The sequence below is a fragment of the Squalius cephalus genome (genome assembly GCF_949319135.1).
Source record: "Squalius cephalus genome assembly, chromosome: 4".
In the NCBI taxonomy this organism is placed as follows: Eukaryota; Metazoa; Chordata; class Actinopteri; order Cypriniformes; family Leuciscidae; genus Squalius; species Squalius cephalus.
This window is the reverse complement of record NC_137125.1, coordinates 29,537,648-29,598,595: the sequence shown is the minus strand read 5'-3', so window position 1 is coordinate 29,598,595 and position 60,948 is coordinate 29,537,648. Positions and strand designations below refer to the sequence as shown.

The window sequence follows — 60,948 nt, the reverse complement described above, 5'->3', positions numbered from 1 at the left end:
TTTCTATCAAGATTTTTATTTTGTTTAGGAAAAATGACAAATGTTTGAATGTTTTACCTCAGATTTGTGAAATGTTCACCTGTTTGTCATGATATGTTCTGACAATAAAGAGTAGTTTAAAACCACAATTAACGCTCTGCTTTCTACAACTTTCACTTAGGAGCAAAAATCTGCCTTTAAACTTGAAAGAAATAAAGATTTGACATTTATCGTGATAATTATCGATATCGACTGATATAAAAAAAAATTATCGTGATCTTTTTTTTTTGGCCATATCGCCCAGCCCTACACTGGCTTCTCATTTCTCTATCTCTGTTTCTACATATATAAATATATATATTAAAGTGCTGGCAAAGTTACACGTTACACAATAATAAGCAGACCACTGCCTGCCCATTATCTACAAGTCAGATGCGTATGGTTAAATAATGTAATGCATGCTATGTATGTGCATTTATGTGTAAATAAAACCCTGAAATAACAGTTTAACCCTTCACTATATTCACAAATAATATTATACTCGCACATTAAGAGGTTATTGGTGGATTTGTCAACTCCGTCAGCTTACAGGTCAACTCCGTCAGAACCTGACAGAACCTGACGGAGTTGACGTCTGACGTAGTTGACGTAAGGGCATGTATTTTCCCGCCAAAACATGTATTGTACACTGCAGCTAGGTAGTTTTTCCTCAGTTGCTAGCTGTCCCAATAACCTCACTAAAATGCTTAAATTCAATCCACTATGGTTTAAAAAAAAGTATCTTAACAGAAAGATGGTATTGACATGGTGCAGCTGTGACCATAGGAATATTGACATTGTTTGTCTAAAATATAAAAAAATGTCAAACGTACCAGAGCATGTGTGGTAGTGCTGCATTCACCACAGGCAGAGAGATGAAAAGGGGTCCTCAGGGATATAGCTGACCATGCTATTTCCTGATTTAAAGAGCTTTATGAAAAAATCTGATGGAGTTGACAGAAACTGAGGACACAACTTTAATAGGCAGATTTTTATGGAAAATATTGTTTGATGTTTACTTCATGCATTGTTTTTTATATTTATACCCCTTATTTTTTATTTGATATACTGTATATGTTTTCACAATTGTAGAGCTTTTTTAAAGTTTTTTGGGATGGTTAATATTGTGACCTCTTGCTGAGGACAAGTGCAATAACATGGACCTTCTAACCACATACCATACATTTAAACAAATTTCCCCAAAAAGATAAAAAAAAAGTTTATTCTAAAAATCATAGGTATATACAATTCCTTTAGATTTAACTTTGTAAGTATGTCAATCATGATGAATTTCTTAATTTTTGCTATAAATTAAGACTTTTCTTTTCTAAATTAAGACATGTTTTGTCTCGACTCTCAAGAATCAGTGATATATATAAATATACACACATTTGAGCAGAAAATCCATTTTGGGCCACATTCAACTGCTGCGTGAATGTAGCTTTGATTTCACACAGACAGATAATTTCTGGTGCCATTGTAAATTGCTGAGCCATTTAAAATGCTTTCCACAAAAAGAACAATTATAGGGTCTCACTTCTGTGTGACTTTTCATGTGTATCTGTAAGTGTGATGGCAAAAGAAATGTCTTTTTACACTGGTCACAATTAAATCGGCTTCCTCCAGAGTGAATGAGCAGGTCATTTCTTGAATTGCTCCTTTTCATAAACCTCTTGTCACACTCAGATATTTGTAATTTCTTTCTAGAATGAGTTTGCAAATGACGTTTCAGGTCATTTCTTAAATTGCTCCTTTTCGTAATCCTCTTGTCACACTCAGATCTTCGTAATTTCTTTCTAGAATGAGTTTGCAAATGCAATTTCAGGTCTCTATGATATTTGAAAGTACTCTCACACCAAAGACACTTGTAAGGCCTCTCTCCAGTATGAACCCTTGAGTGAATGTCAAGGTTTCCTTTAACTGTGAAACTCTTTCCACACTGAAGACAGGTATAAGGCTTCTCTCCAGTGTGAATTCTTGTGTGAATCTCAAGGTTTGCATTTTTTTTGAAAGTCTTTCCACAGTGATGGCACATGAAAGGCTTCTCTCCGATGTGAATCTCTACATGATTCTTAAGGTGCTTCTTGTCTGTGAAACTTCTACCACACTGATGACATATTAAACAGTTATCTTTTGAGTGAATCCTCATGTGGTAATTAAGGGTTATTGTAAATCTGAAACTCTTTCCACACTGACCACATACAAACGGCTTCACTCCGGTGTGAATTGACATGTGCTTATTAAGGGTTCCTTTATGAGTAAAACTCTTTTCACAATGAGGGCATTTGTAAGGCTTCTCTCCAGTGTGAATTCTTGTGTGGCAGTTAAGGCTTGCTTTTTGAGAAAAACTTTTTCCACACTGTTGACAGGTGTAAGGGCTCTCTCCAGTGTGAACTCTCATATGGACTTTTAGGTTTCCTTTTCGAATAAAATTTTTCCCACACTGTTGGCATGTGTACGGGTTCTCTCCAGTGTGAATTCTCATGTGATCTTTAAGGCTTCCTTTTTGAGTGAAACTTTTTCCACATTGTTGGCAGGTGAATGGGGTCACTTTAAAGTGAATTCTCATATGGACTTTCAGGTTTCCTTTTTGAGTGAAACTTTTTCCACATTGTTGGCAGGTGAAAGGGCTCTCTTTAGTGTGAACTCTCATGTGGGATTTAAGACTACCTTTTTGAGCAAAACTCTTTCCACATTGCTGGCAAGTAAATGGCTTCTCTCCTGTGTGAATTCTCATGTGAACTTGAAGGTTTTTATGTTTTATGAAACTCTTTCCACAATGTTCACAGGTGATATAACTTCCAGTTTCTGTATTTTGAGCTCTTTTTCGTGACAAAGTCTTTTCATTCTGTGAGCAACACAAGGATTTTTCTCCAGGTATTAAATCATGTTTTGCATACAGATCTTTGACTTCCTTTTTAGTGTCCTCTTGACTCTCCTCTTTTAGTGCCATCAGATCTAAGAAAAAATAACCCCAGTTTAATTGCACAAAGCGACACAATTCAAAACATTTAGACATGTAAAGCATAAAAAACAAACAAACAAACATGTACACTAGATCCTATATACATTCGCTATTCACTAATGCAGGGGACACACTTAACGACTAGTTGAAACATTCTAAGACTAAAATGAACACACTTACAGACTGTTTCCAACTGTAGCACATTTTAAACACCGACTGAACATAACTGTTTCTGATTCGGGTTGTTTGGGCAAGATCAATCTTAAGTATCAAATTACATTCATAATCGGCCTTACAGTTGTTAAGTGTGTCACCGGCTTTAGCTAACTCTTCTCAATATTGTTAATTCTTAGCTATATGAAATGTCCCAAATACTTTCAAGCTGGCAATTATCAAATCCCTCTAACCAAAAAGAAAATCTTTTGATTTAAAAGAACTAGTCAGGTATAGTTTAATCTCCATGGAGATGGGGGATTTGAGTAAACTTTTCTTTCCATTTATTGCACTTTAAGTACTCCAAGACAAAAGCAAAAACTACTTGCCTAACTAATAGTTCAAACTTTATAAAGGCAAGTGACGACTCAGTAAAAATAAGAACAAATACAATAATTACAAGCATAGGTAAATACAATATAACAAGTTACAAATAAAGTAAGGTCTAACTGTAATATTCATTTCAGGTACAGAAATGTAATAATTAAACGTAAAATAACACTATGTTCACTGTATAAATGTATTATAGATTAATCTTTGTTAGAGCTGTGTTTTGTTGTTTAGTTAACATTAATGACATACAGACAACACCAGGTATTTATAGGTTGCTGTCACTTTAAGACCTAATGCACCTATCCAAAGACAACTGGCTGGGTTTACGAGAATACTTGCTGAGACGGGTATTTTGACAATTTTGTGTGTCCATCCAAATGCAAGGAGACACAAAAGAGGGATCAATTCGGAGTTTGTGCGCTATCTGAAAAGCAGCTCTCTCTGTGTGCGCGGCTGTGTGCACTGTCTGACCACTACCACTTTGTGTAAATGAAAAGATGTCTCATTACAACAAAGTATGGAGTGCCACATGGCTCTGTATTAGGTCCTCTGCTTTTCTCCTTGTATATGTTTCCCGTGAGGGACATTTTCATTAGTTTTCATTGTAATGACAATGATATTTATATTTTGTCTCAACCCCAATTTAGCAGAGTGTTTTAATGCTATTAAAGATGTGATACTTGTCAGAGCCAATAGCCTTGTGGGCAGTGCTCCGACATGTAGCGGGGTTGCACTTTGGGCGATCCATGACAGGATCAGGATCAAGGTGCATGATCGATTGCTCCTGTCTGCCTTGCTGCTGCTGTTGAGTTGGTTTGCGTCTGTAAGCTTCGTATATCTTCTGTTTTGAATCATTTACAATCATTCCTTGTTGTTTATACTGCTAAATATAACTTACTCAACACCACACATTAACCTGACATTGCTAGCTTCAATCTAAATCGTTATTGCTAGCACAACATGGTAGTAATTCGCTAGCCTGTTAGCGTGCCATCCGTGCGCACTTTTTTTTTTCGCGCACTCACGCCTTTTACGAGTTCATCAAACAACTGTGGTGAGTAGGATCAGTCAACAAACACAGTGATCATGTCATCTTCTCTTATTATCACTTGCACTTCATGTAACATGTATAGCATAACCTTCTCTGTCAGCACAGGATTTACATGTGATAAATGCAGGGAGATAGTCAGTCTGATGGAGAAGATTTCAGAACTAGAGACATGCATCCAAACTTTAATAGAGGTTAATTGCAAGAGTGCAAGGGCTTTAGATACTGCTTAGGATGCGACTAGCTTAGTGAACTCTGTACATTGTTCGGTTCCGGCTGTAGAGCCCGTGCAGCAGGGCAAATGGGTGACGGTGAGGCGCTGTAGTCGCGGGACAAAACACTGCTATTCCATTCTGATTACAACATTAAACAGGTTCTCCCCACTCAGTGAAACACCCACTGTGAATCCTGATGAATGTGCCCTAGTTATTGGTGATTCTATTACACGGAACGTGAAAATAGAGACACCAGCCACCATAGTCACATGTTTGCCAGAACCTAGAGCGCCTGACATCAAAGCAAATTTAAAAGTGCTGACTAGTGGTAATCATAAATTCTCTAAGATTATTATTCACGTTGGCACTAATGATGTTCGACTTCACCAGTCGGAGATCACTAAAATTAACGTTAAAGAGGTGTGTGAACTCGCAAGTATGATTGTAAGTACAGGCACTGTAATTTGCTCTGGCCCCCTTCCTGTTTGCCAGAGTGATGAGATATTTAGTAGACTGTCCTCACTCAATGGCTGGCTGTCTAAGTGGTGTCCGCAAAATAATATAGAATTCATAGACAATTAGAAAAGTTTTTGGGGCAGACCTGACCTGTTTGAAAAGAGATGGTATTCATTCCTCCTGGGATGGTGTTGCTCTTCTCTCTGGTAATATTGCACATAGTCTTAGAGCTCAAACATGACTTGGGGCTCAGGTCAGGAAGCAGACAGACTGGCTAAACCGATCGTCTACCAGCTGTCTCACGTCACTGAGGTCAGAAAAATCCCATCACATAGAGACTCTTTCACCTAGATATCATCATAGAGCTATGTCTGTTCCCCGAATTAGGAAATACAAAAAACTTCCAAACCCATCTAAGGGTAAAAATAAGTCTTAATTTAAAAACAAATATAATACAAATGAGCAAATGATAAAGCCTGGGTTGCTGAATATTCGATCCCTTACTTCAAAAGCACTTACTGTTAATGATATGATTACAGACTATAACCTAGATGTGCTGTGTTTGACAGAAACCTGGCTAAAACCAAACGATTACGTTACTTTAAAGGAGAACTCGGCAACTCTAGCGAACTCGAGTCACTTCTTCGCTGATTTTTCCTTTTGTTGTCGCATGTTTTCCCCACGAGCTCCCCCTACAGCTGTGGGGGGGGCGTATATTTCACAACACGGTCGTAAAAAAACTCACTTGCGGCGGCCTCCTCCCCCTCTCTACCGCTGCTCGTGTGCGTTTGTTTTGATCGGAGCAAGCCAACTGTATCGTATGGAGCTATGTCTACCGAGGTGGGTAATCTGGTAATACATCATACATGCGTGTGTGTTTATGTCGAATTGCCGTAAAGCAATTTGTGTTTCGCGCTCGCGCTCGTTCTCGTTTCTCACGAGACTTCCAATTTCTATCTTGCCGGGACGGTAGTCCCCAAGTTGCAAGGTTGGTTTTCCGCCTGGGAACGCTGGGGGGAGCGGGGAAAGTCACCAATATCACCAGAACAGGTTGTTTAACCATCCAAATGATTTCTAGACAGTTTTATTAAGTTAAAAAAGTTACCAAGTTCTCCTTTAAATGTGTCCACCCCCCAAGATTACGGTTATAAACATGAACCTCTTCTGAAAGGCAAAGGGGGAGGTGTTGCTGTAATTTATAGTAATATTTTCAGAATTACTGAGAAGTCTAGTTTCAAATATAATTCTATTGAAGTGTTGGTGCTTAATGTAACAATATATAGTGTAAATGATAAATCACCTTTGAGATTTGTGCTGGCTACTGTATACAGGCCACCAGGGCACCATACAGACTTTATTAAAGAATTTGCTGACTTTCTATCAGAGTTTGTACTGGCTGCAGATAAAGTCCTAATTGTTGGTGATTTTAATATACATGTAGATAACGATAAAGATGCATTGGGATTGGCAAGCCATGCCCCCGTCCCACGAACCCACTATTTGTCCAATTACCCACTATAGTGGGCAAATGTCCCATTGACCCCCCATGACCACTCCCAAGCCACGCCCCCATCCCACGAAGCGGAGATGTGGGGTCCAACAGAGAAGGGTGCACTTCGGAACCAACGGGCCCAGGGAGCAGTTAGCAGCCTGAGTGCCAACTCGTTGCGAAATTCCGTTTCCGAGATATAGCGGCTTTATTCCAAAAACGAGTTAAGCATAACGGGGCATGTGCGGTGAAGGGAAGGCTCCAGATTTTCCCTAAGTCTAAAATCACAAAGTCACTCTGACTTCCAGGCCCTCCTTCGGTCTGAGCCAAGCCGGGGAAGGCTCACCATACTCGGCCAGGCTCAAATTCTCCCACAGAACCCGGAGCACGGCTCGGAGCGATAGGTCTATGGCAAACATGGGGGGGGGGGGGGAAGCGTGTGGGTTGTCGTTTTCTCTTAATAAGTCGGGAAAGGAAAGAGGAAAAATTCTGAAACTCAGACCGTAGATAGCCCTGGAGGAGACCCGTCCAACGAGACCATACCCGCAGAGGTGGGTGGTCCGGTCCGCGAGCTGCATCCGGTCAAAAATTAATTAATTAAGTGATATGAATTAATGGTTTTCAATTTTTTCTGTTTAATAGTAGGCATTGGGTTTAATGTTACTCAAAATATTTGTTTTGTTTATGCTGTATTGCAGAGTCCTGCACGGGTTGGTGACCCGCAAATTTTGCTCAAACGGGTGAAAAATATCCAACTGTGTCGGATACGGGTGCGGGTCAGACACGGGTCTAAACACGGGTTTAAAACAATCACATGCAAACGTAAAAATATATGCAGGGGTGCACATAACATTTTTGGTCTTGTTCTCAGGGGAGAACCTGGGGTTGTTGCTTGGTCCTCACATTTTCAAATGCATTTTTTCCTTAACCCACCTCACGGGAGGAACAAATTAGAGGGATGCATAATATATTGTTAAATATTGATATCTGACTATACCTACATCCAAATAAAAAAAAATAAAAAAAATAAAAAAATAAAAAATCGAGCACACTTTAAAAGAGTCAAATTTTTATCAGGCAGTAGGCTAATATGGCCTAGTCGAGTCTATGCAGACTGCTTGTTATTATCAGAGATGGCAACGCCGGCGAAGGAGGTAACTTTACGTGACAAACTCAAAAAAGGAGAATTAAAAACAAAGGCAATAGAAGGTCATCCATCCATTTTTCCCCCAAAACGCTATAAATCCATCCTTTTTTTATATATATATTTTTTTTAAATTGATGGTTTGTCTTTTTTTTTTTAAGTATTTTGTCATTTATGAGGAAAAAACAATCTTACGTGAGTGACAGTTCTCCATTACGGACGCGACCACTCTGAAAGCGCCGCGGCACTAAAAGACTTTCAAACATTCACAGAGACCTCAAACAGAAAGCACAAAGCCTTTCTTTAAAGCGAATTTCGTTTTGTATTAATTGTATCTTAATTTTAATCCATGTTTCATTAACCAATTTCCAGGTTTTAATAAATAAAAAAAGTAAATAGGCTATCTTGATTGTTTAGGCTATTTTTTAATTATAGCCTAAGTGTAAAATATTAGGCTGTGTATACCGACATGGATCAATTATTAATATTAAATTTCATCTGTCTTTTGTAGGCATAGGCTAGCTGATGGCGCACCAACGAAAAATCCTAAATTATGTGCCAAAATGCGTTTTCTATTAGGCTACAATGAAAATATTGTACGGTCAGGTTTGCCGAAGTTCGTTTAATTTAGGCTATATTTATTTAAATTATTTATTTATTTTTGTCATGTGCGCCGATCGGAGACGGAGTTCACTGCTGATATTCTGAGGTAAGAGAGTTTTCTAGTCTCGCGGCTGTCATCAGCAGTGCTTTGCATTGCCCAATCAGCGGATGGCGGGCGGGTGCGGTTTTAAAAATTGGTCAAAAACGTTGGTGCGGATGGATGGCGGACGGATGAGTTTTGCGATGCGGTTGCGGATGAAATAGACCATCCGCGCATCTCTAGTTCTGAGGCCTATCCAACACCACAGATAGCACCTATCTATCCCCAAATCTTAGGTACGCAAATGAGGGTTGCGGCAATTCATCTGGTACGCATTGTTTAATTGGGTAGCGCATGCGCACCACTTATGTGCATCCCTGAATATATGCATATTTTTAGGAACACATCTACAAAAATATGCCTGTATTTCAAGTTGATAAAATAATTTTAAAAATCCACATCAGTTTTATTTGTGCCCACGCCCTCCCAGGATCTATACCTACTTTCAGTTTTAAAAATTCATCATAACCGCACGCGCAATCTGCTTGCAGTCATCGAGATGGATGCTGAGGAGTTGAAGAAAAGAATAGCTAGTGGAGATTGTAAATTTGTCGACAATACATCATAAAAAATCAAGTCCATTGTGGGGGAGAAATTTGGAGTTATCTGAAGAAAACAATATTGTGAAAGGCTTAGCTGCATGCATTTTCGTGTTGGATAGCCGCAAATGTGGAACTTCATCGCAGAGAAAGCACGCAGATACTGTGGTAACAAACCAAGCAGTTCTATCGAAGAGTATTTTTCAAATTTAACACTGTTAAGTATGTGTGGTGTGCAGGGTGTGTTTGAACCCAAAATTGTCAGATGTAGGCTAGACGAAATTGATATAGTGTTGTAGCCGCGTCTGTTCGATTGGTAAAATGTTATTAGGCTACTCAGTTTTGTGGTAACATTAGCCATGTTCTTCATGTACCGGCCTTTTGACAGCTTCGGCTGAAGTTGTCCTTGTGTTAATTGTCGTATGATAACTTCTGTATGACCTGGCAATAAACATTTTTGTAAGTGTCTATAATGTGATTTTATTTCGGTTGCGGGTCAAGTGGTCGGTTCTATTTTAAGCTGGTCAGGTCGGGTGCGGTCATGCGAATTTTAATTAGCACGGGTCGGGTGCGGTTTTAAGCACTGCGGGTACAGGCGGGTGCGGATTTACTAAATCGGACCTGTGCAGGACTATGCTGTATTGTTTACCTTAGTTGGGCATTCATTATGTCATACATTAAATTAAGTAGGATCTTCTCACGTGCATTTGAAGGCAACATTAGTATATGTCTGGTCATAGGCGCCGATTTGTTTCTACCCCCTTCACAACACCCCAAACACAACCCCCCCACCACACACATGTCGGGACCGATGTGAGATCCACCAATTAGAGAGGTTCCCGAATCTCAATCGATTATGTGTCAACATGTCTGTCCACATGAGGCGACCCGCTCCATGTCAAATAAAGCCACTTTAATAGGGACACTCAAACATTCTTCAAAAATATCATTCATTTCTGTAGAGCTGGCCATTTTAAACAAGGATCAAAGTTCTGCTTTGAGAATGAAACCAACCTGTTTGTTCCTCAGTATCTTCTTGTTTCACACTGAATGTTTCTTCAATCTTCATTTCTTCACTCTCTTCTTTAATAAACGCCATCATAATAACAGTGTGTCTCAGTTGCTTCACCAGTTTTTCTGTGTGTTTATACATAACGTCATGTTAAAGATGAGAATAATTAACAGAAAGAAAATAAATCCAAACTAAATCTCTGCGATCAATCTAAATCAATCAGCTCTAGTTCAGTAGTTCAGTTCACTGGTAAGAGAGTCAGTCAGAGTGAGTTAATGGCCTTAAATGGCCCCATTAAAAAAACTAAAAAACACTACAAATAATAATAAAAATGGTTAGTAAAAGTTCTCAATACACATGTCTCGTCATCAGAGATACATCTTTGTTTCCCAATTCAGATTTATAAGCAACATTTGCTTCAATTGACTCCTACGTTTCAAAAAGCTCTGTTTCTCTAATCTCTACTTTTTAATGAGCGATTCATGAAATAGCTAGCGCACTGATAGGAGCCTGTTTTGTTAGGCATGTGCGGATGCGTTTTATCTACAAAAAATAACGTTCTTTAATAATATATAAAGCATTATAATGTTACATTAAAAAAATATATAATTAACTTTATATCTCTTGTAAAAACGATTATAAAATTGATTGAACAGTTTGTATTGATTTAAACCGTTTAAATGACTAAAAATACAAACCTTTCTTCAGACGAATTACATCCTATGCAGTAGCGCGGCGCCTACTTATGACGTCATATTGCCGCGCCAAAATGAAAGTCCTTTTTTTTAGCGCATTGCATCCTGTGTGCATATTGCATCCCACCTACTGTGCTGTTATACAGTCAGGATTTATTTAAGATAATTTTTTAATTATCTCTTCCATACGCACATACTTACATTTATACACACGTTACTTGTTACTCTGCCCCAACTCTAAATCCACCAGAGCTCAGGAATAATCACTGATTCTTGAGATAAGGGTGCAAAACACACAAAAGCCCTCTTTATGTTAAAAAAATAAAATAAAAAATCATCAAAAAATAAAAAATACTTAAAGACTTAGTTACCTCTAAATCAATTGCTATTATGTTTAAATAATTTTATTAGTATTATTTAAATACATGTTCTATACTTGGAAAATACATGTAATGTAATATTTACTTCATTTTTTTTTTTTTTTTTTTTTACCAAAGCTTGCTCTGTTTTGCTGTAGATCATTAAAGCGTAACACTGCCGCAAAAGTGCCTTCGTGCGCAAACGCTGCCTGCAAAGTCATTGCCTGATAGGGCAGCGAGGCAACAAGTCACCGGCCTACGTTTTCGAATGCAGCCATAGTCCTGGAAATTTTATATTTCTTTATATTTTATACAAACAATGTTGAAGTCTCTGTGGTCACAGGTTTAAAGTGTCAACTCGTCATCCCAGTGTAATAGTTTCTGTAAATAGTTGTGGGATATATCTTGGCATTTATGATATACATTAAGGCAGCTAAAACTGAGAAAATAAACAAAATTGCTCAAATGTACAACACAGTAAGCTGATGGAGTTGACAAGTGCTCACAAAACTCTTTATATAGGGATAAATTATTATTATTATTTTGCATAGGGGGAATTATTCTAATGTTGTTTCATGATTTTATTTACATATATATTTGGCCAGATTTGTATGCCTTTTATACATAGCATCTTTACATTTACTGTCACCATGAAACCAAAATTGATGATTCTTTTTTTAATGGTATATAGCAGTTCATGTTATAAATAATTAATTTGAACTAGTGCTGTCAAACGATTAAAATATTTAATCGTGATTAATCGCATTAATGTCATAGTTAACTTGCAATTAATCGCAATTTTTTATCTATTCTAAATAAAGCCTTGAGACGAAGAACCATATAAGTCCATATTTTCACATTTTGAAAAATATATTTTTTTTTATTTGGACTGTAAACATTATTATATATTTTTATTTTACTTGAAGATAGACAACAAAAGCTTCCCAATTCTATTGAGTTATAGAACTCAAGGCTATATGTCCAGTTAATGTGGAATAACAGTAGAAGTCCAATTCATCATATCACTTTAAACCACTGGAGATTTGATTCCTTTATCTTAGTTTTAATACAGTAACAGAACCTTAAAGAAAATATTAAGCATTTCTTTCTTTCAATTTATTTATTTATTTTTTGCTAACGTAAATCACAGAACAAACAAACAATACAGTGCGAAAGATTAACCCCTGTTTCAAACCGCAAGCGTCAGCGGCGTGTGAGCAGCGCATATTTTTTTTCGGCGTAACGTTACATGTTAATCAATAAGTTCATTAGTATGGCAGGCGAACGGGGACAAAAGTCTTTAAACGAAATGCGTGATTTTCAGCCGTGTCAACACGCACCGTTTGTCCGCGTTAACGCGACAACACGCAGAGCAGCCAATGAAATTGCTGTATTTGAGACTATAGGTGTGTTCGACATCGGCTGCGGCTGGATGTAACCGATCGGCGAGAGTAGCCGCGTGCAGGCAGGGAGGAGCTGCAAACGGAGACGTGAAGTCGGACACTTTCTGGTTCCCGTAGTGACCGCTCACGTGGTGTTTGCATACTTTACCACAGCTGAAGTGAAATAAATGCAATATTTGCCTAATAATGCACAGATGTTTCAGAGACATTTTCATTCAATACTTTATGCTCTGCTTCATACAGCGTCTGTTTAAACAAGAATAAAGGTAAACATAAGCTACTTTCAATGAAGTGGAGTCTACGTTTTTTAATCAGTTTTAATTTGATAAACATGACACAATATAACATCGCAACTACATGAAAAGTGTGTTTACTGTTATACAAAACTGATTTGTGAGCTTTAGAGGAACTAAAGGTGTTCGAATAAACACGAAACACACGTGATCGTTGTCATGCGGTGAATCCGGCCAATCATGGAACAGCTGTGTCGTCATCAGCCCTCGTGCAGCCGCTCTTGAGAAGCTGCGCTGGCTGAGTTCTCCGGCTACTCTCAAATCGCTCTCGCGGTACTTTGATGGCACACGTCACAGTCACGTGGCGTCCGGCGCTGCATCAAGTCGGACAAAATTTCTAACCGGCATGCACTGCTTCAAGTCAGCCGCCGATCGGTCTGCGCAGAGCTGCATGAAGTCGAACAAGCCTCATATTTGCATATGTGACGTGATGGTACGTTAGTATATACGTATACAAACATCAGACGTCATGTTTATTCATGAAGGATGTCGTAATGGTATACTGGTATGCACGTATGCAAACATCAGACGTTATATTTGTTCATGAGGGATAATGCATTGGTACGTTGTGAGTGATGTCAGTCTTATGTCATGATTTGTCATGCCCTTTTAAGTTGTTTGTTTAACGTTCTTTCTCAAGGTAGAAAAGTCAACAGCTTAAACGATGGCTCTTAGAATGGCTCTTTTATTTTAGCAAACTGCCAAAAAACTTTTCAGACTGTGTACAGCTGAACCAAGAAAAGCTTAAGATTGCACAGCGCTGATAATCATGAATGGCAGAAGAAAAAGACTGCAATTAAAAAACAAAACAAGAGAAAATTATTTTAATGTAAGCAATAAAAAACTGCACACATCAGCTGTGGAATAAAAGAAAAGAAATGCACGTTTAACTAGATTAAGGCATACCCCTGTCTTAATTTAAACCCTGTCCACCACCCTCAAAGGTTTCACAAAGTTATTTTTGCCACTGTAACTTATGGCTTCCTAAAGAAAGGTTTATGGGTAAATAAATGAATAATAATAAAAAAATATATACCAGGGCTCAACATTAAGCCTTTTCATTTGTCCTTCGGTCGGTCATTCACTTGTCAGAGTAAAAACATTTGTTTGAACAGGAAAAAAATGAGATTTTTTTTTGTGTGTGTTGTAAATATAATTACGTAATATAATATTACGAATCAGTATTCTCATCACTGTTCAGTCAGCTTTAACATATATAAATCGGCATATTTATGATATTTTAATCTTTATAAAGGGCATTTTCCCTAATCGTTTTAAATATAGGCCTATGCTTCATCTTTCATTAGAATAATAAGATGCTAAAGGGCTTTACCAATCAAATTAAACTGCATTAAATAATGTAATGAGATTATTTAAAATATTTTTTGAATATACAAATAAGAAATATTATTTGTACATAGAAATAATATTTATAAACCGCCAGTAGGAGGCGGCAGGCGACCGTCTTAATGAGTGAGTAATTTATTCAAATGATTCATTCAAACGGCTGATTCATTCAGAGATGAGTCAGTTGTAAATTAATAGGAATTCATTGAATCTTTGACTCAACTGATTCATTCAAAACACTGAATCATTCGGTAATGAAACACAGTTGAGTTTTCCTTTGAGATGCGCTGTGGAACTATTTTCGCTGCTGAAATAGAACATATAGAACGTGTCTAACATTCAACTGACTTAATATTAATTACTTGTTTATTGAACTGTAACTGTATCATATGTTATAAATATAAAAACACATTTTGAATGTTTCATTTGTTTCCAAATTAGGCGCACAGAAACTTGTTATAGTCAGAAGACTATATAGGCTATATTAGGCTATTCTATTCACTATCAGTCGCCACTTACACTAAATTAATGCAGAATAGTAATTTTTTGAAAAATTCATATTTTGTTTCCATTTATGTTGATTTATAAAAAAGTGAACAGCATGAGTAAGATAGGATGCGCAATATATCGAGAGACATGGAAAGGTTGATTGAGACATGATTTTGACCACTTCATTAAGTTTTGTTTTGTAGAAAGCCTTTCTTTAAAGTGAGTTTCGTTTTGTATAAATCAGGCCCGGCTCCAGATATGAGATGAAAGGTGGGCCAAGTGATATTCCAGGTGGGCCGGTGTTCTTTAATGCTTTAATCTCACATGTCTATTGATATAGTTTTAATATCATATATGTAAGGCAATTGTTAGGGTTGTTTGTTATTGTTGTGTTGTGTTTGTGTCTTCATTTTTAATATTTTTTGTACATATTTTGGAACTATTTAGTAACTTTATATATATATATAGATAAAAATGGTTAACATGTTTATTTTTACATTCTCTTTTTGCATTTGTAATTTTTTTGACCCCTTAACAGATCTTGTATCAATTAAGTAACTTTAGATTTGATAAAAAGGGGCAGTTCTTTTAAAATAACTACTTACATCAACTAAAACAAACTTGTTACTTGAGTGAAGCATGAACTGTAAGAATTGGGTTTATTCTTGTAATGTTTTGTTAAAAAGGGGCAGTTCTTTTAAAATAACTATTTACATCAACTAAAACAAACTTGTTACTTGAGTGAAGCATGAACTGTAAGAATTGGGTTTATTCTTTTAAAATAACTATTTACATCAACTAAAACAAACTTGTTACAAACTAAAAATGTTAATTTTATCTGAAATGCTGTTTTTCTTAAGAATTATTCTCACGTCTGTTAATATAGTATAAAATTACAGATTTTTGGCCATTGTTATTTTGTACATTTTTATTTATTTTTTTATTTTTTTATTTATATTTTATTTACAATCTTATGTAGGCCTATATTTAGGATTTTTTATTTATTTATTTATTTTACCACACAATAGATCTTGTATCAGTTTAGTGACTTTAGATTTGAGAAAAACAGGGCAGGTCTTGAAAAAGATCTACTTCTGTCACTATAATATATACAGCATTAGCTTTCTACTCATTTTAGAGAATTCTGTGATGGTATTTGGCCTTAAAAGATTGGGTTCGGGCGCCAGGGGTAAAAACCACCACAATTATTTAATTAATCCCTCATTAAAAACACTACACATAAGGGTTGACAATCAATTATGAAACAGACCAAGGAAACACAAGAAAATTGAGTTGGAAGTTTTCTATTCAAATTCCATTCCAGTCATATTACCACTCAGTACATCACGACGTTCAATTCAAAAAAGAAATAAAACGAAGGAGAAAAAAAACTAATTAAACAAAACACCTATTAATTTCAGCGGTTCTTGGGGATGAGTGGATGGTATCATAGGTATGTCCCTAATTTTTCAGCTATTGCTGAACCCTTAAACGCCTTGAAACGAAAAGGAGTCCGTTTCCAGTGGTCAGCTGACTGTCAGGCTGCTTTTGAGAATTTGAAAATGCACCTTTCTTCTTCACCAATACTGGGACACCCTAACCATGCTTGCACATTCATAGTTTATACAGATGCTAGTTCAACAGGTTTGGGTGCTGTTCTTGGTCAACGACCATCTACATTTGGTACGACTGAAGAAGTACTAGCATATGCAAGCCGTACACTTACTGGTGCAGAAAGGAATTATTCCACCACAGAGAGGGAGTGTTTGGCTGTTGTTTGGGCGGTCGAGAGGTGGTGGCATTATTTGGAGGGCAAGTCTTTTATTGTTGTGACTGATCGTGCGTCTCTCCTTTGGGTGTTTAACACTACCAAGGCAAACTCTCGCCTGATTCGTTGGGCTTTGAAATTGCAAGAGTTTGAATTTACTCTTGAATACCGCAAGGGAAAGCTTAACAGTGCTCCTGATGCTTTGTCCCGTATCAGTAACTCTGACTCTACTCCAATAGTCGCTGCTTATACTAAGCAAACCCCAGATAGTCTGGTCTTACAGTTTCCTCTCTCTGATGAGGATATCTGGACAGCACAGCAGCAAGATGTAGAGGTCCAAAGAGTATATCAGAGTATAGTTGATAATATGCAGAGTCTTGATGAGTCTGGTTCTGGATTTGTTATTTTAGAGGACAAGGTTTACCGGAAGGTGACTCATCCTGCCAAGGGAACTTATTTTCAAGTGTATGTTCCACAGATCCTTCGCCAGACTATGTTGGAAGCATATCATTCCAACCCGTTAAGTGGGCATTTTGGTCGTTATAAGACACAAAAAAGGTTAATGGAAGTTGCTTTTTGGCCAAATATGTGGGGGGATGTTTCAAAGTTTGTTAAAAATTGTGTCAGTTGTCAACAATGTAAGCCTGAGTGTCGTAAACCAGCGGGCCTGTTACAGCAGACTGAAGCACATGAACCATGGGAATTGCTCGGCGTGGATCTTATGGGATCGTTGCCTCGTAGTACGCAAGGTAACACCCAGCTAATGGTGGTAGTAGATTATTATAGCCATTGGGTGGAGTTGTTTCCACTTCGAAAAGCTACTGCTGTGACAATTGCACAGACGCTAAGGAAGGAAATTTTGACACGGTGGGGTGTTCCGAAATTTTTGTTGTCGGACAGAGGTCCTCAATTTACCTCTGAGATTTTGCAGGAGCTGTGTAGCAGGTGGGGAGTGGTGCAAAAATTGACAACAGCATACCATCCCCAAACCAACTTCACAGAACGTGTGAATCGGACCGTTAAGGGGATGATATCATCTTATGTGTTTGGTGAGCATAATCATTGGGATCATTATTTGCCAGAGTTGAGGTATGCTATCAATTCTGCTGTTCAGGAGAGTACTGGATACTCCCCTGCAGAATTACTCTTGCAAAGAAGGTTGAAAGGACCTTTTGAACGTGTTTTAGAACCACACCAGACTAGTCTCAGGGTTCTTAAAGATTTGCAGGAGATCGTAGAAAAGAACTTGTCTCGAGCTAAGGAGAAACAGAAAAGTTTTTATGATGCCGGTCGTAGGAATGTGACTTACTCCAGGAGAGATAGGGTTTGGATGAAAGCACATCCCCTTTCCAAGGCCTCCAAACAATTTGCAGCCAAGTTTGCAGCAAAATGGATTGGGCCTTATCGAATTGTAGAAAAATTAGGTCCAGTAAATTATCGGGTTGTGCGTGAGGACAATGGAGAGGACTTGCGTACAGTCCATGTGTGCAATTTGAAGCCTGCCTTTCCCGCTGCTGCAGAGTTTGATCTTAAGGAAAGGGAGGAAGTCTTGAAAGTTTTTACTGAGGAGACAGATGATGAGGATTTTCTAGGGTTTTAATACTGATAAAATTATGTCCTGGATTAATTAGCACTCTGTATTGCAAGGCCAAATGATTTACAAATGACTGAAATCTAAATGTTGAAGGCAGGAACTTGTGCTTTATGCTGTTGTTATTGCAGGGTTTCATGTATTGACATTACCCTGATGATGAGCATGTGTATATATATATATATATATATGTATATATATATGTATATATATATGTGTATATATATATATATATATATATATATATATATATATATATATATATATATATATAGTGTTTCAGAATATTAGGGAATCTTTCTCCATGGGGGGAAGAATGTGACAGTCGTCAATGATGTGTTTTTCCTATTCCGTACTGGGGATGGCGATGTTGAGCCTATATCCGGGGAACCAGGTGGGAAGTTATTTAAGGAAGTGTGATTGGGTCAATGACGTTAAGGATTTTCAACAGGCCAATTTTAAAATACGAAAATTAACAATATATATTGCAATTGTTCAATCATTAAGAATGTTGTGTACATATTAATTCAAATAAAAATTTTAAATTAAGTGATTTTAGTGTTTTTTTCATCTAGATGAATTGTCCATAGGCTTAAAAAATGTCATGTGGGGCGACCGTGATTTATCTTAAAATGAATTAATTTCCTTAACATAAATGTATTTTTTTTTTTACATGTTCTCAGTTATTAAAGTGTTTAAAAACAGAGTATTTGAATTTCTTTTGAGTTTTTGTATATAACGATCTCATATTTTTTTTCTGCAATTTCAGTCGCCTTCTAAAATGCAGTTAACAGACTTATTTTTCCTGTAAATCGCATAAAAGTGATAGAAATGTTTTAAAAATATAATTTACTAAAGCATACTGTATCAGTGATTCATATTTCAGCCACAGAAATAAGATATTTTATTTTAAATTTAATACAGTGATAGCTTTTATTGGTCGCACCACATGATAAGTGGTCGCTCCAAATGACACGAAAACCTTATATGGTTAAAAATCTATTTAAAGAGATCAATGAACAATACATTTTATAATTTTTTTTTAATTTAAACCAGATTTTATACAAATTTCACAGAATTTTCCTGAACATAAACATTTTATAAACTCACTTTTATAAAAAAAAAAAAATCACTTCACAAACACAAGTGCACTATTTAATTTAACTTGACTTAGAATTTCTTTCTAACAAATAATAATGTTATAGATATAAATTATTTCATAAAAGTATTGTATACAGGTAACATTTGGGGTCAATAGTTTTTTAAAGTAATTAATACTTTATTAATCAAGGACACATTCAGTGTCACATTCAGGCGCAGGCTATAATGTTCCGAAAGATTCTATTTCAAATAAATGCTGTTCTTTTGAACTTTATATTCATCAAATAATCCTGACATATACAATGTATCACAGTTTCCAAAAAAAATATGAACATTGATAATAATCAGAAATGTTTCTTGAGCAGCAAATCATTAGTGACCCTGGATCACAAAACCAGTCACAAGTCGCACACCGTATTTGTGGCAATAGCCAACAATACATTGTATGGGTCAAAATTATCGATTTTTCTTTTATTCCAAAAAATCATTAGGATATTAAATAAAGATCATGTTTTATATTTTGTAAATGTCCTACCATAAATTTATAAACATTAATTTTTGTGAGTGAATATAGCAATATTGCAAACATAAATGGACAACTTTAAAGGCGATTTTCTCAATGTTTCGATTTTGTAGCACCCTCAGATTCCAGATTTTCAGTTGTATCGGCCAAATATTGTTCTATCTTAACAAATCATACATCAATGGAAAGCTTATTTATTCAGCTTTCATATGATGTATAAATCTCAATTTCAAAAAATGTACCCATGTGACATTGACCCATTGAGTGGTTTTGTGGTCTAGGGTTACATATTAGAATTATTTCTGAAGGATCATGTGACACTGAAAACTGGAGTAACGATGCTGAAAATTCAGCTTTGATCATAGGAATAAATTACAGTTTACTATATATTCACATAGAAAACAGATATTTTAAAGTGTAATAATATTTCACTCTTCTCCTATCAAGGTACTCTGCTCTTGCTGCAGGGTTAGAATTTTTTCGCTTGGCAGTGGCATCTGGTAAAATAGATTAAAATAGTTTTAAATAAATAAATAGGCAATAATAAATACACTACTAATAAATGCATTATTACTAAACTGAAATTACATGCTCTAATTTTTTTTGTTGCATTTTTCTCATATTGTACAAAGAGTAAACACAAACTGTCTGAAATCTATAAAAAAAGATCCCAAATTGCATAAAAATCTATTCCAAATGATACTAAAGTAAAGTACTTTTTTTATATAAACCGTCAATTGAATATAAAAGCATAAAACTGCCAATCTAGGACATATATCTATCATGGAAAACAGTCTGCAGTGGTCGCACCACATGATATTTGGTCGCACCACATGATATTTTCAAATTCAGTCATAATTTACAGGCACAGAATTGGCCACCTAAACAAAACAAGCTAGCTTGCCAAAAAAGGTCACTATGAAATTTATAATAAAATATATATTTGTAGAAATAACTTTAATATTAATTTTTTTTTGAGGTCATACCACATGACATTCAAATGTGGCAACTACATACCAACCATTACAAAGGTTTATTTTTTTCCAATTTAAGAGAATTACAAACCTGCTTGCTACTTCCATTGGTCCTTGGTAAATTGGTTTATGATGTAACTTCCTGTGTTTGAATAGTTTTCAACATATAAGTCCCAAAATGGTAGTTCCTTGATGGTCGCACCACATGATATTTCATAAAATGGACATCATCGGACAAAGTTTGTTTGTATATTATGATGGAAATATAAATACAAATGCTTTGAATTTTTTTAAAGGATTACAAAACATTTTGGAAATCATGCCAAATAGTGCAGAGTAATTTCAAAGACATTTTCAAAACAGAAGTTATGGCCGGACGGTCGCACCACATGATGTTTTGACACTTTAAATAACAAAACAAAAAACAAATAAGTAAAGGTTTTTTAAAAGTTAAAGTGAGTACATACATGGGAGAGGTACTATAAATATGCAGTATCTTTTTATGCATTTAAACCCATTTTTGCCTGAAAAAATGCAATCGGACAGAAAATTTAGGCGCCACGTCATTGACCCGATTGCGTCTCTCTCTCTCGCTCTCTAGCCTTTGTTGTCAGGCGCGGGTCATTTCGGTCATGGCCACGCTAGCGGATGGCTTGTGAGTATTGTTGTTGTAGCCGCGTGGCATTGATTGTGTTAATGCTGCGGTCTTTTCCTGTTTTTAATGCTTACGATTAAAAATTTTAGGAATATGTTTCCCTCATTGAAATTCGTAAAGCATTTGGAAGTTGTTTAGAGCGATTCGGTGTTTTGCGGGTAAATGGAGTGTTTGAGAGAGAGCTTGTTTAAATCCAGTATGTTGTGATTTAAATGCTAATTCAGGCATTATAGGTAGTATGTTTTGAGGAGATTTTGGTGTAGGGAGGGTTATCTTTTGGGGTTTATTTTGGCGCTCGAGTTGCCGAATTATTTTGTAAATATTGTTTATGTAACGAATTGTATTTCAGGCCCAGTAGTTTAATGAGTGACATGGTAAGCAAGCGTCTTTTTCTTATGCCTGTTTTCCTCTTATGCGGCTGCTGTGTTGTATTTTGATGTATTTTGATGCATTTATTGTTGTGAGGTAATTAAAAGGGTCAATGTTTCTGGCATTGCAGTTAATTACATGAATTCTTTATTGGATTTATTTGACATTAATTTATTGTTGTGAGGTAATTAAAAGGTAAATGTTTCTTGCATTGCAGTTAATTACATGAATTCTTTATTGGATTTATTTGACATTCATTTATTGTTGTGAGGTAATTAAAAGGTAAATGTTTCTTGCATTGCAGTTAATTACATGAATTCTTTATTGGATTTATTTGACATTCATTTATTGTTGTGAGGTAATTAAAAGGTAAATGTTTCTTGCATTGCAGTCAATTATATGAGTTATTTGATTTATCTGTCATTCATGTATTCTGCCCTACAAAGGCTAAGAGCAGTATCTCCAATTTTTCAAAAACATTTTTTTTTGCACAAATAAAAAGTGCAGGATCTGCTCTTCAATCTGTTAAAATTTCATATGGCTACCTAATAAATTTCTTATATAAATTTACATTTTTAGTTGCAGTATTTTATAGAAAAGTAGGGTGAAACCAAGGCAGAATGCAGTATCTGCCCGTACTGCCTTGGTTTCACTATGATACTGCAGTTTGCCTTTGTGTCAGCATGAACATTGTTGCAACTAGCAAAGTGGCATGAGTCAGGTTTTATAGCATACAGTATGTATGCTATAAAACCTCTCTCAGAGAAGAAAGGAACTGTCAAAATGGCTTCACTTTTACATGGAAAAATGCTGGTGAAACTTGCCTTAAACAACAAGGCATCAAGAATTGGTACGTTTTAAACCTCTTAACCCATTTTTTGTCAATTTTGTCTGTTTAGCTCTTTCTAGCTAGCATTAGCTTTTTTACAGAATTGGGATAGCAACAATACCTTGGGGAATACCTTAGAGAAATTACCTTAAAGGTCAAAATTAATGTGTAATACTGACAGCTAGTGTTTAAAATAGTTACTGCAGTACAAATTCAAAATACTGGAGAGTCGTCTCCCCCGCCCCCTCCTCTCCAGACTCACGGCAAAACATTTTTATTTGATTTATGATTTATGATATAAGCAAGTGATTATGATCACTTGCTACACTTACTGCTATATGTTATTGTATGGTCATGTAAGTATTGTCACGAACCACACACAGGAAACAAGGGAGAAGATCCAAGTGCAGTATGTATATTTATTAAGGGAAATCCGTTACTCAAATCCAGTCCAGGCAGAGGTCAAAACCAGGGTAGCAATCAAACAGGAACAGGAACAGGAACAGGAACAACAGGCAATAACAGAACTCAGAAGTGGTGTGATACATAACAAGGACTCCGTGACACATACTAAAACAGACAGGGTTATATACACAGGGAAATGACAATGCTAATGGGGAATTAGCTGAGTGCAATGATTAATGACAAGGGACAGCTGAGTGCAATGAAGAAACAAGGATCGTGGGGAATGTAGTTCAGAATGTGACAGACACCGTGGGGAAGGAGGACATCTAGTGGTGACCCAGGGAACACAAACCAGACACTGTGACATAACCCCCCCTCTACGGAGCGGCTACCGGACGCTCCAAGACGTGACAGACAAAACAAGAGTCCAAGCGGGAGGTGGACTGGTGGAGGATCAGGGGGAGGGATGGGGGGCCAGGTCCATGGAGGGAAATGGGGACAGGGAGTGACAGTTCATCTGGCGGCCAGGGCGGAGACGACAGTCCATCGGGCGGCCAGGGCGGAGACGACAGTCCATCGGGCGGCCAGGGCGGAGACTCTCCCTCGGGCGACCAGGGCGGAGCAGACAGTCCATCGGACGGCCACGGCGGAGACGACCCCTCGGGCGGCCAGGGCGGAGACTTCCCCTCGGGCGGCCAGGGCGGAGACATTCCCTCGGGCGGCCAGGGCGGAGACGACCCCTCGGGCGGCCACGGAACAGGAACAGGCACCCGCTCAGGAACAGACACCGGCTCAGGAACAGACACAGACACCGGCTCAGGAACAGACACCGGCTCAGGAACAGACACCACCGGCTCAGCGGCAGCCATCTTGTCCGAAGACACAGGCTCGCCAGGCGTGACGTGAACAGGCTCGGCGGCGGCCATCTTGTCCGAAGACACAGGCTCGGCAGACGTGACGTGAACAATCTCTGTGGCGGCCATCTTGTCCGAAGACACAGGCTCGGCAGACGTGACGTGAACAGGCTCGGTAGACGTGACGTGAACAGGCTCGGCAGACGTGACGTGAACAGGCTCGGCAGACGTGACGTGAACAGGCTCTGTGGCGGCCATCTTGTCCGAAGACACAGGCTCGGCAGACGTGACGTGAACAGGCTCGGCGGCGGCCATCTTGTCCGAAGACACAGGCTCAGGAACAGTCTCTGGCTGGGCAGAGACGTAACGTGAACAGTCTCTGGCTGGGCAGACGTAACGTGAACAGTCTCTGGCTGGGTGGAACTCAAGTGCTTCCTCCAAGCGTGCAGAACCGCCAATGCGTAAAACCCAAAGACAGCTCTCCTGGCCGTGGCAGGACTGATGGTGGGCTGCTTCAGGACGACCTCCGGGACGACAACGGGCTGCTCGGGCACTGCCTCCGGGACGACAGCGGGCTGCTCGGTCACTGCCTCCGGGACGACATGCTTCCTCCATGCATGCAGAACTGCCAATGCGTGGAACAGGAAGACCGCTTTCTTGGCCGTGGCAGGACTGATGGTGGGCTGCTCGGGCACTGCCTCTGGGATGACAGCAGGCTGCTCGGTCACTGCCTCCGGGACAACAGCGTGCTGCACGGTCACGACCTCTGGGATGACAGCGTGCTGCACGGGGACGGCCTCTGTGATGATAGCGGGCTGCACAGGCACGACCTCTGGGGTGAGATCAGTCTCCGGACTGGCAGAATTGCGTCTCCTACCCCCTCTCCGTCTACAACGGCGAGATGGTGGCTCCGACCCGTCCCTCACCAGCCCAGAGTCGAAGGGGGGCGATGGTGGAGAGTGGTGTTGGATTCCCTCTCGACCAACCACTCCTCTGCGACCTCCCCGGGTGCCACGAAAAATTACCAGATGGGTTCCCTCAAAACGCTCTCTCCTCTCCCGCTCTGTGGGTGGGGTAGAGAAGTTGGCGAACATACCGCTGGATCTTTGTGTGTGACGGAGTCCTTCTGTCACGAACCACACACAGGAAACAAGGGAGAAGATCCAAGTGCAGTATGTATATTTATTAAGGGAAATCCGTTACTCAAATCCAGTCCAGGCAGAGGTCAAAACCAGGGTAGCAATGGAACAGGAACAGGAGGCAATAACAGAACTCAGAAGTGGCGTGATACATAACAAGGACTCCGTGACACATACTAAAACAGACAGGGTTATAATGACAATGCTAATGATGAATTGGCTGAGTGCAATGATTAATGACAAGGGACAGCTGAGTGCAATGTAGAAACAAGGATCGTGGGGAATGTAGTTCAGAATGTGACAGACACCGTGGGGAAGGAGGACATCTAGTGGTGACCCAGGGAACACAAACCAGACACTGTGACAAGTATACGCAGTAATGCAAAGGCAAAGCGCAGTATAGCCTATAAAACTGCCAAATTTTGCCTGACTGTCAAAAAACTAAATGTTTAATATTCACCTCCCTTTGATCTATCTAATTGTACCTTTTGTTGTTAAATTTAACTGGATGCTTATATTTGGTGTAAGAAAAACACAAAAAGCTGTTTTTCTCAGTTTGGCGTTTTTGCTGATACTGCTTTTTGGCTTTGTAGGGCAGTATTGTTGTGAGGTAATTAAAAGGTAAATGTTTCTGGGCCTGAAATTAATAGGTGTTTTGTTTAATTAGTTTTTTTTTTCCTCCTTCGTTTTATTTCTCTTTTGAATTGAACGTCTTGAGGTACTGAGTGGTAATATGACTGGAATGGAATTTGAATAGAAAACTTCCAACTCAATTTTCTTGTGTTTCCTTGGTCTGTTTCATAATTGATTGTCAACCCTTATGTGTAGTGTTTTTAATGAGGGATTAATTAAATAATTGTGGTGGTTTTTACCCCTGGCGCCCGAACCCAATCTTTTAAGGCCAAATACCGTCACACAAACTCATCCATGTCCAGTTCATGTGTTATTGCTTTTTCATGAGCTAAAAGCACGTTTTTTTTTTTTCTCTCATGAAGCATTGTTCGGCTGAATGGTGTCAAAATTCTTGCCAGAGTAGAGAATGAGCTCTCACATGAAGCAGTAGAGACACCCATGACCATAGCAGATACATACAATTTATGAAGACCTGCAAATGCATCTTTGTACTCCTGCAAGAGTTTGCAAACAGCAGAACATTCAGCATCAGATGGAAGTTTTTTGGACAGCATTGGTCTGGCAACAAGAATTTAATTCTGTAGTTCAGTTTTTGCAACCCCTGCAAAACTACAGAGAGGTTCAAGCAGCTGGATGTCAAGAAATTTGTTGGATTTTGGCATTAAACCTGAGAGGGCTTGCATCAGCTGTAAATTCTTTGTGGAAAACCTGTTTTCTATCTCTGATACAGCTGTATCTAGTATGTTCAACATCTGTCGTCTTAAGAGCTGCAGTGGCACATTCAGAACCTGACTGCCCTTCTTTCCCTAAAGGTGAAAAAATGACAGAGACACCATAGGAGGGATTCACAGTCCTTAGACGTTTTGGTGAGGGCCAGTGGCGGTTCTACATTGAATTACACCCTGGGTGAGATCCCCTTCGAGCACCCCCCCCCCCCCCCCCCCCCCCAATATTTTTTCATACCCCATTGGCAGATCATGTTTTGCTTGTTTTAAGCAAAAACTCTATTTTTATTTATTTCCCCAGAAAGCAAGACTTAATATCTTATGTCATTTTACTACTTAAATGTAAAATAATTTTATGCATCTTTATTTAAGAAATGTTTGATATTTGGACTGGAAACAAGACAAAAAATACTAAGTAAGAAAAGCATTTTTTGCAGTGTAATAACTGAACTTGTAACAGTTTTTTTGCAAAGCACAATATTATGGTGAAATTAGATCTTGTGTTTGAGTTAAAAACTAATTATTGTTAAGCATAGCAAGAATCATAGCAAAAAGGCTAACAAATAAGAGTTATACACACCAATTAATATTGCCCCTTCATTCATGACATGGATACCGTAATCATACAGAGAAAACATAGTTGCATACCTTTATCTTTCGCTCGTTTCTAAATTGGGCACCTGATGGCTTTGACCTTTCTTGTCCATCTCTTATTTGGCACTCGACATCGACAATCAACAGATTTCCCCTGATCCCCCCCATACCAACTGTCACTCACGAGTCACGACCAGAAGTCAAGACTAAACCAATTCACCTTGGTGGTGGTGACCAAGTAATCGTTTTGTATTACCTATTTTTATTAGCCATTCAGACAATTCAGAAAAACAAAAATGTGCAGGAAATATAGAGGCCTGTATTTATAATATTATGAATGAAATGTGCGTTATTTGGAAGAAAGTCGAGGTGTGACTGACTTAGATAACTATATGGATCCCCCCCTTGTCCGTTCCATTTGGAAGAGACCCAGAGGTGAACTGTCATCCGCGCCCGCGCCTCCGCGCAAATTTGCCAATTCCCCACACAGTGAAATGATAGATAATAGAAAACTGCTTCGTGGCGCAGATTTTTTTTTTTTTTTCTCTGCTCGTGCCGGCGGCGCCGCCCCCCCCAAAAATGCCGCCCCGGGCGATTGCCCGGTTCGCCCGTGCCAAAAACCGCTACTGGTGAGGGCTCAACAGTAGATATGTCAGCGCAGTACTGCTGAAATTCACTGTCATTTTCTCTGAGATTTTTCAGTGCACCAAGACATCCCTGTACAACTTCAGCTGCACTGCACAAATCAACATGCTGAGACTGTAGGATGGCATTAGCTGGTTTTAAAATGGCGAGAAGATGTATCAGAAATTTGCCAATTTTAAAAAGATGGCGTCGCTTCAGCTGAGAGAGAATCCCGGATGATTCTTTTGCAAGGTCAACTGATGCATTGTCAACATTGGAAACCTTAAAAAGAATGTCAAGAATGACTTCCTCATTATCCACCACACATTTTGTGACTTCATAATGACTTGTCCAGCGGATTTCCAACAGTCTTTTGAGATACGGGAAATTGTATCTCTGAGAGACAAAATGATGCCTGAATAAAGAGTGCAGGGAGCCTGACAAGTCAAAGAATCTTTTAGCACAAGGTTCACTTTGAATCACATGTATGACAGTGAGGTGAAGCTGGTGGTTATAGCAGTGGATGTAGGGGATATGCCTGCCCAACCTTTGTTGTAATAAAGCCTGAACACCACCTTGCACCCCACTCATCACTGATGCTCCATCATAACACTGGTTCATTATATTATCAGCACTGTATCCTGATTCAGACAAGTGTTGTAATATTTCAGTAGTGATGTAGCCTAATCTGCATCAAGCTGCTGGAGTTCTAACAAGCCAATCAGATGTTCCTCTGGCACACCATTGCACACAAAACGAATTATAACGGAAACATTTTCAGTGTTGCACCTATCCCTTGTGCCATCACTTTTCAAACAGAATGCAGCTGAATCAGCAGTGTCATATTTCTGTTTTATTGCTTTTCAGAACCATGGATGCCAAAATTTCAATCACTTCATTCTGGATGGTTTTGGAAGTGTACCTGATGTAATGTCAGCCAGGTATTTATCTTTTTCCAACGTGTATTTAAACAACTTGGCAAAAAGCCCCGCAGCTATGCAATCTTCCTCACTGTCACATGTTTTACAATCCCTGCATAGTGGAAGCTCATTGACTGCTAAAAACTTCACAACACCTGCCATGCTTTTTATGTAATAGCGATTCTTTTCTATCTGTTGGGGGCCGAGCAAACATGCTACGGTCTCCCCCGATCGGCGGCAAAACTCTGTCCATGAGGTCGAGGCTTGTAAATTAGCTTGGCTGCACGCATGTTTTTGAAGACCACGGTCACGTTCTAATGCTGCTTTCCAGTTTCGAAAACCTGTCGAAACGAACGTGTCATTTTCAGAGAAAGCAACACCGTACACTCGACACGGAAAACAAAAGCATGCATCGCGATCTACAGAATATTCAAGCCACGGCCGTGACTAATACCAAGCGGCCGAAAAACATCTCTCTCTCCCTCCAAAAAGAGTTCGGGGGTATGATTTCAGAACCGGCTGATAAGGATTCACCCTGTTTAAATCATTTGGGACAGAATTGCTGCATTTTTGAGTGGGTGTATTTGTGCTTTTGACACCATCGGAAGCTGCTGATGAACTCGACTCATCCATTTCTCCGACCTCATTGCCGCAAATGGATGAGGAGGTGGTAGCTGTGTCCTGGTGAGCTAAAATGGTTTTCTTTTGTCCTTTCGGAACAAGAAATCTGTACATGTTGTATTTTATTAGGCTACTATAGAGTGGTAATTGAGTTCACTAACAGTTCTAATAAAATGAATTGGCTGTTACTGTCGTTTACTGCTTTATAATTCAGCCGTCCGTTTACCTCAAAGGTTGCGAAGTGAATGAGCTAAGTCTGTCTGTCTCGGAGGGAAAAAAAGAGGGGGTTGGGCAGAAATTAGAAAATAACGTATCTTGAGCTGAATTGAATATCGCACTAATTTTGTGATTGGCTGTTATGTGGTGTGGGGCCAGGGTGGGCCAAGCCTCTGATTGGGTGGGCCAGGCCCACCCTGGCCCCCCCGTGGAGCCGGGCCTGGTATAAATTGTATCTTAATTTTAATACATTTTTCATCAACCAATTGCCTGGATTTAATAAATAGGAAGCCAATATAACAGACAATATAATCATGGAGGCACCTCCGCGGTCACTTGCATTGCACGTTAACTGGAGCGCATCTCATCATAACTTAACGAAACTCAGTGTATGCCTCACAGAGACATGAGAAATACATCAAATACACAAAGCTTGAAATGTCCTTAAACGAAATAATTCAAAACGAACAGAAAAAGGCTACTCTCTGATTATGTAATCCATTATGTGCATTTCTCTCTATAGGCGCGTTCACTGCGAATATGGCGATCGTCAACTTAATCTTTGCAGTCGACACTGTCAGAAAACACTTGTTTATTAATAAAAATCAATACACACGTCACCGGATTTACAAATGCACATCTTGCTTGTTGCACGCACACATATTATGTCGAAATAACGAGATATTATGTTGAAATAACATTATTATTAATAATACATCTTTTAGAATATTTGATTGAATGCTGAATGTTGCGCTTGTTCAATTTAATCAAATTAAAACTTTAATTTTGATCATTAAAATAATTGAATATTAAATATTTAGTGGCCAAGTTTCTCATTTATTAATAGTAGGCTATATATATATATTGCGCAGCTCCCCAAAAGAAACGCGTAAAAAATTATGGAAGGTCAAAAGGGTCTGGTAACCCTTCCTTTTACAGTCCCCTAATTACTAGGTATTTACCTGGTAAATATATGGTAAGTTATAGTTGGTTATTGGTAATTACCACAGGTAACAAGAATGTAAATGCAGAGAAACTACAAACTAATTACTAGGTATTTACCGGGTAAATATATGGTAAGTTACAGTTGGTTATTGGTAATTACCACAGGTAACAAGTATGTAAAAGCAGAGAAACTACAAACTAATTACTAAGTATTTACCTGGTAAGCATATGGTAAATTATAGTATTTTAGTGTGTAATTATTTAAGGTGATTAGTATGCAATTACAGAGAAACTACCAGGGAAAAAAAAAACCACTGTTAAATATCAACTCAACAAAGTACTTTGTACTTGTTACCTGTTTAGGTTGGTAATAACTCAGATTTAATTGTGTACTTCCTCAGAATGTAGGCAGCCAATTTTTAGAAACACCTCCAGTATTACCCATCAATTCAAGTTAGGTGTCTCTTGCCTTTCCACATCATCAGTTGTCTTCTCGCCTTGTTCCTCTGTCAGAATATTGTTTCTTCTTTCACCTTTATCTTGTCCATCCATCTGTGCTCCCTCTATTCCCATCCGTTCTTCACACTCTCTTGCATAGTGTCCCACTTTGCCACACGTAAAACATTTGAATACTGGGCATTCCCTGAATAAATGTCCTGGTTTGATACACATTCTGCAGACACGTACCTGTCTATCATGTATCACACGAAAGTATTCTGTGCCTCTTAATGTATCAAATCTGGTTGAATATGGCAGTGAGCGGACTTCATCAGTGAATCGCACTTTTAAAAATCTTGTTCCGTCCACCATATCTGTTCCTGGGCATACCCGGCGTTTGATTACAGAAAGGGGTTTTACTCCCCATTCTTCCAGTTTTGCTAATATTTTTTCATCCTCTAGATAAACTGGCAGGTTAATAAATGATACAACCATTTCATTATTTACAATGTCTCTGGCATGCACTATTGCTCCCTTCACTCTCACACCGTCCATTAGCTTCTTCTTTGCCACTTCATCTTTCATTGTCAGTTCATAAGTTCTTTCTCCTCTCACTCTGCATCCCACGACTTCTCCACACTCCTTCTTCACCCCTCTTAATAAGTCCATCATAGAAATGCTTGCAGCTCCTGCTACCTCGACTTCCACAGTCAGTTCTTTAGAATATTTCTCTCTACTTTCTCCACATACCTCTCTTCTGTTATTTCCTCTCTCCTGTTGTTCATCGTCCGTTCGTTTGCAAGTTTGATTTCCTTTCTCATCGCCGTTTCCAGTGCTTTTTCCGTTTGCCATTTGTCCATCCTTCATTTTGATTCCTTTGTTTGCTGCCATGCTTTCTGTTGACATTGCAGAGGAAATCTTGTGTACGATGGTCCCGTACCTCTGGCTTCTACCCAAGATTGAACAGGCCATCTTAGACTATGTTTATAGCACCTGGGTTAAGGATGGGCATTTGAAGAAATCTTTTGGATCATCAGTGGGAAAATTAACAATAATTTATCAATTAATCGTAAATATTCATAATATTCAAAAACATAATGCCATAATAAACGTGACTATGGCGTGTGCCAGTAATCCAGGGCAGTCCCTGAATGAAAAGGTCAGATAACAACGTATGGATGTCTGTGTGCTTGTGCTTCACATAGGGACAGTACCATTAAAAAAAAAAAAAAAAAAAAAAAGCACCGTTGCGCTGCCTGGCTAGCTGAGCTGTCAAGAGCAAACAAACTGCAGGATGTTTATCGTTTCAACCATTCTTAAACAGCTTCGGACTATTTGTGATGAGTTACAATTTAGATAAGTAAGATTAAGTTAGTTAGATAAACGACTTGTAGCTTGTTACAGAAAGAGTGGAGGCTCCTTCCACACCGCTGCTGAAAACCAAACCTGTATGATCAGAGCGGGCGGAGCCGCGGTGTCACAGTTCTTGTCTCTGTTGCACCGAGTCCGCGACACAAGCTCGCCTCGCCCCGTCATATTTAATTAATTATTTCACTGTAATAATAATAATAATAATAATAATAATAATAATAGCTTATAGAGTTTATTGGTTGTTTAAAAAACAAAGTTTAAAGTTTTAGTGGCTAATGGATTTCCACCACCGAAAAACGCTTGCTGTAGCTCTCTTACAAGATTTATTTACGGAGAAGAGAAAAACACCCGTAGTGTTTGGGTGCACCCCCATCCTTCATGTCTTTTTTCATGTTGCTGCGCCTGGAAAAAAAACGAGCGCGTCGCTTCAATTATAAGCGCGCTTACCGCGCGCCTACATTTGAATGAACTTGAGCGCGAAAAAGACGCGATATGTGAACTGCCTCTTGGCAAGCTACTTTGTAATAACTTTCTGCGGCCAGCGTTTCTGGAAATGAACGAGGGTAAAATATTTTTTAAGACCTGACTAAATGAAATTTAAGACCGCGGACGAAAATCTGGCTGTTTTTAAGACGTTTTAAGGCCTTAAATTTAAAGTTCAGAATTTAAGACATTTTAAGACTTTTTAAGACCCCGCGGGAACCCTGTATTATCCCTTATAATAAATCAACAACAACAAGAATTAACGTGAGGTTTTAGGCTATAAATAATAGGTGCAACCGCATAAATAAATCTTCTGATAGGCTACATGTAAGAAATTATTTAAAAAATAAACTTACCAAGGACACTTAGGAGCGCAGGACAAAAGGCAGTATTTCACTGTAACCTCCCTAGCTTTCTTCTTGACATCAGCGGAGACTCGTTCCCTGCTGCATTTGTTTATTGTTGACAGACGCAGGAGTATTTTATCCTGGTCCACTTTTGTAGCGTTTTTATACATTTTTGTGAAGTTGAAGGTTACATCTTCATCTGACAGTTTGTCGGCATGACACAGACCAACATTACTCGCAGTTGCTCGATGACCACAATTAATCTTTGGATGTTTTCCCTCCCCTGAATGCCTTGCCCGTTTGGTCTTCTCCCTTTGATGATTTTCTTTAGATGCCTTCCTCTTTCTCCCAACAGCAGCTGGAATGACCGGCTCCAATCCGTCATCGAAATCCATAACGTTAGCTTGACTCTGAAGCTTTGATTCTCTGACTGACAGACAGCTGTTGATCAGTGACGTAGCCTACGTGACTGACAGCTCGCCTACAGTATAAACAACTAAATGGTAAACGTTTTTTAGTTAGCCTATTGAATCCTCGTTTTAAAAATATATGTTTTTTGTTTTGATATTATCGTTAAATCACTGAGCAAACTCGGAGCACTTCACCGGCGGTGACTCTCTCCTCGCGTGACATCCTGAGCTCGCGCAGCATCCTGAACGTTCTATAGCCTAACCGTTATATCGCACTTTGTAAAGAAACTGGGCTGGCGGATATCGCGTTTTGTGAAAAAATACATTTTGTAGTAGGCTTAAAATGTACATTTTTAAATCTTATTAATGGCAGCAATTCACACATAGATTAAGGTACATCTGAACAGTGATTTCCAATAATAAAATCCAAATGTCAAAAAATGGCGTTTATCGCGTTTTGCAACCGAACTCTTCATATATACATACACTCACCTAAAGGATTATTAGGAACACCATACTAATACTGTGTTTGACCCCCTTTCGCCTTCAGAACTGCCTTAATTCTACGTGGCATTGATTCAACAAGGTGCTGAAAGCATTCTTTAGAAATGTTGGTCCATATTGATAGGATAGCATCTTGCAGTTGATGGAGATTTGTGGGATGCACATCCAGGGCACGAAGCTCCCGTTCCACCACATCCCAAAGATGCTCTATTGGGTTGAGATCTGGTGACTGTGGGGGCCATTTTAGTACAGTGAACTCATTGTCATGTTCAAGAAACCAATTTGAAATGATTCGAGCTTTGTGACATGGTACATTATCCTGCTGGAAGTAGCCATCAGAGGATGGGTACATGGTGGTCATAAAAGGATGGACATGGTCAGAAACAATGCTCAGGTAGGCCGTGGCATTTAAAGGGATCATGACATGTTTTTTTTTATTTTATTATTATGGTCCCCTAGGTGCAATTATAGTATTACTATAGTTTTTTTAACAAAAAACTTTTAAAATGTAGTGATTTATGACCTTTTCCCACCCTGTTTCTCATCCTCTGATTCAAACAGTCTGTTTTGGGGGTGTTTCCCCTTTAAGAGTTCAGTGTTAACGCCCACTGTTATGATTGGCTAACGTCAGTGCCTATGCATCAATCATTATCGCCCCCAGCCAGAACATGGTTCGAAACGACAGCTGTGTGCCCACAGATGTATGAGTGGGTTGGTCAGTTTGACAGCCAACATCTTTTGATATGGCGCCTGAACATGGCGGTCTCTGAAAACAACATGCAAGTAAACTAAGTAAAAACACTGTGATTATTCATAATGAATGAAATTGCGTTTTAAAAAGTAGTTTAAAGTTTTAAATTACATTACTTACAGTTTGCGTCGTCGTTGTTGAGCCCAGAATAGTCGGCACGGCCTTATCTTTGAGCAACAGTTTTCTGGCAAAGCCAGAATCATATTGGGATTTGTTCTCAAAACAGTCATCCTTAAAATGTATAGAACAAACGCTTAAATTAACACTACAGTGACTGGGACGTCCGCAAAAAATAAAGTGCATCCATTTTTCCCTGACGTCTGGATCTTTCGGCAGCGTATTCAAAGATGTTGTTTGTCCACAGCCAGGAACAGCACATCTGCGTGGCATCGTAATTTTCCTGTACACAGACCCACTCGCTGTCCGTCGACTGAACACTTGTGAGGCACACGGCGCGACAACGATACGAAATGAGCGTAGTTGTCTTGCGCTTGAAGCGCAGTTGTCTTGTGCTGGAGGCGGTCATATGCAAACGGCTGGTACGTCACTTCTTACCATGGATCCAGAACGAGCTGTATTTAGAGCTTGATTAAATAAATGGTTCGTTTATAATGGGGAGGACGTCTTAAGCTATGAAACTTGCAGGACGTTTTAATGGTACAAAGACCTCTTATATACCAAAAGATCAAGGCAAATTTGGTTTCTCATGTCATGACCCCTTTAAACGATGCCCAATTGGCACTAAGGGGCCTAAAGTGTGCCAAGAAAACATCCCCCACACCATTACACCACCACCACCAGCCTGCACAGTGGTAACAAGGCATGATGGATCCATGTTCTCATTCTGTTTACGCCAAATTCTGACTCTACCATCTGAATGTCTCAACAGAAATCGAGACTCATCAGACCAGGCAACATTTTTCCAGTCTTCAACTGTCCAATTTTGGTGAGCTTGTGCAAATTGTAGCCTCTTTTTCCTATTTGTAGTGGAGATGAGTGGTACCCGGTGGGGTCTTCTGCTATTGTAGCCCATCCGCCTCAAGGTTGTGCGTGTTGTGGCTTCACAAATGCTTTGCTGCATACCTCGGTTGTAACGAGTGGTTATTTCAGTCAAAGTTGCTCTTCTATCAACTTGAATCAGTCGGCCCATTCTCCTCTGACCTCTAGCATCAACAAGGCATTTTCGTCCACAGGACTGCCGCATACTGGATGTTTTTCCCTTTTCACACCATTCTTTGTAAACCCTAGAAATGGTTGTGCGTGAAAATCCCAGTAACTGAGCAGATTGTGAAATACTCAGACCGGCCCTTCTGGCACCAACAACCATGCCACGCTCAAAATTGCTTAAATCACCTTTCTTTCCCATTCTGACATTCAGTTTGGAGTTCAGGAGATTGTCTTGACCAGGACCACACCCCTAAATGCATTGAAGCAACTGCCATGTGATTGGTTGATTAGATATTTGCATTTGAATTGCATTCATGAGAAATTGAACAGGTGTTCCTAATAATCCTTTAGGTGAGTGTATATTCTATTGTGAATAAAATATAAGTTTATGAGATTTGTAAATTATTCCATTCCTTTTTTACTCACAATTTCTACAGTGTGCCAACTTTTTTGGAATCGGGTTTGTACATATACATATACATATATTGCTCTGTGAACTGCACGTGTGGCACAATTTGTTTGCCAGGCGTGCTAAAGGCTGGGCATGCTCACATTGCAAATTCTCTGTATATGAATTACAAGAATTGACAAATTACATGTTTTGCTTTCAAAATGTTTGTGGATTGTTTTATGTTGTATCAGCGTTTTACTCACGTCTTCCACTTGAAGAGCTGGATGGTGAAATTGAGCATCCAGGAGCAGGTGAACCTGATGCATCAGAAGTGTATTCAGCAGACAAATCATTGGCAGTGTTTTGCAGAGTGGAAGCAATATCTACATGGCATAAACAAAAATCTGCATTAAAAACCATACTGCAGAAACAAGAAACACATTGACATACTGTAATACAAGTAAAGAGTACAGCTAACAAAGTACAGAATGAAAGAGACTGGGGTGTTGTTTTTCCAGTTCATCTAATTGTATTCATGTACACAAGTCAACATTTAAAGTGGATCAAACCTTTCATAACAGTTGTCTTAAAACCAATACCTGTTCTTGTGAACTTAATGAACTTTGTGATCCGCTTCAAATGTTGACTAGTGCATATGTAAAAACAACCATTGATTTGAAAACTTACTTGGGATTTGAGCTATTAGTTTTCTTGCTTCAATCGGTCTCAGAAAGCCACCTAGATCATCATCTTTCAAAAACTGTAGGTCATCTATGGTCTCCACACCTAGGCTGTTCAAACCCTCTATGGCTAGATTTGAAGTTATAGGGTTTGGGAACACATTCTCAATAAAAATCAACAATGCATCCATTTCTGTTGGGAGAGGACAGTTTATCCTTTTTACAGATGAACAACGCTGTGCTTCAGAGTAATGACCTTCAGTCCCATAAAACTGTACTCATTTAAGGGATAATAATCCAGACGTTCCTTAGCATTTACACAAATTAATTCCTTTGTCGCAGACAAAATCTCATAAAGTCCATAATCATGCAAATACACTGAGGGGCGGGGAGTCACAAGGAAAGTCACATCATCATCTTTCACGAAAATCAGCTCAATCGGTCCAAACTGTAAAATAGAATACTCCTTTTCACGTTTAAGGCAAATTAAGTTTCCTTTCCTGTACAGGGTACCCTTGTATTCTACCCGTGTTGAAACAAAGTCTGGTTCATTAAGCAAGCTTGTCTCAACAGCTTTGCACACAGCATCACTGTACAAATGAGGAGAGTATATGGCCAAGTCAACACTTTTAAGCTTTGGTGAAAAAAATGACTGTGAGTGAAGATATGCTTGAAGAAGTTGATGGTTGTGTGACAATGTCTTGCATACATTTTTGAAGTTCTGTGTTCTTCTCACACTTCTTTTGAAGAAGGAATGTTTGCTTTCAAATCTCAATGACCATAAACGAATTAAAGGTCCAAGACCTAAAATGACTGACGTATAGTGAAACATGTAATTATGTTTTGGTTTTAAATTTTCACTAGGAAACAGCTCCTTTCTTGTTTCCAGATATTCTGGTATTAAGACATTGAGATATGCAATCTGTTCTGTGGTAATCTTGGGAGCACACACTAGCTCAACCAGTTCTTTCAACTTCACAGTCAGTTGCCATACAGGGTCTTGTGACTCTACTCTGTCTCCAATTATGACAGGAAGAAATCTGAGGAGACACCAGTTCTCAGCTGCTTGACCACCTAACTTTCTGCCTTTTTCACATATCTGGGAGGGGGCAGAACCAGCATCAGAATCCAGATATTTGAATTGTGCAAGTCTCCTGTTCAGCTGTGTATATGAAAACCACTTCCTTTTTACAAAGTATTCCAAGAAAATGGCAAGATCAATAGCTACAACGCCTTAAAACAAGTCGTGGCCAAGGCATGGGGGAAGGCCAGGCTGAGCAACATGAAAATATTTGAGAGAGTTGAAAATGGAGTCAAACTTCAACCCATTTACAACATTTTATCACATTACCACTGCCGCCTTATAGGACTCAACTGTGCGATTGGGAAAGTCTACACACACATTCTGAAGTTCACTGCGAGATACCAAGCAATACCTACAGCAATGCTTGGGAGTACTGAAGTTCTGTGAGTAACCACCGATGCAGTGGGACCCCAACTTATCACCGATAATAGCCACTATTGTTGCACGTACTATGTCACCTGAAGATGTCGCAAATCCATGCTCTTCAAGTTCTTTGACATCTGCCAACAACTTAGCAAAATTTTGGTTTGACCAAAATAGTTAAAGTCTCTCTCATAACACAAAAGTGATAACTGAATGTTATCAATGCATGATCTGTAAAATGGCTCAAAGTTGCCAAGTGTAAAATACACTCCAATCATTTTGTGTCTTTTTTTAGCTGACCCAAGGGGATTCACAATCTCAAAGGCATCCTGGTACAAGATAAGTTGGATTGTAATCTCAGGGTGCTTAAACAAGTCATTGGATTTGAATACAGAGTCATCACAGATGTCAGAGAACACAGAAGAGTGTACATGCTGATGTTTGGCACACTGCTCCCACACCACTGGGTCTATTAACATGGTTTTTAAAGTGTTCTTCAATGGAATATACTGTGCATAACGTTGGTTTCGGTTCTCATCACGACCAAGACACATACTTTGTGGATGCACGTACGAATTTTTTTTCGGATAATACTGTCTTCTTTGGTATTCTGTGGAAAGTAATGAATTACAAGCTGAATGTAAATATTGGCCTTGCAAAGTCTGCACCACAGATTCAATATCACATTGTGAGAGGGCCGTTTTTGACTTGAGTATTTCCCTGAACATCTTCTGTGTGTACTGATGACAGATATAATTTAAACCACTGAATTCCTCCACAATCATCTGAATGGTTGACGATGGCACCAGGTATTTGGCTTGTAGCTGCATATAAAACAGGCAGAGATTTTTAATGTACAATGACTTTGCGTTACATTTCGTCAGTGAGTCTGTGAATTCACTTTCATCAACCTCATCCACAGTAACATCAAAAAATGCTGAAGAAGGTTGCTCAGATAAAGTATCCATAATCCGTAATTGTGCAAATGTAGAAGTCCTGTGCTTTCATGAAACATGGGCAGTGAAACTTGATCTTAAACTGAAATTTTTGTCACATTTTTCAAAAGGACAACACACCACCTCTCCCTTGGCTAAATGTGACCTGAGATGAGAAAGGACATTGTTCATGTCTGTAAATTGTTGTTGACAGACTGTATTGTTGTAAACAAACGTGCCCGTCGAATCATTAAAATGAGTATGTGGTCTTTTGTGATGGCAATAAACATGAGCTTTGAGAGCATTGTATTTTGAGAATTTACATTTGCATTCTGGGAAGCAACATGGAAATTGAGCATTTGCTTCATGTCTGTGTAAGATTTGATGATTAACATATCCCTTAACTGTCTTCAGAGAGCAATCACAAAATTTGCACAAATACGTCATCATCCATATGGTTAAAGGTAACACACCTCATAAGATGAAATCCGTTGTCCATGCATATGAGTGTTCTTAAATGATTGTGAAAGCAACGTTCTAAAACAACAACAACACAATTCTGAAACCTATTTAGTACTTTTTAATGCAACTTGCATCAAACATTAAGAATAAGATTTAAAAACGTATGTGATTAGCCATTGTAATTGTATTCACCTGTTGCCAATTAACTTTTAAATTACGTTGGATGATACGTCAACAGATTTTTTTAAACACTTACCATTCACCACTCGACATCGAGGTCCATGATTTTGTTGTCATTCTGTTATATATTGCATTCATACAGCAGAATATGTTGCCTAAACGGTCACGTTTACACACAAAGCTACTTAACAAAGTCACTTATGATTTTTGAAAACAAACTGACACCTGTAAATATTCCAGCGAACCCAACTCCGCTCCGTGTTTTAGCTTATTTGCCATGTCAATGAGCACGTTTCCCGACCAAAACAAAAACACAGGGATTTTTTTCCTTGAGGCATTTTTACGCTGTTTTGGAGCCATGATGTACCACCTGCAGTTAACAGCAGTAGCGGCTTGTCAATAGAGGGCGCTGGGGCGCCGCCCCCATCAAAATTCCAGAAATATACATGTATACAAAAATTATATAAAAATGAAATAAAAATAAAAAATAAAATAGTTTACTCATACAATGTTAGTAGTAAGAGCCTCAGCATTTAAAGGGGTCATGAACTGGATTGTTTTATTATTTTATAATGTTGCCTGGGGTGCCCTTATAATGTTAGTATGATTTTTACATCAAAAATTGTCATAATTTATAAATAAAAGCCATTTTTCCAAGCCTGATTTCAGGCTCAGATTTGAACGCTCAGTTTTAAGGGGCGTGTCTGCTGTGAGACTGCAGTGCAATCGCCCACTGCTGTGATTGGCTGACATGCTTGCATATGAAATAGCTAGTATTACATGAACTCTCTCGAAAACTTTTACTACGTTTTTACTATTACAGCTATCGAGATTAACAAATCGTGAAAAGTATCGTTTAAAGCATTATATTTAAATCTATTCCATCACATGAAAGGTTGCAGCAAGATGAGCTCTGACTGAGCAGATGACAGACAGTCTGTTGATCGCGTGAATAAAGATCTTATCATTGCAACGCAATTTTTGCACTCTCACAAATGCTTACACCAAATCACAATGCAAACACGATGTGAGTACACAGTAAGAGCTTCGTTGTGTAGTGTAACAGTGTCATTATTTCATCACGAGTTTGGTAAGTGTCCAGATAAGCTCTCGCGGCTCGCGCTGTGCTGTTTGATTGACAGCTTGGGCGAATGGAAAGGGATCGTTCTTTGATCGCTTTCTGTATATAATTTAATAACAGTTTAAAAAGGATTATTTTCATAATACTACGAGAAATTATGTGAAGTTGATCGTTTAGTCACTGATGCATAAACAGTATTGAACGATTTTAAGAGAATCTGAACTTGAATAATTACACAGAAATCACTGATCGCAGATCAGGCATTAGAGTACACATGGTTACTTACATGTTGCTGGCAGATCCGTGTCGGGAAATTGTGATTGACTGATTTAATAAAGTTTAACCATGCTGGAATCCGAAGGAAGCTTATGCAGACTGTCTTCTTCCACAAACAGGCATTGCACAATATTTAGTAAACAGCATGTTTATTGCTTGGAAGTAGCTCGATCCGGTAAGCAATCATCATGTCGTCCTATGTTATTTAGCATGTTTGGGCGAATTGGTGGGCGGGGCTAAACAGGCCGTGTTGAAGTAGGCGTTGATCTTCTTTTGTGGAGGCGGTGTTTTATCCTCTTTGACGTCATAGTTCCCCACTTTGAAAAACGAGTCGTTTGCTGAGCCTGATGTCTATAAAAGCTTTTATTGGACTAACAAGGTAGTTTTCAGTTCTGAAACTTACAGGATATTATTATAGTATGATGATCTCTTATATGTCAAAAGCTCAAGGAAATTTTGATTTCTCAGTTCATCACCCCTTTAATAAAAACTGGCTTTAGCCTAATCGGTTAACTATTTTCTTTATTATGTTTTTCAATAAGTTTCATGCGGTTTCATGTGAGAGGGACGCTGGACAAATGGATGTCTATCTGAGTCCTTAAATCTTCGGGCAGCATGTGACCTGAAGCTGGTCTCTAATTGGTTTCTTAAAGATTCTGCGTCCCTGGCGAATCAGAATTGGATACATGTTATTTTATCCAATCTGATTGGTTCTCGTCACCTGCCATTCAACTCAACGCTCTTTGCCACTACTACGAGTGCGCGGGCAACACCGTCACTCTGACTCCGTCAAAACCTTGCTAGGCTGATCATTTTCGTAGAGAGAATGGCAGAAGTTAAACCAAATTGAAAATTCTGTCATTGATTTACAAAAAAAAACTTTCACAAGGCGTTCGCTGGAAGAAAAAAAAGGATAAAGGATCTCGAACCGGACCAACCCGATTTACAGATCCAGCAGCAGGCCAGAAGCTACACCCGGAGCTTCACCCGCGCTTGTTATGAGAAACGGAGGTGGCTGGCTTTATTTGCTTATTTGTTATGCTGTTCAATTCATTGCATTTTGACGTTCATGTCATGTATTTGTACTCAATATATAATCTAACTGTACATATCTGTTCTGTTACAGTTAGTAACTGAAATGTAGATCACATTTGTACAATTATATGAAAAAAAAGATGACTGAAATAAATGATAAACTCTAAAATAATAACTTTTATCTTTTTCCGGTTTGATTCTAATCATAATGTAACATTATTTGAAAAAAACAAAATTTCAGTACAAAAAAAAAACATTTTTATTGTTATAATTGTGATTTCATAATATTTAGATATGAATCCAACTGGAAAATCTTGTGAAAAGATATCTTTCAGTTAGTCAAATAGCATATAGTGGAGCTCTATAGCCATCTAGTAGCTAAAATGATAATTTTTTACTTTTAAAACTACATTTTACAAAATATGGGCAAAAGGTTTACACTAAACCATGTAAAATTATCCATGTTATCCCCATGAATGAAAGTTAGAAATATGGGTCTTTTATAAAGTGAATTTTACATAAAATGCTGTTTTTTGTAAAATGCCTATTTAAATAAATATTTATTTATTTTAAGAAATTTTAAATATATCATAAATCTTCCAAAAACTGCACAAATGTTGAGTAAAAACATTAATAAACAGTGTAAAATTACATTTGTAAAAAAAACAAAAAAAAACAACAACTATTATTCTGTTACAAAATTAAATGTTATTGTCTGGGCACCCCAAAGATAACTAGTGTCGTCCCAAATGAAGATGATCAGAGGGTTAAATACCCCCCCCCCCCCCCCCCTCTATAGCCATCTAGTAGCTAAAATGATAATTTTTTACTTTTAAAACTACATTTTACAAAATATGGGCAAAAGGTTTACACTAAACCATGTAAAATTATCCATGTTATCCCCATGAATGAAAGTTAGAAATATTGGTCTTTTATAAAGTGAATTTTACATAAAATGCTGTTTTTTGTAAAAAGCCTATTTAAATAAATATTTATTTATTTTAAGAAATTTTAAATATAAAAATGTTGAGTAAAAACATTAATAAACAGTGTAAAATTACATTTGTAAAAAAAACAAAAAAAACAACAACTATTATTCTGTTACAAAATTAAATGTTATTGTCTGGGGACCCCAAAGATAACTAGTGTCGTCCCAAATGAAGATGATCAGAGGGTTAAATACCCCCCCCCCCCCCCCCCACACACACACACACACAAAAAGCGCCCCCCCAAAAATAATTATCACCAGCTTATTATCACTGGTTAACAGGCTGCTGCTTTGTCTCTTGGCTGATGCCGTTGGGCCGAGGGCAATGATTGAGAAGCAGTTTGACCAATGGCGTGCGTGAAGGCGGGACTTAACAAGAAAGGTCAAAACAGTGCAGAAACGCACACCAAAAAATGTCTACCATAGAAAGCAAAAGGGGAAATTTCCTGTGACATTGTGAGGTAATCATACTGGGTAAATATGCTGGCATGTAATATTAAATATAAAATTGTAATCAACAAGTGTTACTGTATTTACGTTGTTTCTGCTGTTGCAGTGCACCCTTGGCCTTTGTCAGTGGGTGAGGTCACATCTGAAGAAGTAAGGTGTCGTGGACCATCATAAAATTTGTAAGTGCATTACATATCTAATGAACAAATATTTTTTTAAGTAAAAAACAGAAATTTTTTATGTAAGAAACGCAAGAACATCTAAAAAGAGTAACATGATCAGTCATGATAATGAATATAGATATGTGATGTACGATATATAACCATTTTCTCTCTTATTTTTTAAAGGCATCAACATGGAGATTGAATTGGAGACCACTGTTCTGTTCGAAGTGTAGTTTGTGGAAGATGCAATGATGAAATTAATTTGAATTGTCAATGTTGTATTTTAAGCATATAAGCAATGTTCAGATGATGGTACTGTAGCACTGTTTAAAGTTTTTAATATTGTTGTTATTTACAATGGAAACTACTGTAACAGAAGAAAATAAAGAGGGAAAAATACAAATGATTTTCTCTAATGACTTTTTTGTGTGACATACAACATACATTTCATGAACTACATATAAAATTATCTGTAAGCCATAATCAAAATCAAAATGCTGTACATGCCTTTCAAAATTATGGTCCATCACAGTTCATTTTTTCAAATAACGGTCAACACATGTTATTTCAATAACAAGCATAGTAACGGAACAAAATCATTTAAAACAAGAGCCTGAGCAAACACTTCGACATATTTATATAGAATCAATACAGAACAAAACTATCTGTGAAATGAGATACTAGAAACACTTCTGCGGATATTCTATATCATAGCAAGCAAAGCATCTCAACTGCAAAAAAAAAAAAAAAAAAAGAAGAATAAGAAAAATGATGTGCTGTCAAAACGCACAAGTGCCCAATATTTTCAGCTGGCGAAAAACTAAAAACTGGACACACAGCCTTAAAGTTGCGCGCATCAGCTATATCTAAATATCAGCACCTGGATAGGAAAGTCATGGCCTAATGGTTAGAGAGTCCAACTGGTTTCTAGTGATCCGTAAAACTAAAAAAACCCACTGCATGGCAGCCAGGACTGACTAAATTCTCACTGAAATTGTATCAACTTGTGTGCAACGTCTGGACGAACTAATGTCGCCAAAAAGTTCGGCACCAAATGCAATTCACACACAAAAAAAATAGCTACATTCCTCATTCCCAAACTGGGTCACTTAAAGATGATTGATGATAATGAAAGACAAGCTGTGATCCATGCCATCAAAGTGCATATTTGGGATGGCAAAGAGGGGGCAAGAGCAGAATGAGGGGTGGCAACTAGGCTTCCCATGGTATATGTAAAAAAAAAAAAGAAGTTATATTGGTTATGAGGGACATATGCTTATTTTCAGGAATTTCTGATGCTCAGAGAGGGCTAACAGTAAATTCTGAACTATCAGCCATTTCAACTGAAAGATGAAGGCTGTAATACTAACGTTGCATGAGAAATCTTTAAAGTATAATCATTTTCTATCTGTTTCTAGCATTGTGTGTGAGAGAGTATGTTTGTGAGTGTATGTGTGTGTGAGAGAGAGAGTATATGTGTGAGAATGTGTGTGTGCATGATAATGTGTGTGTAAGCATATTACAGTAATGGAGAAATCATGGAGAAATGATCTTGCTGCAGTGGAGATTACTGGTAGAAACAAACACTTTTAAAATAAAATAAATCGATTCCTTAATTTGTACACAAAGTGCATTTATTTATTCATATTGATCAAAAAGATAAGGAATCCAGAATATTTTGATTACCAAACAATAAAACAATGCATTTTGGGAAAAATTCCAGGAAATTCTGAGCCGCAAAATAAATGATGCCTAGTCTGTAAGATGCAGTATACTACTGTAACTGATTATGTGAACTTAGTTACACTAGTCAGACAAATAGTCAAACATGTAAGGCAGCAGCCATTAACTCATTATATGTACACAAAATCAGAACATGACACAGAGAAGTAGATATACTACTCAGAAGAGATGAATTCGCTGGTTACCATGCTGTGCACAAAAACCTTTAATGAAAGCATCCATGACCATGTCTATAGTCTTTGAATGCTCAGACTCAATACGAAGTATTTACAAATTGCTAAGTCTACTATCATATGGCACTTTTCCATTACCAGTACCAGCTCAACTCGACTCGACTCGGCTCGGCTCGCTTTTCGCTCCGTTTTCCATTGCAGATAGTACCTCCACAATAGTACCTGGTCGTCATAGCGACGCCGCAGGAAACTGCCGTGACTTAATCTTCTACGCGAGGCACCCGCTACCCACACACACAGGACAATGGAGGAAATCGAAAAAAAGTACGAAAAAAAGTACCTGGAAGCAGGTACAGGTACAACTTTTACACAGTGGAAAGCCAAACAAAGCTGAGTCGAGTTGAGCCGAGGCGAGCTGGTACTGTGTAGTGGAAAAGTGCCAATAGTCTGATCACTACTGTATCACTACTGACATAGTGAAGCGCAAGTGAGTTTTTACAAGTTTCAGTGTAGAGAAACTGCGCTCACATAAGGCACTACTCACAGGTAACAACAGCTATTTTTGCAAGACGGAAAAGCTCATAGAAGACTTCTTTAAAAGGTTCAAGAAACCTGGTGAATTCCATCAAAGTAACAGGAATCATATGTCCATCAGACTTTTTCCTGCTTAAAATTTGTCTGGTCTGATGTAGCTCGTGTTTCAGGTCCTCCATATCTGCATCATAAGCTTTGGCTAAGAGGGCAATGCTTTCTTCATCCAAAAAGTTGCTGCTTGAGGTGTTAAGTGCTTGTATTCCTTTCATGATCCCACAGTTTAATTTTGAGAAACGCCTCTCTATTTCTGCAATCATACAGTCAATGATTGGGTAGTAAACCTGTGATTTAAAGGCTTCCTTACTGTCCATCTCCACATGCTGTCCAACTGTAGATGTTATGACACAACTCTGCAGTGTTCTAGATAGCTGTCGTTTTTGCTTAGGGAGTGGCATGTCTGAAGAAATGTCTTGATAATCTCATCCCAGAGATTGTTTCAGTGCTCCAATGAGATCAACTGCTTTTGACATCTCTAACTTGGGAGACTGAAGCATGTCTGATACAAATTTTGTGCTACCAAGAACTTTCTTGAAGACTGACAAAAGCCCTATGAAATTTCTATGAAATCAATCTGACCAAGTAACCCCCTAGCATCTACAGCCATATCAGGATTCCCTTCCTCTGAAATGTCCTCAAGCACTCTCTTGACAGCTGACAATCGATCCATTAGATTTCAACAAGTTATATACCTGCAGGCCCACCTAGTATCACTCAGTCTCTGGAGTTCTCTTGGTGCTCCCTCGAACATCTCACTTTGCACTTCTAGCCATTTGTGGTGAACGTATGAACTGGAAAAGAAAACATACAGCCTCTCCAGTAAGGAAAAGAAACGTGCAGCATCCAGAACTGACTTCACAGTCCACAAGAACAAGGTTTAAACAGTGTGCACTACAATGTACATAGAATGCATGTTTGGCCACCTCTGATTCTTGCTTGTACTCCTGTGTGCTGACCACTCATGACAGATGCTCCATCGTACCCTTGTTCAACAAGATTTTTCTTATATTCCAATCCACATTTCTCTTAACTTTCAATTGTTAATTCTGCAGCATCTAACTGCTCTGCTATTTGTAATTCCAAAAAACTTTCATGTACCATGCCATTATAATAGTACCTTCAGCACAAAGGCCATCCGTTCTTTTTTTTTTTCAGGTCCTTTATCTCATCAGCTATAACAGCAAATTGTTCACTCTTCTTTACATCTTCAATAATTTCATCACGCACTATTCCTGCTAAACATTCAAGGATTTCATTTTGAATTGTGTTGCTTGTGTATTTTGCACGTTGTGTCAATTGCTTGTTCGCATTTGCATCATGTTTGCCGATTAGATGTAAAATCTCTAAATAATTCCCTCTGTTCTTTTGTTCTCAAGCCAGGCAGTCATTGCACTAACATGGACATCCGAATTTGCATGCAAACTGAATCCACTGTCTTTAAATGTGGCTTTCTTCCAGTTTGTATCCATTTAAAGATGTAAACACACTAATGGCAGCATTAGGGAGTGAAAAGTGTCTGCAAGCGAAGCAGTATGCACCATCCTTGGACTGTGGATACTCCAGCCATGTGTATCCCTTTTAGCACTCACTAGGGCTACAAACAGATCTGACTGTAATCAACTCTAAACCCTAACTAATCTACTACATAATACATTAGAACAACATAAGAGTGTATAAATTATGACAGCATTTTCATGTTTAGGTTAACTATTCCTTTAAATATGATCTAACCTAAATGAAAAATTAGATGACAACACTGTTGCTGACAATGAATGTACCATGAAGTCCTACTGGACATGCACAAGCTGTTTCTGTCTTCCTAATGCTGCATTCAATGTCTTTGCTTTGTTCTTCCTCTCCCTCCACTGCATCATCTCTTGCCTCAGCTCTTAGCTCCTGTTCTCCTGCTTTTAGTGAATCTTGCTTAGATTTTTTGAAAAAATAGCTATCTATGTCTCCCTTCCTCTTCATTTGGGTATTCTGTATTCACACAAAACATGAAACAGTCACATAAAAACAAATTAAGGATTACTATTACATATACTTTATCAAACAATTAGATTTGTAAATGTGTACATCCTTCATAAATTGTGCACTAGCATTTGGCCACAATGTGTAAGCTAGCCTATCAAAGTGCCAGGGCTCGACATTAAGCCTTGGCATGTGCTTGTCCTTTGGACTAGTAAATCGGTCATTCACTTGTCCGCGTAAAAAAGTGGGGGAAAAGGATTTTTGGTGGTGTAAATTTAATTTATTATAAAGCAATATCCTCATCAGTGTTCTATCAGCTTTTAATTCTGCAAATCTGCATATTTTTTATATTTATCCAAGGGCGTTAATTATTTTTATAATAAATTTAGCCAATTTATTGTATGCATCATCTTTCATGTCAAATGTTTACATTTGATCAATAAATTCAGTGTTAATAGTAACACACTATAGCAATATATATCAATCAAATTAAATAATGTATACTGCGAAATTACAACTGCAATAAATAATGTTATGAAATTAATGTTTTAAATAAACTTTTGAATATACAAATAAGAAATTTTGGAAAAAATGTAATGATACTTTTAAACATGAAAGTAAACTGCCAGTAGATGGCGGCAAGTCACTTAATAACTGAGTCATTGATTCAACCGATTCGTTCAAAACGATTAATCATTTAGTAAAACGCCCACGAGTGCTGCTTTTCTTTGTTTAGAACTATTTTCGTTGGTAAAATACAACAAAAACAGTTAATAATGTATCTAAAATGTAAGTAACTTAATATCAACTACTTGTTTATTTAACTTAAAATCAATATAACATTTGCAATCGAAATAATATTCGGCAAAACATAGTCATATTATTAATTATCTGTATCATGTTATTAATAATAACTCAACATTTTGAATGTATGTTTCTTCTGTGAGTTTCTTGTGTGTGCTGTTACGCTCCTTTGGTTTGATTTCTTCACTAAAGTCTCTCACAAAGAGACAGGCAGCGCTGGCCTCAGCTTTACCAGAAATACACTAACTTATCCATTATCAATCGCTGTCTACGCTGAATGTAATAAGATCAGAACCATTCTCGAGTTTCTCCTTGTTATTTTTTGTCACTGAAGTTTTAACCAGGCTACTTGTCCGGTCAGTCAAGTAAATGTATATCACTTGCCCCTTCAAAAAAATCCACTTGTGTCGCGGACAAGCGTTAGTAGTGTAATGAGCTAACATTAGTGCATTGATTGAAAATATACATAAGTCATTGTAACTTAACCACCACTTTTTAACTTTTTTAGATTAACGAGTGAGATAGACACATGATTGACTTGACTTGCTTCTGTGCATTAAAATGAGAAATAATACTAAACTTCTAGCTTCAGCTTGGTCACGGGCCTGCCACGTGGTATTTTTGGTGAAAAGATTCAAGAATGGGGAGGGGTAAAGATATGCCAGTGACATCACTAAATGACAAACACTGTCCCAATAAATATTATTTAGCTCGCGCAGACATTTTATTGCTCTGCCATTTTAATATTTGCTTAAGCTATATTTGCTTTGATACATTTACATTTTGAGCTAAGGATTCATACCGATCTGCCTTTTACACTAGCCTGCTGCAGGGACAGAAATGCACTTTATCTACATAAAGACATCAGACTTAAAACTAAAACTATTGTGAATTTTAAAAAGTAATTATAGTAAGTGAATTATAGTAAGATCAACTTTTTTTAACAAAAGCCGATGAGGGGAAGGTAAGCCGACGCCCCTCCAGAAACCAACTGAAAACTGTTTGTACATTACATCAGTAACCGAGCTATCATCTCGGGTGGTAAATGGGGTGGCAAAGCTAGTTTTTAGGGTGGCAGCTGCCACCCTTGTGGCCACACCCCTGCAAGGAGTGTGTCATTTGATTCTGAAATAGCGAGATTTCAAATTGGACGGATCAGAAGCACATGGGCCCAAGATGTCAAGAATTTCTGAGGTTAAGCAAATTAACAGGCCATGTACTTTGCAGTCCAGCTTCCAGCACACCATCGGAGAGAGCTTTCAGTATTTGCGGTCGCAGAGACAGGTTAATCTGAAGCCCTCATCAGTGAATTCATCAGTGAATTCCTGCATGGACATATTAAACTGTCTTTATATACCAATACATAATTAAAATGTAAGTACTCTGAAAAAGAGAGTATAAATATTGAATGTCTGTAGTCCTCTCAGGGCTGCAATAAACACAGCTACTTATTCCATTCACTCCCACCAACTCCCTTCTGGGCTCCTTTTTTATTAGTTAATTAAGTTTATGTTTTATTTATTTAGCTAAATATTGAAAATTGGCCTGTTCTGTTATTGAGGAATAAGGAATAGCAAATAGCAAAAATATAGCGCACATTCTTAAGCTGTATTAGCCCCTATAAATACTTTTCTGTTTGACCATGAGGGAAATCCAGGTTTATTATTTTTGTTAATTTTTTTTCATTCTGAGTTCTGTGTTCTGAAAAGTTCCTTGTTCACGTACATGTTCATCATTCAATTGAATTAAACACAATTAAATTAAACATGTTTTTTATATATATATTCTGTTTCTTTTTTATTTACATTCAACGGGGGTGCAAGTGAAAAAAATAGAGTAGTGGGCAGAAGCAGTCAATGTATTGTTAAAAAAACACATTTTTTTAACATTTACCTGCGGGTTTTGTGGGTGGGAGCGGGACAAAACTTGAATGTTGTGGGTAGGAGCTGGAGAAAATAACATATTTATGCGTGTGCGGGCAGGAGTGGGACAGAATCTTGCAGGAGCAGGACAGAAAAATCCACTATATAATCCACTTAGAATGATAGAGTGATTTCTCTTACTCGTTCACACTTTTTCTCATCCTAAATGTATACACACAAAAATGTCACAATGCCTTTTTGGAGATTATTAACTTAAACACTGTGGGTTATGCATTAAGTAAATGTATACAATTGAGAAAGTAAACACGTGTGTAACAGTATATTGGATCCGTGCATAAGCTCTTAAAGTGACAGAAGCCTAATAAACCTGCTGCTGTCACAGTGTCTGGATGGTGTTCCCTTGGTGTCCACTAGAGGTCTCTTCCCCATACCGTCACCACCTCATCATGAACTGCATTTCCCATAATCCTTTGTCTGTACTTATCACTGATCATTCCACACAGCTGTTCCCACTCACATTGTTTGTATCTGTCTATTTATACCCTGTCTATTTCAGTGTTTGTTATGGAGTCCTTGCTTAATGTTGGTTAGCACTTCGGATTTTGTTTCCTGGTTTGTTTCTTGTTTTTGGACTGTCTCTGTATGGATTTTGACCTTTTGCTAGTGGTGGGCAGATCGAGGCTTCATGAAGCAATGAAACAGTTGAACCAAATGGGCCATATTGTTTCGAGGCTTCGAATCAATCTGACACCCGTCTCAACGGTGACACCTAGTGGTCACTTGCAGGTGTTGATCAGAAACAACCTTGACGAGTCATTAAAAAAATGTGTTGTTTTTTTATTATTGTATTTTTCTAATATGTGAAGCTTGTAACCTATAGGCTCCTCACTGTGCATAATGTTATTTTGGTCCTGCAAAATTAATATTAATAAAAGATATCAAGCCACAATGTCTCACTTTTTTAGAGATTTTTATTCAAAAATATTAATTTCTCTGCTGTGGAAGGACTTAGCCTACTATGTCACTATATCACCAAAAATCCGCTATCTCAAAATCAAACTCGTTAACGAACGAGTTTGATGAAATCCCTGGTCAAATCCCTGGTCAAAATTATCGTTGACAAAAAAATTCAGTAGATGACGAAAAAAAAAAAAGAAAAAAAAACCTTTGACAATCGATTATGGGCTAGGTTGATGTGGGCCCTTAAGAGCAACATACCATAAAAATTTCTTCATCCTCGGTGCCAAGGTTCAGGTAGTTATTTAGGAAAAACTGAATTTTTTGGGTTTGGGGGGGCCCAGCGCGGGGGGGGGGGGGGGGGAGTGGCCCCCGGGGACCAAACAAAATTTTTCCGTAAAAGTCTAGTGGGGCTACATGCCCACCAAATTTCATGTTCCCCGGTGTTTCGGTGTCCCTGGTATCGTTGACGAAAAATTCAGTAGATGACAAAAAAAAAAAAAAAAAAAAACCTTTGACAATCCCTATATGACCACTTTCGCTAGCTATGCTAGCGGCGGTCATAATAACTATATTGTGATATGTATTATTATCGTGAAATAAAATTTCTCATATCGGAAAAAATAAGAATTTGGTCATATCGCCCACCCCTAGTTCCAGCTGTGGGTTGAGTAATAGCTACATTTTTTGAGCAGTTTTACTGCTGATTCTATGTGTCCTTTAGTCAAGTTGATTTCGTTCTCATTTTCTAATATCTGTTTAAGTTTACTGATTCTGGAATCCAGGAAATACCTGGCCATTTTAAAATTGTGGTGAGGAACTAAAAACATTTTAGTTATGCTTGGCTCAAGTATATTTTTTATCAGCACAGTTGATTCTTTTGTTGTATTTCTAGTAGCCTGTATACATATACTTATTTACTTGTACTTTGTTGCTGTTTTCTTTCAAATGAATTTGGTGCAATAAACAACCCAAAGCAGTTTGTCTGTCTTCCATTTCTTGCCAAATATGCAAAGCAATTTATTATGACCGCCGCTAGCGTAGCTAGCGAAAGCGGTCATATAGGGATTGTCAAAGTTTTTTTTTTTTTTTTTTTTTTGTCATCTACTGAATTTTTCGTCAACGATACCAGGGACACCGAAACACCGGGGAACATGAAATTTGGTGGGCATGTAGCCCCACTAGACTTTTACGGAAAAATTTCGTTTGGTCCCCGGGGGCCACTCCCCCCCCCCCCCCCCCCCCCCCCGCCGCGCTGGGCCCCCCCAAACCCAAAAAATGCAGTTTTTCCTAAATAACTACCTGAACCGTGGCACCGAGGATGAAGACATTTTTATGGTATGTTGGTCTTAAGGGCCCACATCAACCTAGCCCATAATCGATTGTCAAAGTTTTTTTTTTTTTTTTCCGTCATCAACTGAATTTTTTCGTCAACGATACCAGGGACACCGAACCTTGACCCACATCAACCTAGCCCATAATCACTCATTTGTGATTTGCGCCCCTCCCATAAAAAATGAAAATGCAATATTATTCTGCTTTAATCGCCCCTATCTTCAGTTGAGATGTTCAGAACTGCACCATATTTCATGTGTATGATTAACTTGACATCCTCTGGGGGTATGCTAAGTTTCGTAGAATTTCATCCATGGGGGGGTATAAAATAAATTCATTTATGTGCACATTTAGTGATTGTACACTCATCGGCCTGTAGATGGTGCTGTTGAGCGAAGGGTTGCTGGTTTAGGATGATACTGTCACACACACACATGCAGGAATACAAACAAACGCAAGCATGCACACACACTGACATCCACACACAGACACACACACACAAACACACAAACACAAACACACACATGTACGCACGCATACATACACGCACAGACACACACACACACAGACACACACATACACAAACACACACACACATACACACACACACAGACAGACATGCACATACTACTACTTTTTTTAGGTATCAGCCATATACCCGATTTACCAATACCCAATGTGTTATGCTTGGGCAGTATACTAATGAGGTGGGTGGGACATGTTTCATGCCATGTTAGATCACATCCTGAGAGTCTACGCTTTCAGAAAATATATAGTTTATATAGTTTTCTCTTCATGGTACAGACCAAAATGTATTATGTGTACACTTTCTTCACCTAAATCCATAAAATCCCATTAATTTCAATGGGACATTTACTTAAGTGTTCTACTAGGTACAGTGGGAATGAGTTTAATTTTGTTAACATTGTTTTTTTTAAACTCTGGGACCAGGGCTACAAGATAAAACCACTTTTTTGGGGATTTTTTTTTTTTTATTTCAGTAAAACACAACAAACCCATGCCAAAGTCAGATAACTGACTTTTACCATCAACAGGTACCTCAACCGTTTGGTAGAGGTTTGTAGAAATTGAATGGGAGGGTCCTTTGAAAAAAAAATCACAGATTTTTCATACTTAGTATGTATAAGTATATTTTTTGTGGAAAGCCAGTGCAGGCCTGAGCGGCGGTCATATTTTGTACCCATGTGGTACATCTAGTTTAAAATACTATAAAAAGTACTAATTCATTCACCACACCACTTGTCCTGGGATGTCGCTGGGATGCTAGAGCCTTTCCCAGTATCTCGGACTTAAGGCAGAGAAACACCATGGACAAATGGCCAGTCCATCACAGGGCTAAATGCATTTCACCCAAAAAATTAAAATTATTTAATCTTTTATGCACTCTTATTTTGTTAATCTTTTTTACTCGTATGTGTGTGAACACAAACTCACACATTTTCAGAATTTCTTTGCTGTTTTTGTTTGAAATATGTTTGTTAATCTAAATTATTCAACCACCATTGCAAATCAGGTTTATTGGCAAAGTTTACAGACTTTCAGCTGTTTGCAATGAACAAATAAATTTAAAATAAAATTCTGTATCAAAATTTGTAAGGAAACACCAGTACTTTGTTTAGGCTTGGTTTGTAGGGAATTCCAAACCTGCGCACATATATTCAAACGCACATAACTATATAGAACCAATTCTTAATGTGCATGTGAACGCCATCAGCGTTTCTCACAGGTTCGCGTTTAAAGTCTGTGTAGAGAGGATGGTGTCATCTTAGCGGGCCCTAATTTAATAACAAATGATCGTTGTGACGGAAGCGAATCAATCAAAACTAACTTTAGCTGGAAAATAACTTTATTAAAGAACTGCTATAAAGCCAAACCAATCTCTGTTACCGTAAATTATACGCTTATCTCTGTAAAGCTGCTTTGAAACAATCTACATTGTTAAAAGCACTATATAAATGAAGATGACTTGACTTGACAAATCAAACAAAAGTAATTAAAATGGCTCAACACAACAAATGTTTCAAATGGTTTCTCCAAATTCAACTGAAAATGCAACTTTTCATGACTTCTGCAGTCTCAATTTTTCAACCCCCTGAATAGAATCCATCACAACAGCACACGTTGCACATGTTAACTACAGTGCTGGTAAATATGATCAAAGATGGCTGTAAAAATTAAATCTGCATTGTTAATCCTTTTGATATTTTATAAAAAAAAAAAATTGCAAAAATCTAACTTTTCAGAAGTAAAAGAATTGAAACTGGGGGGAAAATCACATTATGAAATCTCCAAAACATGTTGGGAACAATTATTTGCCCCCTTTTATTAAATACTTTTTGCAACCTCCTTTTTCCAAGATAACAGCTCTGAGTTTTCTCCTATAATGCCTGATGAGTTTGGAGAACAACTGACAAGAGATCAGAGACCATTCCTCCATTCAGAATCTCTCCAGATCCTGCATGTTGGCGCTTCTTCTCTTCAGTTCAGCCCACTCATTTAGGGTTCAGGTCAGGGACTGGGATGGCCATTGCAGTTTTAATGTGAATAATGTGTTTAGGAGAAGGTCCTAACCCCCCCCCCCCCCACACACACACACACACACACACACTTTCAGTTATTTTACTTTAATAAAAGGTTGGATTTTTGCTTTTTTTTTTAAATAAATTATCAAAAGGATAAACAATGCAGATTTATTTTTGACAGCCATCTTTGATTATATTTACCAAGGGGGCAAATAATTCTGACCAGCACTGTAACTCTCAGAGTGTTAGTAGAATATTAGTAGAGTTGTAGGCTTAGGGTTAGAATAAATTGACATGTAGTTGCAAAGTTACAAATCACAATAAAGGGTTAGCAGATATTAAGCAGATAGTTTACTAATACTCTAATGAGAGTTAGTTGACACATAAGTGCAACATTACTTATAGTTCACAGAATGTTCAAGGGACCATCAAAATAAAATAGCTGAAACAACATACTCGCATCCTTTATATGTATTCACAAAAATATCCAAATACTATCTGTGCAATGAAAACAGCATGAGCCAAAGTTAGTTTTGAACCTTTTTTTAACCAAAGTTGGTTTGGTTCAGTTTACACAGTTTCACAAAAACAAAGACAACATGGAATGCAGAATGAAATGACAGGTTGCTTACTTGTAACAGCATGACAACTTGAACAGGGGCCGTATTCACAAAGCATTTTATCTTACTAAATCGCACTAAAAGATTTTAGCTAGGAGTTTTCTCTTAAAAGTTATTCACAACGCCTTTCAGACCTATACTCTTAGTAAAGAAAAATGACAACTCCTAAACTAAGAGTGAGTCTTCGTTGCTATGGATGACGTCATTACTCATGCACGAGCTTGACTGAAGTGACCACCTTGATTGGCTGATGATTGTAAGGCGGGAATGATTCCAAACACCTCCCCTACGATGATGAGTGACAGGTGACAGGTCTGAGAATGCGTGCGCTACACAAGTAGTGCGAAGGACGGAAGATGATGAATAACTGAATAAATAGCCTAAATGAATAAAGAGTATAAGGCAAAACAAATAGCCTATAGCCTAATGAAACATATGGATTGATGCAATATCTTTGCAACATTATTGAATTAATCTGTCGCTATATGCCTCTGCCTATACGTTTGCAAAGAGAAGAACATTTTAATTTGATTCACAATGAAACGTTACAATTAGTTTACATGCAATGAGTAGCCTAGTTTTGGTTGTTGTTGGTGGCGTTATTGCATCCCTAGTTATGCCTACAATGCAAAATTGTTCCCTCGCGATTGGAAGCTCCTGTAGCCGCCGCATACGCATTTCAAAACATCGCAGCGTGAAATGCCACAAAAAGCGGTTTGTGAATAGGTCTTAGTGAGTTAGGAGTCCTCTCGACTTCTTTTAAGCTGTCCCAGACTTGGGTGCTACTTTTAGGGCTAAAATGCTTCGTGAATTACTCTTAGTCAATAAAATTAGGAGTCCTAAAGTTACGAGTGACACGCCCATTATTTTTAGGAGTTGCTCCTAAATTCGCCAGTTAGGAGCTACTTTTAGCCTTAAAATTCTTTGTGAATACGGCCCCAGATATAGAACAGTCTTTGATGTCAGCATTTGGGCATCGCGCTTGTCATGCCATTTTACTGCCAGCATTTCCTTGCCACTTTCCCCGCTGGACATCTTGTCACGGAAGCGAGGCATACAAGATGATTTTCCTGAAGAAAAACAATATGATGTTTTAGGCCACTTGAAAGTGTTTTCAGATCAAAACGAGGAACGCAGTTGTCATCAATGGGTGGCAAACTCTCTGTCTCTATGGCTGTGTTTACACTTGGCATTAACATGTGACCTGTATCGGAATGTTATCTGATCAGTTTGTCCAGGTTCGGAGGTAGTCGAGGACGCATTGTGATCTCAGTGTAATGTAAACACACTCTAGCCATCGTATCTGCATTCACAGTTCAAAGTCATATAAATCCCTGCCCACTCTCTCTGAAGGCTGTTGGAACATAATGGACGGACACAGTTTTGACAATGTTTTTTAAATATTTCAACTTGACATTCATCATACAAGATTAATGTTGGAAAACTTAAACTGGTAGATGAAGTACCATATTTGAGATTGATTGTATATGAATTTATCACAAAAATCCCATGCTATATGGGCACTGCCATTGATAGAGGCTAAATCGAAATGTGTTTTACACTCTGTGATAAAGGCCTGTTACAGACCTCATTTAAATAGTTTGCGGGAAACAAAAATCCGATCAGTTATCCAGATACAGAGACCACTTGATGTGAACAAATGTAAACGCGCCGTGTACTGATTGACTGTGATCACAGTGATCGCATGTTAATGCCAAGTGTAAATGCAGCCTATGAAATTGGGATCATTTGTTTCACATTGATAAGACCATCTTCCTGGATTGAGGGCAGTTGCATGTTTTCGGTAAATGTGGCTCCTAAAACTAGGGTCAGTCTTGGAGCTCTAATTACACCCCTTTATATTACATACTATTTTAAAGTCTTGCTGGTGTTGATGATGTAGTTGCAAATGTTGCATGTTTAAAAACTGGTTAAGCATTAGCCTATTATGTTTGTTTAAATTTTATTCATTTAATTTTTAACTGAGTCGAGGTACCGAGAAGGAGTAACAATCTTCCTGCCTGTTTTTACTTCCTACCCAGCTAACAGGGAACGTTCTCAGAACATTGGCTAACGTTCTCTGAAAGTTCTCTAAAAGTTATCAAAAACGTTCTTGTTGTAACGTTATTATAACGTTGTGCCAACGTTATATGTAATTGATAAACGTTCTAAAAACGTTAGCATTAAAACGTTATTCTTGCATTGTTAGTGGAACGTTTTAAAAACGTTATTGTTAAAATAGCCTACATATTAAGATAAAAGTTCTCTTAAAGTTACCAAAGTAACGTTGTGCCAACATGTCATTGATAAATGTTTTAAAAAACATTATTATGTTAAAAAATATATATTAGTCATTACAAATTAGTTATACAGCTTTTTATTCTGCAAATCAACTTCAGAAACATATAATTTGTAAATCCAGTGACACAACTAATGACACAATGCACTGACATTATTTAACTATTTCATTTAAATATTTTTTATGGTCAGAATAAAAAATCCCAGAATATAAAAGAATTATGTTCAGGAAAATAGCAGTATTCATTTAAGTTGAGTGCATTTTGCTTGTTGTATGAATTAGACACTTTTATCACAATGCTGATTAACTTAGATAAAAGTTCTCTCAAAGTTACCAAAGTAACGTTGTGCCAACATGTCATTGATAAACGTTCTAAAAACGTTAGTATCAAAACGTTATTCTTACTTGTTAGTGGAACGTTTTAAAAACGTTACTAAATTAAAACAAATAAACAACTTCAGAAACATAATTTGTATATACAGTGACACAATGCACTGACATTTTTTTGGGGGGTTAAAATATTTTTTTCAAATATTATTATTAGTTTAGAAAAAAATCCCAGATATAAAATAATTATTGATTCAACAGGAAATAATTCAAAAAGTACAGTCAATTATAAATTTGGTTTTACCTCTTAAAAAAAAAAAATTACTTTTGCAATTACAGTCAAAGAGAAAACAGGGAATGTGTTATGATAGACTGTAGTTTTATCTGATCATTCCCCACGTCCGAACGACCTATTACCTAAGATGGGCGTGGTTTTGCAGCGCACGGCACGACCCGTCAATCAAACACGGCGTCAGCGGGACAAGATGTCGGACACGGAGACAACAGCTTTTAGGTAAGTTGAATTTTGCGTGTTGTATGAATCAAATACTTGTATCAGTGCTAATTAACTTAGTTTTGCAGCAGTTGCTACTGTTTTAATAAAGTTAACTAGATCAACAGTTTGCATGAACTGTCTTGAGTAACGTAAACTGCTCCCGCAGTCCACAGAGCAGTTAACAACACTACACAAATTTGTAGTTAAAACTGAAGAATAAACGCGAAATTACATTGATGTCTTTATTTAGATTCACCTTTTCCAGTGTCCTTGTTCGCCTTTTCAATATAGCTAAACTGATTTTAATTTGAACGCGTTCTTGAGATTCAAAAGTTAATCGGCTAACGTGAGTTAGCTTAGCTATGGCCCGGGTATTTCCCCCTCCAGTTATCTGTTTCATGTGTCAAGTTCGTCATCTGAAATCTGTAACTTATTTGTAATTTTATCGTGTAAGTTGTCCACAGTGTTTGCAGTTTTACAGGTTATAACAAGCTCCTATGTGACATTTAAAAAGGAAGGATATCCCCAGGCTCCTCTTAAATTTGATATTTGGATCGAGCACTTGACAACAGTAATGGACCCTTTTCACAGACTGTAATTAACGTTATGCGTTTTAACAACCATCAGTATTGTAAATTGTGCTAATTTATAATATACAGTGTATGGAAGGCCATATTTTTTAATTCCTCCAGGCAGCTATTTTTTTTGTTGCTCAAATTGCGTTAAAATTTGTATTTTTGGCTTGGTGCAGCAGTTGTAGGCGCGAATTTCTATGGTAACCGGCGCCTCTGGCGTTGCAGTGATGCAGAGCCGTTGAAAGAGAGTTGCGCACAACTTTGATCTTGTGGTCACGTGGTTCATGTAGCTCTCAAAAGAGAGCCTAAGCCCCCCCCCCCCCTTTCGGTGGAATACCATGGGACCTTAATTTGGAAAAATATTGTATGGTAGCCAATGGCGCAAATATTGTATGGTAGCCAATGCATATTATGCGTTAATATTTAGCAAAAATTGCTGCGAATATAATTTGTTGTCTCCACTGATCTATATAGATCAGTGGTTGTCTCTCGCCATTGGCTACCATATTTTCCAAATTAAGGTCCCATGGTATTCCACCGAAAGGGAGGGGGGGGGGACTTAGGCTCTCTTTTGAGAGCTACATGAACCACGTGACCACAAGATCAAAGTTGTGCGCAACTCTCTTTCAACGGCTCTGCATCACTGCAACGCCAGAGGCGCCGGTTACCATAGAAATTCGCGCCTACAACTGCTGCACCAAGCCAAAAATACAAATTTTAACGCAATTTGAGCAACAAAAAAAATAGCTGCCTGGAGGAATTGAAAATATGGCCTTCCATACACTGTATCCCAGATAGCAAAAAATATCGGCACGGCTTCTTTTTGCCGCCGGCCCCAAGCTGTCGGCTATAGGTGCGCCCCGC

At 38.1% G+C, this 60,948-nt stretch overlaps 1 protein-coding gene across 1 annotated transcript; it reads right to left on the bottom strand.

Moving 5' to 3' along the window:
- Window positions 1-274: 274 nt before the first annotated feature.
- On the bottom strand, window positions 275-10,888 carry LOC307157929 (uncharacterized protein). Its single transcript, XM_079869924.1, has 3 exons — window positions 10,834-10,888; window positions 10,138-10,260; window positions 275-2,976 (listed from the first exon to the last, which is right to left on the bottom strand). The coding sequence occupies exons 2-3, from the start codon at window positions 10,223-10,225 to the stop codon at window positions 1,439-1,441; spliced, it is 1,626 nt and encodes a 541-aa protein (XP_079726050.1). The 5' UTR covers window positions 10,226-10,260; window positions 10,834-10,888; the 3' UTR covers window positions 275-1,438.
- Window positions 10,889-60,948: the final 50,060 nt, after the last annotated feature.

What these genes read in the sequence shown, in the direction of transcription:
- LOC307157929 (XM_079869924.1), bottom strand. Translation starts at nt 10,225, where the DNA reads ATGATGGCGTTTATTAAAGAAGAGAGTGAAGAAATGAAGATTGAAGAA. An exon ending in AGATACTGAGGAACAAACAG is followed by an intron (nt 2,977 to 10,137) that starts GTTGGTTTCATT and finishes ATTTTTTCTTAG; the next exon opens with ATCTGATGGCACTAAAAGAG.